This window comes from Cotesia glomerata, linkage group LG9, assembly GCF_020080835.1.
Source record: "Cotesia glomerata isolate CgM1 linkage group LG9, MPM_Cglom_v2.3, whole genome shotgun sequence".
Taxonomy (NCBI): domain Eukaryota; kingdom Metazoa; phylum Arthropoda; class Insecta; order Hymenoptera; family Braconidae; genus Cotesia; species Cotesia glomerata.
The window spans coordinates 3,142,931-3,215,019 of NC_058166.1; the positions used below are offsets into that span (position 1 = coordinate 3,142,931).

Genomic DNA, 72,089 nt, shown 5'->3' on the forward strand with positions numbered 1-72,089 from the left:
TATATTTAATATATGAAGATCGGTATTTTAAATTTATTAAATCAAAGATAGCTAATATTATAAGCCAGACTACCTGATCCAAATTGTTGGACAATGACTAATTTTTGATTATTATTTCTTCACCATATTTTATCGGTATGAGGTCTCATACCATCAGAGAAAATTTAGGTGAAAATAATAATTAAAATTTGTTTTGACAATTATTATTAGAGAAAGATGTAATTTTTTACTCAGTGTTACTTTTTTCATGACTGAAAAAATAATTCGGATAGCTTAACTGGTAGAGCATTTGGCACGTAACCAAAAGATCCAGGTTCGAGTCCTGATCTAGGCTATCTGAATTATTTTTTCAGTCACTGAAAAAAGTTACACTGAGTAAACCATCTTTCTAATAATCAAAGCAGAGGCAAATTTAGAGCACCTAAATTTTCGTGATATTATGAACCCTTCCGATAAAATATTATGGTGAAAAAATAATAATGAAAAATTACATTATCCAACAATTCGGATCGGGTAGTCTGGCTTATAATATTAACTATCTTTGATTTAATACAAAATTTATAGATTTTTTATAGATTTTTAATATATTTAAAAAATATTTTTTATGTACTTCGACATAAAAGAAAATCGGGAAGTTATTGTTTTCACCCCGTTTTGCAAAAATCGAGTTTTCATCAGATCTCGACGTTTGAAGGTCATAGGAAGCTTCCCTCCGCGAGGTTGTCACTGTGTCTGTATGTGTGTGTGTGTGTGTGTGTGTGTGTGAAAGTATGTGAACCGCTTATAACTTTTAAACGGGCCATCTGCTTTTATCGCGGTTGGTGCTATTTGAAAGGGCTTGGCCAAACTTAGATTTTGAGTTTAATTTGGACCGATTCGGATCAGTAGATTTTGAGCGATTTTAAACGGCTCCACCGATCGATTCCAAAAACTAATCAGCTCTAGACAGTAAAAAACCACGTTGATCGCCACCAAGCTGGTCGAAATCGGTTAATTCGTTCGAGAGATATCGTGAACGAAAGGAAACCAAAAAAAGTGTTTTTTCGAAATTACTCCGGAATTTTTGGTTTGATCAATTAAAACCTGAAAATTCTTTATGAGGCTGATAAAACTGCGTCGAATGCTGCCAACTGCGTGAAAATCGGTTGATCCATTCAAAAGTTATTGCGGTTTGAAAATTCCAAAAGTAGTGTTCTATGAAACTTCTAGCAGACTTTTGAGCTCTAAGAGCTCAAATGCATAGAAATACTATCTCTTTGAGCTCAGCAAGCTAAAAATATCACATAAATTATATTTTGAGCTCAAAAATTTCAAAAACGTCATAGGTATAATTTTAAGTGCCCAGGAATGGAATTAGCGGGAAGTTGCAGGGATGGCCTTTAGGGTGAACCGTTTTACTAATTTTTTTTTATGGGGGTATACCACCTACAACTTCGTGACTAATTAATTTTGTTATCATTTCAGACAGTAGGAGTTGATATTTTTGTATAGTAAATCCGAACAAAAACAGTTTCACTGTAAAAAAAATCGCGCCAAGTCCACGTTCATAAGACTATTAAGAAAAAAAAATTTGTTTTTTTCTTTACAAAAATATATAAAATAATAAAATTAAAAAATCCAAGTAACCGATATGATTGTTTATGATTTTCGGAAATTAAAAAAAATTTTGTTATAAATTTAAAAATTAAGAAAAAAAGTTTGGAACGTATTTAGTGTGCGCGGTTGCAAAATTTAAAAAAATTGAAATACACAATGACGCACACCAAGTACGTTTAAAATTTCTTAATTTTTAAATTTATAACAAAATTTTATTTCGAAAAACAACCGACACTGAATTTTAAATTTCTTAGCTTATGAACAGCGGACTTGGCATTTTTGTATTTTTGTAATTATAATAAAAATTTTACAATTGGTACTAACAAAACTACAGTTTATGTAAAAATAATTCCAGCGCACCCTGGCGGGCGTAGATGCAAGCTGTGAAATATCTATTTTTAACTGTAGTTTCCCATCTAATGAAGGATTACTATGCATTCTCGAATTATTTAGTCTGTGGCAGATCACTTTGCCCATCGAAAAAAAAGTCAGGATCGAAATTTTTGCGTTGCTATAGTTTGTGCTGATTAAATTTAATAATTTCAAGTAGATTAATTGTTATAAGTGAATATAATTAATTAATAACAGTCAAATAAAGTATGAATTACTGTTATAATATACAATTTAGGAAGAAAAAGTACCGTAGAATTAAATAAAATTTTGCAACCTCAAATTACCGTTCTGCTTACAGTAAACACAGTCGGTAGTCTGGCGCTCCGTTTACAGCAGATTTGAACGGAACTTGGCGCCAGATTCTACCGAATCTGTGGATAGTATAATTAATTTTTTTCCATGTAGAGTAAGTTTTAAAAATTTGACTACTTTGCGTGGATCTCTTTAAGCTCAGCAATTAGCAGACAATAAAGTAACTCGGATAAAAAGACTGTAGTAATAAACAAAGGAAGCCTAATCAAAGTTTAATTCAAGCAAAATGACAACGAGGAACCAGAAGCCGGGATAGTTAGTACTTTGATGGCATATCCAAATTACGTAGACAGTAAGTAGACCAAGACCAGTAGTTTGAAATTGTCGAAACGAACCAGCGAATGAGGGGTGTAATGTTCCTAAGAGAGAAAATAGATGGTTAGTGAATGAGGAACGCAAGGGGGTTAAAGTTGATACACTGGTTGTATGTTACGGAAAAGCCTTTGGAGTCCATTTCTCCAGTTGGAGTAAGTACAAGATGAAACGTTTCTCAAGGATGTACTACTCCGGCGGGCATTTATGCCTTAGGATGCCTGCTAGATACACTGCGAATATTTGTGTAATATTCCGTTTGTCTTGTCTTCAGAGCATCCGTTAATGTACACAACAGAATAGAAGAGAAGAGATGATAAGAGAAGATACAAGAGGCAAAGACGAGCGTGAAATAAGACGAGCAACCCGGCCGCTACTGTCTTACTAGGAGCAAGCGAGATCCCCGATTGTTGGAGGCAAGACAAAGAGACTGATGACGCGAGTAACACTATTTCTAGTACAGTACCAGTATATACGATTGTTATTGTACAATTTGCTAAGTCCAAGCCACTTTCCAGTGTGAGAACCACCTTTGGACATCAACTATCGTGTCTCCCTTTTATACAACTCCTTACCTCCAGTCCAACCGCTGATAAACTACTGTCTGGGCTCCGAAAATCTCCACCGGCCTGAACTCATCTCGCAGCAATTTTTTTTGTCATTTAAGAGTTGATTGTCATGATCGTCGTCATCTAGAAGTGATTCTTCAAGTCCGAAGACGTCCTGGATGATTTAAAGAGTCTAGGATAAGTTGGAAGCCCCGAAGCTGGTCAATTGTTTCACTGTTTACCAAGATCAAAGCACGCTCAAGATCTAGTACAATGTTGAGGAATATGTTAGTGTCTTGTAGGTTGTTTTAGAGGGAAGGGTGATTTAAGACAATCAGGTCATTAATGATGAGAGGATAAAGGGAATTTTTAATTGTTAGCTTTCACGATTTACGAAAATTTATTAGCCTTGAATACATTGTCAATTTTTAGATTTCTTTTTGGAAATTTGATGGAAAATTAATGATTTTTTTAAAAGCAAATTTGATTTTATATCAGTGCAAATTTTTCTAAAATTTTAATTGGTTCATTTTTAATTATTTTGCATTTCAAATTTGAAATCCGGAAACTCGCTAACGGATCAATATTTTTCAAAGAAATTTTGCAGATTTTTTAAAGAAATTAAATGGTCTCTAAAAAAAACTCTGATAGTAAATCTGTAATAATTCGAGTTATTTTGAAAATATCGGCACTTAAAAGTTGATTTAAATAATATGTGACCCTACTTTTAAATTATGGATTTCTAAAATTAGTTTATAGATCAACACTATCTTAAAAAACATTATATGATTAAAAAATAGTAGATATTTATATCATAAGGCCGTAAAGTGGCAGTTTTCTGACAGCGATAATATTTCAATATGATCTTAAGGTTTGTGGCGGAAGGTTCGAAACGGGCGTAATTTTAACGTCCGAGGCGAAGCCGATGTTGATGGAATTCCGACATGAGGACCAATGCAATAGATAGATTTCTACAAGATCTACTTAAAAACTGTTCTAAAATGATTCTCAGATTCTTGAGCTCAATTAGTGAGAAGTTCTTGGATGGTTTATCAAGTCAACCATTTTATATATTTTATGAGTTAAGTGCCATAAGAATTTGTATCCTGAAGATTGTAACTGTTGATCACATCAGCATATTTTTGTAATAAAATTTTTGTCAAAATTCTTGAGCAGTTATCTCTAAATCTCGAAAATTATTAAAATCAGTAAAAGTTATTAAATCACTAAAATTATTAAAATTAAAATCTTTAAAATCATAATCATAAATATTGTAATCTATTAGTTCTAATTCTCACTTAAACAGTTTTTTCATAATTAGCATATAAGCAATATTACCTTTACTAATATTTTATTATGTATAATTATATATAAGTTCTAATTATTATGTTTAGATTAAAAATTTAAAAATGTATTGTATTCACGAAATGTATATTTTTCTTTTGCCATCTGGCCAGTGAAGGCTTTGGCATAAATCAATAAATTCAATTCAATTCAATTCAGTTATCAAAAGTTGAATACTAATATTTTTCTTTTTAACTTCCCGCTAACAAAATCGAAGATTTTCGAAAAATCGGGTTATTGTTTTCACCTCGTTTTGCAAAAATCGAGATTTCAACAGATCTCGACGTTTTGAAGCCCTAAGAAGCTTTCCTGACTATTTTTACGATGATATCCGTACGTCTGTGTGCGTGTGCGTGTGTGTGTGTGTGTGTGTGTGTGTGTGTGTGTGTGTGTGTGTGTGTGTGTGTGTGTGTGTGTGTGTGTGTGTGTGTGTGTGTGTGTGTGTGTGTGAAAGTATGTGAACCGCTTATAACTTTTGAACGGCTTGACCGATTTCATTGCGGTTGGTGCCATTCGAAAGGGCTTGACGAAACTTAGATTTTGAAAACTATTTCGACCGATTCAGATCAATAGATTTTCAGAAATCTTCAAAAAACTGAAAAAAAAATTTTTTTTAAATGTGGTTTTTTTTGGAATAACTTTTAAACGGCTTAAAAGTTCAATTCCAAAAACTAATCAGCTCTTAACCTCAAAAAACCACGTCGATCGCCACCAGTCCGGTCAAAATCGGTTGATTCGTTCGAGAGATATCGTGAACGAAAGAAAACCGAAAAAAGTGTTTTTTCGGAATAACTCCGAAATTCCTAGCGCGATCAATTCAAAATTTAAGATTCTTTGTGAGGCTTGAAAAACTGCGTCGAATGCTTCTAACCGCGTGAAAATCGGTTTATTCATTCAAAAGTTATTGCGGTTTAAAAATTCAAAAAATAGTGTCTTATCAAATCTCTATCAGACTTTTGAGCTCGAAGAGCTTTAAAGCAAAGGAAAGCAATCTCTTTGAGCTCGGAGAGCTCAAAATAACCCATAAATTGTATTTTTGAGCTCGAAGAGCTCAAAAACGTCATTGGTGCAATTTTAAGCGCTTAAGTATGGAATTAGCGGGAAGTTGCAGGGATGGCCTTTAGGGTCAACCGTTTTCCTAATTTTTTTATATATAGTAAGTGAATCCCGGAAAAAATAGACCCGGAAAAAATAGACCTGGAAAAAATTTCAAAGTCATGAAAAATTCATATTATTTCAGATTTATTAAATTTCTATTATTATTATAATTTTTATATTATAATAATTTTAATGAAACTAGAAATTTGAATAGCGTGCTACGCAAGCGCCTAAATTTTAACCAATAATGAATCGTGGCCTGTTTTTTGCGAGTTTTGACCTTTGACTAACTTCAAGACTTTCATGTATTTTAATTTAAAGGATAATATGAATTTTTCATAATTTAAAAATTTTTTTCGGGTCTATTTTTTCCGATTACCATAGTAAGTATACGCTAGGTATATTTTTTTAAACTTCGATTGCGTTTTTTATTAGTTATACAATATATATTTCACGTATAAAAACATTACTAAGAACGTATATTTTAAATATATGAAAATCAGCCAAAAGTTATATGTAAATGAAATATATTTCAATTGTTTTTTTTTTATAAATAATATATATTTTCATGTATTCCACTTATATTTTCTTCTTATTACATGTATACACCATTTATATCTGAAAATATATTTTCAATATAATTGACATATAAATTTTTTCCATAGGGGATTCTTTACACAATTTTAAGTTTATCAAACTTCAATAATTTTTGTACAAATATACTGATTTGTCAACAAAAATTATAACTAACACTACTTACAAGAGAGTAATTGTTGTCAGCTGGTGACTGACTGATAAAAAAATAATCACTCATTGTAGTAAAACAAACAGGGGAATTCGAGTGTAAGTTTAATTAATGTCGTTGGATTCATATGTCTTAAGGAAATTCAACAGGCGGCTTAAACAAATAAAACATCACTTATGTTAGTTAACAGACACTGAGTACTTAGCTTATTCAGAAACTATGGCGCTTAAGTTGCGACAGACAATGGGAATATGACATCTGTCTTTAGCAGTGCGCTTGTGTCTTTACTGCGTCTATAAACGCTCTATGCTAATTCATTTCGTGTGAACCACTTAAAGATCACGCAGTAGAAGGATCCAAAAATTTTTCCGCATGTGTTTGTACAATTACATACGTTACGACAGATTTTGTTTAAATAGTTCTTCATTGTTATCGAAATCACTCATTAGCGATAAACGCAAGCAAAAACTCAACTTTGAGGCGGAATATTTTTTACCTCTGTTTCCCAGAGTTCCGCCAGTGCGTGAGCAGTTTAGTAATAAAATGCAAAGCATAAGAAAATTCGAACGAGAGCTCATTGTCGCTGAATTTTTTAACACGCGAACGACTTTTTAAGTGAAATTTTTCTCCATGCTAGACTTCACGGATAAATTTCATTTTTTAAAGAATTTACGCTTTGCGTTCGTACGAGTATTGTCGCGACAAGAGGTCATTACAATTTTTTTTTTGCAAAACCTTCGACGTTTGAAAAAATAATGAAAATTTATTAAAATCTAAAGGAATTAATTCTATTTTATATAATTGTGTAAGAAATAATTTTTTTTCTTTGTGAAATGTATTGTGAACGTAGATTTGGCGCGACTATTTAGAGTAAAACTGTTATTCGCGATTTATATGGGTAGACTAGCTGACCCGGTGAACTTCGTATCACCTACAATATATTTTGTTACACCTTTCGATCAGCGATTATCAATCTTTAAACTCTAATCTACTTCGATAAAGAATAAATACTGGCTGTATGAAGTGCTAGAATTTTGTTAGAATTTTGTCGTTATTAAATGAAACTCGCTTCTTATTATCGCCTGAAAATCAAGATCCCAAAAAATCAACACTGAATTTATGGAATTTTTTTTTTTTGTCCATATACACAGAAGATAGACGATTAACAATTTTAGATCTGTTGATTTCCTTAGCTAAACTTACGGGTTTTCCAAAAATTTTATTCTTTTGAAAACATCCCTGAACTATAGCGAACAAAACAAAAAGAACATTTTTGAAATCGGTCTAGTTGTTTTTGAGTTTTAGCGAAACTAACGCACAGCTATTTATTTTTTTATTATTTGATGATAATGATTTTTTTAGCTGAACTGTCGGGTTTTCCAAAAAATTGTTTTTTCTGAATCATCTCTGAACTGTAGCGAACAAAACAAAAAAACAATTTTGAAAATCGGTCCTGCCGTTTTTGAGTTTTAGAGAGATGAACGCACAGCAATTCTTTTTTTAATTTTTTTAGCTGAACTTTTGGGTTTTTCAAAAGTTTTTATTCTTCTAAACCATCCCTGAACTATAGCAAACAAATAAAAGAAAAATTTTGAAAATCGGTCCAGCCGTCTTTGAGTTTTAGCGAGACTAACGCACAGCAATTTATATATTTATATTGTGACATGAGGAAATTCACTCATGTCAAATCAACCGACGATTGATATTTTCTGATTTTTTTTTATTTTTATTATTCCGCCTAATTATTATGATGATTATTTTTGAGTCCAGCAGTGGTAATTTTGGCGATTCGACGCGCCTGTGTCGCCCCAAGCGGCCTCTAGATCAGACTCCAAGGCTCGAGGTAAGGTAAGAAAAGGGGAAATTAGCGCGCCGAATTTCAAAATAGAAAATAGTATGTACGAATGACTGTAAACATTGTATAGTATGCTGGTATGAGTGTGGATATTCGAAGATGTAAGCGATCAGACGGACCCGCGAAGAAACTTGGAACACCGACGACCAACACGACCTCTGGGGACACTGACGGCAAGCTTGGATTCAAAATTTGAATGGACCAATGAGGTAGGCGGAAGATGAACCACGACATCCGAGGCGCCACCTGAACGCATAATGCGAGAACCAGCCGGAGTATCGACCAATCATCGATCGCTCCGGGAAATTGAACCTGCCCACGAATAACGACGGCCGGCTGGAAGAAGCCGTGAGCTGATTGGACGAAATTTTGGCTATGCAAGACAACAAAGAATTACGTGTTGCCGGTGAGCAGCACGTGAGGTGATTCTGATCTGGACGCCGTACTGTACACTTCGTACAAATTGCGTACTTGAAAATTTCGCTTAGTTATTGTTAACGCTGATTGATTTTTTTTTATTGTTGCTAAGTTTTGATCCTTTGATTGTCGTTACATTTTGAGTAGCGCTAATTGTTGCCGAATTCAGCTTTACTACGTGGTGGAATTACTGTGTGAAGCCGAGTAACTCAACGTGGGGTTACGCCATCGCCGAGATCCCGCCGGAATTGCTGCCGCTGACCGCCAAAGTTTTCCAACCGTCACCGAGAGAGACCAGGATCGACCGAGACGATACTACAGCCACAGGGTGAGTCTGATCGCTTATTTTTGCGTATGAGTGTCATCACCACGGTATCAAAGAAAATTCGCTGATTAATTTATCTATTTTGTTGAGACATAGTGCCGTGACATTTGACTTTTTTTTTATTCGGATTAAGTTGTTCCGTGATTTTCTTCTGTTAGTAATTATTTTTTTTTGCCTATTAATTTTTGTTTACTTGACCGCCGTAATTGTTGGTTAATAAAAATTATACCCGTACATTACGTAGAGGAACTCGAGCTGAGAATTTGATTTTTGAACGTGGATTACGACGTGTTGACTCAAGGGATTAAGTGCATTCCTTGAGTACACGTGCGATACGTGTGTGTGACACTCATAAGCCGGTACCAACGTGTATAGTGTGGTTTATGTGTGTGTTAGTAACTATCGGTCCTCCTCTTACCTCGAGCTTCCGTATATTGATTTTTTTTTGTCGACAAGTAATTTATTTTTGTCAAATCTTGACGACTCAGACCGTTGAAAATTTCGATGGTTTTTTTTGTAATTTACTTTGCTGAATTTAAATAGTATTGTCGGATAAATTGACGGCATTTGCTGATTTATCGGAAATTCGAAATTTTTGAATTATTAACAAAAAAAAAACAGAGGCGAAAAATTCGACATCAGAATTAATTTCGATTATTATTAATTTTGTTAATTTCGAAGTTGCTTTAATATTAAATTTGTCCAGCGGATAAATTCCGATTCTTTTACCTTATTTAATTTAATTGGTTACATTTAAATAATCCTTGTCGGATGACTTGGCGATTTTGTTTTTTTTATTATTGAAAATTCGAAGCTTTGAAACTATCAAAGCGTACGACATCTTAAAGAATTGAGTGATTAATTTTTTTTTGGTTGTTATTATTTTTATTTTTTTTATTTTTGTAATTTTTGTTTCTATTATCATTGAATTACTGCGGCAACCCGAACTGCCAGTCCGAATTTATGGACTAATTGTTTTGATAATTCATTTCTTGTGCGAAATTCAATTGCTACTTGTTAATAAAAATTATAAAACATTTACAATTTCGGTTTGTGGTTACTTGCGAGCTTTGACGAGCCAACCCGAGCGCTTTTGAATTACGTATCTTGTATTCGGTTGATTTTTTTTTTATATTTGTTAAGAGCCTTACGGATTATTTACGATTGTTATTGAATAAATTGCCGACTGAATAATTAGTACGACTTCATTTTTGTTGTTGTTTTTTGTCGTTACCGACCCGAATTATTTCGAAATCGCCGACTCTTGTTGTTTCTTTATTTGAATTGTCGTTATCCGAAATTCTACAACTCTCTTCGTCCTCGACCTGCCGCCTGACGACGATCACTTCTGATTCCGAACCGTGGAACGCGAGTTCCTGGCGCCCAACTGATACTACGAACCAGGTAAGCCAATTTTGGTGGACTTTTCCGGCTCTGTCGACGCCAGTGGCGGTGAAAAATCCATTATAAATTTTGAATCCAAGCTTGCCGTCAGTGTCCCCAGAGGTCGTGTTGGTCGTCGGTGTTCCAAAGTTTCTTCGCGGGTCCGTCTGATCGCTTACATCTTCGAATATCCACACTCATACCAGCATACTATACAATGTTTACAGTCATTCGTACATACTATTTTCTATTTTGAAATTCGGCGCGCTAATTTCCCCTTTTCTTACCTTACCTCGAGCCTTGGAGTCTGATCTAGAGGCCGCTTGGGGCGACACAGGCGCGTCGAATCGCCAAAATTACCACTGCTGGACTCAAAAATAATCATCATAATAATTAGGCGGAATAATAAAAATAAAAAAAATCAGAAAATATCAATCGTCGGTTGATTTGACATGAGTGATTTTCCTCATGTCACAATATATATATATATATATATATATATATATATATATATATATAGCATATATATATATATATATATATATATATATGTACTATATAGATATGTATACCTGCAAATCTATAGATCTATAGAAGGATGGTATTTTACGGAGATTTAAACCCAAAGACATTTTCGCCCTACCTTGGGTCTACCGTACACTATAAGCAGGCAATTCTACCTGAGCCACTGGGCTATCAATCTCAAGGATTTGTGATCGAATGAATTTAATTTAGTAAATTAATTAGAACAAGTCAATAATATTTTTTTTGTGTCTGAATCTAACGAGATATAATTACGATAAAAAAAATTAGAAAAACGGTTGACAAAGGCCATCCCTGCAATTTCCGCTAATTTTATACCTAAACGCTTGAAATTGCACTTATGACGTTTCTGAGCTCTTCGAGCTCATAACTACAATTTGTGTATTATTTTGAGCTCTTCGAGCTCAAAAAAATAGATTTTGTATACCTTTGAGTTGTTCAAGCTTAAAAGTCTGATGGAAGTTTGATAAAACACTATTTTTAAAATTTTTAAACTGTAATAACTTTTGAATGAATGAACCGATTTTTACGCGGTTGGCGGCATTCAAAAGGGCTTGACTAAACTTAGATTTTGATTACCATTTGGACCGATTCAAACCAGTAGACTTTGAGAAATCTCAAAAAAACTACAAAAAAAAATTTTTGAAATGTGGTTTTTTTGAAATTACTTTTAAATGACTCTACCGATCAATTCCAAAATCTAATCAGCTCTTAAGATTAAAAAACCAAGTCGATCACCACAAGCCCGGTCAAAATCGGTTGATTTAAACTTGAAGATTCTTTATGGCGCTTCAAAAACTGCATCGAATGTACGAAATGAGCGGGAAGTTGCAGGGATGGCTTTAGAATCAACCGTCATCAACGTGGTTTCTTGATGTTACGAATTGATTAATTTTTCGAATCGATCGATCGAGCCGTTTAAAAGTTATTCCAAAAAAACTACTATTGAAAAAATTTTTTTTTGTAGTTTTTTCTGAGATTTCTCAAAATCTCCTGGTCCGAATCGGTCCGAATTGTATTCAAAATCTCAGTCAAGCCCTTTCAAATGGCACCCCAACCGCGATTAAATCGGTCAAGCCGTTCAAAAGTTATGAGAGGTTTACATACATCCACACATACATACACTCAGACGCGCGTACATACAGACTATATGGTAACATACAGTTACCATCGTTGGAATAGTCAGGGAAGCTTCCTGTGACCTTAAAACGTCGAGATCTGATGAAAACACGATTTTTGCAAAACGGGGAAAAAACAATAATTTCCGAATTTTTGAAAATCTTCGATTTTCTTAGCAGAAAGTTAAAAAACAAAAAAGAAAAATATTAGTAAAACTTTTGATAACTACTCAAGAATTTTATTACAAAAATATGCTGATGTGATCAACAGTTACAATCTTCAGGATACAAATTCTTATGGCAGTTAACGCAAAAAATATATAAAATGGTTGACTTGATAAACCGTCCAAGAACTTCTCACTAATTGAACTCAAAAATCTGAGAATTATTTTAGAACAGTTTTCAAGTAGATTTCATGGAAATCTATCTATTGCATTGGTCTCCATATCGGAATTTCCTCAAAGTTTTGTCATATTATCTTTTAAATAGTTTTAAATCAGGGTGTGCGAATATCGTTCGAACAGACTTTTTGAATGACTAGTTAAGAAGTATAATCTAATGATTAATTAAGAGAGTTCGCCGTTACTATTTCATCTTATATAAATTACGATAGTATAGTAGTAAAAATTACTTTAACATATTCAATGTTTGAAAAATAAATATCAAAAATTTTGCATTTCAATATTTGAATGAATTTAACTGAAAATACTTTTAAAACTATGAAAAAGAAAAATTTATTTTCCTGCGTCCTATGAAATGATAATGTATGTGATGAAACTGTTTTCGTGCCGAACGAAATAAACAAATAAAAAAATTAAGTTATTTAAAACAGTCGCAATTGCAGTTCTAGTATGTATTCTTTATTTATCGCAAGTTTATTATTATTATTTTCTAAAATATCGGCAGCAATGATTTGATAATTTAAAATTGAAAATTCGTATCAATGCTGAGACATTGTGCATAAGTGCAATTATTTGTTACAAAACAAGTGATGAGTCCTCGTCAGCTATACTCAACAATAATAATATTGACCTGATAAGCACAATATATAAATTGGCAACGGAGTTATTAGGAGATGTCTTCGACTGTTTGTCTAAAATACAACCTACTGCTTTCTACGCTTTGAAACGGTGAGTAAATTTTAATTAATTATTTTCATAAATGAAATATAAATATATATAAGATTTTTATCGACTACACAGTAAAATTTTGCGTCATTGCGTCAAAAAAATTTTGTGTTAAAAAATTTTTATGTTAAATATTTTACACTTTTTGTGTTAATTTAACATTTTTTCTGTGTTAATTTAACACAATTAATGTTAAATTTACACATAAAGTGTTAAATATTTAACACAAAATTTTTAACACATAATTTTTAATGACGCAAAATGACTTTTTACTGTGTAAGAGTATTTATATTTATGTATTACATTATTTTTATAGACCAATCAATTTAATAAAAATCTAAAAATGTCAAAGCTCTTTGCGTTTATTGTTTTGATTGCTTTTCTGGCAGATATATTGATTTCTTCATCTGTAATGGGTTGTAAAGAAGCAGGCGACGAAGTACGTATTACATATTCAATGTTACTTCCCGAGTCAAAATTTAGATCGTAGATTCAACGTATTGAACGTTCAAATCGTAGGTTGAGCGTATTAGACGTTGAAAACGTAGGGTCAACGTATTGAACGTTAAAATCGTCATTTGAACGTAATGAACGTTAAAAAAGTATGCTGAACGTACCCAAACGTATTATAAATGTGAAAAGAACCAAAAATGGGTGAAAATAGTAGTATTAAAACTACTCAAATAACTACACATTTTTAATTTTCTTAGCGGGAAGTCAAAAATTTTAATTTTCTTTTATAGAAATCCAGTGGTAAAAAATTTTATAAAGTTATTATTTTTTATATAGATTTATAAGGACATTTTTGGTATGAAATCGTATGAATGATATTTCATAAAATTTTGCATAATTTCGGAAACCATTCAGAGGGTAAAAAATCTGGAAAACGGTTGACTCTAAAGGCCATCCCTGCAACTTCCCACTAAATTCAATTTTCAAACACATGCGATTTTGTCGCTAGGTGTGATGTTTTTGAGCTCTTCGAGCTCAAAAATTTAATTTTTGTGTTATTTTGAGCTCTCCGAGCTCAAAGATAAAGCTATTCACTGCTTTTGAGCTCTTCGAGCTCAAAAGTCTTATCAAAGTTTGATGAAACACGAATTTTTTAATTTTCAAACTGCTATAACTTTTGAATGAATCAACCGATTTTCACGCGGTTGGCAGCGATCAATGTAGTTTTTTAAGCTCTATAAAAAATTTGGGACAAAAAATTGATCTGATGAAACATTTCGGAGTTATTACAAAAAAAAAACACTTTTTTCGATTTTTTTCGACAACGATATCTCTCGACCGCATCAACCGATTCTGACGCATTTGGTGACGATCGATGCGGTTTTTCAAGGTTAAAAGCTGATTAGTTTTTGAGGTCAATCGGTTCAGCCAATTCGGAGATATTTTGAAAAAACAAATAAAAAAAAGTTTTTTCAATTTTTTTTCACTGTTTTTTTGCAATTTCTCGAAATCTACACGGAGAGAAATTTATAGGAACCTTTCCAAAAATTATGGGAATGATTCCTATAGTAAAATAATCATTATAAGTAACAATCCTACGCTCATTATGGGAACCATAGCCATAGTTTCATGGAAACATTCTTATACAATAATGTAATAGCTTCAATATATTATGGGAATGGTTCCTATAATATTATAGGAATGGTTCTTATAATATTATGGGAATGACGCACATAATAATAGAAAAATGTTTATGTTCGTAATAATGGAGCAATCACATAAAAAATATAAAGTAATTATTATATATTTTTTTTGCTAATAAATTTTTTTTTTGTAAATAAAAATTGATCTTTCACTAGAGTGAAAAAATTTCTTTTTCATAATTTTTATTCACGTGTTTACTTAATTTTAAATTGTTTATTCCAATACAGTTATTATTGTGTTAGATTATATTGAAAAATATTTTAGCAATTCTAAAGTTATTCTAATAAAAGGGATATTATCTTACTATACAATTAGAGGAGCAAAGTAGATATGGAAATTCATTGTTTATATTTAAAATTTCATTTTATTTTTAAAACAAATTATTTATTTACAATACATACGTTGAATATTTATCAAATCCACCTTTTGGGTATGTAACTTTTATTGTTAATATGAACAATATTACTTATTTTACATATTTCAAATGATGTTATTGGGAAGCAAGTTAAATTATCGAAATTACGAATAATTTCAAATGCTTCAAAGTGGTCATCGAAGTCACAAATAATTTGAGTTGTAATGATAAATATCTCAATATTATTAGGCATCATCACTATGATATTATGGAAATAGTTTCCATATTATTATAGGAATGGTTCCTATAATATTATAGGAATGGTTCCTATAATGTTATAGAAACTATTCCTATATATTATGGGAACCATTCCTATATATTATGGGAATCATGCTGATATTACAGTTATAATTATAGGTATCGTTCCTATAATTATAGGAACCATTCCTATAATTATAGTAACATTTCCCAAAAATTATGAGTACAATTCCCATAATTTAAGTAATCGCTCCTAAAATGGTATAGGAAAACATTTCATTAAAATTATAGGAATGATTTCCATATTTTTCTCTCCGTGTATCGTTCCGAATTGGTTCCAACTAACAGGAAATCTAAGTTTGGCGAAACACTTTCGAATGACACCAACTGCGATCAAATCGGTCAAGCCGTTCAGAAGTTATAAGAGATTTACACACACACACACACACACACACACACACACACACACACACACACACACACACACACACACACACACACACACACACACACACACACACACACACACACACACACACACACACACACACACACACACGTACAGACATCATCGTGAAAATAGTCAGGAAAGCTTCCTAGGGCTTCAAATCGTCGAGATCTGTTGAAACCTCGATTTTTGCAAAACGGGATAAGACCAATAACTTCCCGATTTTTCGAAAATCATTCATTTTTAGCGGAAAGTTGAAAATTTCGATAAAGCGTTTCCGTCAAAAAATGGTAAATTTAAGCTAAAAATGTAAAATCTCCCTAACAGAACTTGAAAAAAAATTTTTTTGTCTATTTACGTTTCAAGCATGTGTAGTTATTTGAGTAGTTTTAATATTACTACTTTTACTCATTATTGGTTCTCTTCACATTTATAATACGTTGGATACATTCAACATACGTTTTTAACGTCCTTTATTACATTCAAATGATGATTTTAACGTTCAATACCACGTTGATCCTACGTTTTCAACGTCTAATACGCTCAACCTACGATTTGAACGATCATTGCGCACTGATAGAAGAATTTATTTGTATTAAATAATATTTTTTTTAATAGTTAACAAATCATTTATTAGAGACCACTTTTAGTATTAAACAAGTATTTCTAACTATTTAAAATGATTTATTTGTATTTAAAATGATTTATTTGTATTTAATAAATCTGATATTCATTTATTAAATATTAATAAATCTTTTTAAATTCTAAGAAATATTTGTTAGGAACTAACAAATGGCTTCTAATAAATGATTTGTTAAATATTAACAAATCTTTTTAACTATAAACAAATCTTTCTATCAGTGCGTTAAATCTACGATTTAAATATCGAATTGGGTTATGTTGTTGCTAATATTTTTCTGTATTGTTTGTATCGATAATGCAATTTCATAGAATATTAAATTGATAATTATTTGAGAATCTATAGTTTTTAATTCGTATGTTTTATTTAGTGCACTTAAGCAAATGACTGCTGCGGAAAACTGGTGTGCAAGTTTTAGGAATATGACTTTACTGCCTCAATCCGTAATTTCTTACCACATATTGACGTTACTAATATAATTAGTCACTGCATATTTTACTAATTATCTACATGTAACAACAAAAATAATTAATAAAACAATATGTGAACAAACTATATCAGAAACAATATCTCTTAGTATCGTTCTAAATCCGTACAAAAACGGTTTCACTGTAAAAAAATCGCACCAAGTCCACGTTCATAAGACTATTAAGAAAAAAATTTCTTATTTCTTTACAAAAGATATAAAATAAAAATCTAAGTAACCGATATGATTGTATTTGATTTTCGGAAATTAAAAAATTTTATTGTAAATTTGAAAATTAAAAAAATTTTGGAACGTATTTAGTGTGCGTGGTTGCAAAATATTTTACTTTTAATGAAATTCGTAAAATCTATTTACTAGGACTTTAAAAAAATTGAAATACACAAATACGCACACCAAGTACGTTCCAAAATTTTTTTTTTAATTTGCAAATTTACAATAAAATTTTTTTTAATTTCCGAAAATCAAATACAATCATATCGGTTACTTGGATTTTTTATTTTATATCTTTTTGTAAAGAAATAAGAAATTTTTTTTTCTTAATAGTCTTATGAACGTGGACTTGGTGCGATTTTTTTTACAGTGAAACTGTTTTTGTTCGGATTTTAGTATTTTTGTAATTATAATAAAAATTTACAATTGGTACCAACTTAAATCTCGCGTTGGCTGCATTTTTTATAGCAAACTATCCTCTTGAAGCTACAGTTTATGTAAAAACAATTCCAGCGCACCCTGGTGGATGTAGATGCAAGCTGTGAAATGTATTTTTTTAACTGGAGTTTCCCATCTATTGGAAGATTACCATGCATTCTCGAATTATTTAGTCTATGGCATGTCACTTTTTACATAGAAAAAAAGTCAGGATCGAAATTTTTGAGCTTGCTATAGTTTGTGCTGATAAAATTTGATAATTTCAAGTAGATTAATTGTTATAATTGAATATAATTAATTAATATCATTAAAATAAAGCATGAATTACTGTTATAATATAAAATTTAGGAACAAAAAGTACCGTAGAATTAAATAAAATTTTGCAACCTCAAAATACCGTTCTGATTACAGTAAACATAGTCGGTAGTCTGGCGCTCCGTTTACAACGGATTTGAACGGAACTTGGCGCCAGATTCTACCGAATCTGTGGATAATATCCATAAATCCATATATTATAATTGTTAAGATCCATAAATGATTAATTTTTCTCAGATTAAACCTTTTTTTTCTGTGTAAAACTTAACAAACAGAACTAAATTCTTCTATCAAGTAATATAAAAAGTTAGTAAGGATTGAGGATTTATTTAATTGATGATTGGCAAGAGCCTAAGGGAAACCGTGGATATATCTTGACAGAGATTTAGGAATCACAAGAATATATAATATACCACATAAGAATTCAGTGTTGGTAAGGGTATGAAATGGTTGTGCACGAGTTCGGACGTTTTGGCATCCCGACAAGCAGACAATCAACTCATCGAGGCGTGTGGATGCATTTTTATTATATATTATAGACTGCCCGATTCATCTTACCCTTTTTTTCTTCCCTTTACCCTCTTTTACATACACAGACATTAAGATATGTGTATGTATGTATAAATCGTACGTCACTCACGTATGTCAGTCGCTAACGTACCGTCTCGAACATATTTTACCCCGGTATAAATTTACAAATAGTAATATCGAGGCCCATCGGGCCTCATCATATCAACCATTATATATACATAATTACCATTTGATAGAGTTTTATTAGTGTGTCTGTGTCTGTGTATGTGTTCAGTATAATACATTTTATATATAATACATTTAATATTTTACAACACTTGTATTTATAAATGTATAAATTTATCGTCATGTTTTTTGTTATTTATTTTTTAGACACGTCAAAGCACTCAAGTATCAAGTATATCAAGTTTGTGGCAGTAGGACGGGCTTCAAGTAGGGGCCTGCAGGCCCCATGCAGTTGTTGGATAACTCCCCCACCTTCAGTACCAATCGTCTGATGGGCAGAGGCTATAACGTCACGGTGATTGCTAAAAAATAATACTGGATGAGTTTAAAATAAAAACATAGGTACTGGATTCCGATCGGCCAGCGAATGATGAGGAATTGCTTCGCGATGGCCGGGATACTTTTTCCGCTCGCCATTTTATTTCACTTGATTTGTTGACATTGACAATGATCTTTAATCTAATCCGATAGGTCCTACTTGTTCGGAAAATTAAACGGAGGGAAAAAAAAAGGAAATTTTACATGTTTTTCGTAAACTGAAAAAACAATTTATTTGAATCAAATGAGAGTCGTTTATTATAAAGAAATCTCTTATTTAAATACCACCAACTAATACTAATTTGACACAATTAAATTAATTTATTTGAGATAAAGATATGGTTTATTCAGTGTATTTATTTCAATCAAATACACGGAAAGAAAAATATGGGAACTATTCCATAATTTTATGGGAACAGTTCCCATAAAATTATAGGAACTGTTCCCATGAATTATGGGAACTGTTCCCATAATTATAGGAAATTTTCCCAGAATTATGGGAAAATTTCCCATAATTATGGGAATGGTTTCTATAATTATAGGAATGATTCCTATACAATTATAGAAAACATTCCCATAATATTATGGGAAATATTCCCATAATGATATAGTAATGGTTCCTATATCATTAAGGGAACTATTCCCATAATGGTATAGGAAGGATTCCTAAAATATTATAGGAATCATTCCTATACCATTATGGGAATCATTTTCAAAATAAAATAAAAGATAAAATCTTCGTGCGGAGTGAGTTTGAAATGATTCCTATAATATATACACAGAAAATAAAAAATTGGAGCAACCACATGATTTTCATGTTGTGGGCAATAATAGTTAAAACAACAATATTAATTAAATAATAATAATAATAAATTATTATTATTATTTTATTATTATTAATAATCATAATAATAATAATAATCTATATTATTAAGAGAATAAGCAAAATTTTGTGGCCAGTGTATTTATGTGATAAAATGGATTTTTGCTTGGAATTGTGCTTTTCAAGGTTTCATATCATTCTCACCAATATTCAATTTATTATAATAAGAATTTAGGCTGCATTCGAAAATGCTCTGTGTCTAGATACATAATGAAGAAATGACCTTAAATGTGGTAAACTATTGACATTTTTCAAGATATAACCTCATCCTGATGTTATACTCATCGAGACCTTTCATTTGAGTACCCACATGCATTTTTATATATTTTTCATATATACATATATATAATATATATAAATTTATAAAATATATGAAAAATTGGTGTGGGTACTCCAATGAAAGGTCTCGATGAGTGTAACATCAATATGAGCTAATATCTTTAAAAATGTCAATAGTTCACAAGATACAAGGTCATTTCTCAATTATATGTTTAGAGATAGAGCATTTTCGAATGCAACATAAATATCTATTATAAGTTGACTATCATCATAAATTGACTACCGACGAGAATGATATGAAACCTTGAAAAGGCACAAATTCATGTCAAGTCCTTTGCAATGACATTAAAATTCACTAAAAAATCGATTTCATCATGTGACTATCCAGGAGACAATAGTATATTACATACCTAGGCCAGTAAAATCAGAAAAGTCTCAGATCACATGTAATTGTTGGCCGAGGCGAAGCCGAGGTTGACAAACATGTGGTCTGAGGTTTTACTTTTACTGGCCAAGGTGTGTATACTATTTTTTCTGCTCAACGTAGCCGGAATGTGGCAACTTTGTTTAGCGCAGCGGCCAGAAAGTTGCCACTTTCCGGCCGGAGGGCAGAAAAATTGTTCTTATTCTCTTAACAATATAAATTATTATTATGATCATGATTTAATCATTATTGTTGTTTTAACTATTATTGCCTGCCACATGAAAATCATGTTGCTGTCATATGAAAGTCATGTATCTTCCACAGGAATGTATCATGTGGCAGCCCCAATTTTTTTTTTCCATGTAGGATTTAAACCTATATGTTGTAGAAACCATTCCTACACTATTATGGAAATGGTTCCCATAAATTATGGAAACAATTCCTATAATAATATAGTAATGATTCCTATAGCATCATGGGAACCATTCACATAATATTATAGGAATAGTTCCAATAATTTTTCTTTCCGTGTAGTTATTTGTTTATAGTTAACAAATATTTCTTTAATACTTTATAATCATTTATTTCAGTCAAATAAGATTTGTTGACTATAAACAAATGTGATATTTAAATGTTGATAAAGAAATCATGCTTTGTAATATAGTGAATAATATCTGACATATTTTTAGGGTTATGAAAGCAATGAGGATCAGTTTATTTATATAATTTATATTGGGGTATCTTTTAATAAACTAAAATTATTAGATCCGAGTTGGATTTTGATAGTTTTTTTCCATTATTAAATTGATTGAAAATTTATGCATATGGGTGATTCTCTGTAAGGATATTTTTGCTGTCCCAGGCATTTTTATTAGAAAAATAGTTATTTTATGACTAAAAATTTATTACGAAAGTAAAAAACATTTCTATTTGGAGTATTGAAAACTAAAATGAAATAAATTTTGGTTTTTGCTATAAATTCGTAAACCACCCCGCATGAAAATACTATATATCGTTAAAAATATATTATACAATATATTGCATATAAGTGATGAATATATGGCGGCGAAATTGTCTATATTGAAAAGTATAACTTTATTCTATATATGGAACCATGTATTTTAAATAATATATTCATTAATATATGGTGATCCATATATTGTTTAGTATATATCATCTGCTATATTACCAAATACATAAAAACCATATATAATATATCATGTACAATATATGAAGAATATATGTGACACCATATATTTATCGATACATTATTTTAAGTATAAGGTATCATTATATAAAAAGTTATACCGATACACGTATGGATCGTGCATACATGAAGCAAATATATTGATGAATATATGGTTTATACATGAAAATGATATATTTATTTACAATATGTTTTTATATCATTGTGGCAAAATTATAGATATGATTTTATATATCGTTCCATATATCACATTATAATATCAATATATTTAATCATATATTTTGAAACATATAAACCTTTTCCAAGCGGGACCGAAATAACAGTCCCCTGGGCTGTCCCATTTACAAAATTCAAACTTTAAAATTAAATTTTGTTATTCGTCAATAATATATAATTTGGTCCATAATGTTTATAAACTTAATTAGTTAACTAACAATCTTCTTCAATAAAAAGTACCGAAAATTAATTTGTTTCATTAAATTCATTAAACCAAAGTTTGTCCCAGGCGTTTTAAGAACAGTCCCCTGCCAGAAGTTCAAAGCCAAAAAAAAAAATCCAGCTTGTTATTTTACCTTTGTAAGGTTTATAAGGATCTAACTAGCCTTGAGTTGATAACCATAGGGCTGTTTGCGCTTTATCGCCATTTTATTTAGTGTCAAAAGCACCGTTTGTGCTGGAAATATGTGTCTGGGCCACTTCAAAACTCAGTCCCCTGGCAGCTATTTTAATTTATAATTTATTTATTAAATTGGATCCATAAATCTTAATATTATTCTAATTAATATAAACATTCATTAAGAACTTGAAAAGTTGAATGCATTGAAATAGTTTGCTTGATTTTTCTCAATTTGATAAAAAGAACAGTCTCCTGGCAATCAACCCCTGTCATGTTATATGGCAAAAGATAAACAAATATCGAAAAAGCAAAAATTAATTCAACTGTTTATTTATTATCATTAAGCTGATAGTTTTGTAGCCCTTGTTAATTTTTTTTCTAATAAAATCAAAAATAATTTGGTCAGACAATTTTGTACAGATTTAAGACGTCCTTACAGAGAATCACCCATATATACAAAATTACTTAATTATAACAGGCGAGGATAAAGGTATTAAAATTACAATAACTCAAATAGCGACAGCAGCGGCACAAACGTCTTATGATTTATTTCAAACGAGATTTGTTAACTATTATCAAATCTTATTTGAATGAAATAAATGGGCAAATTCAATCGAATAAATCAAAACAAAATACACAGAAAGAAAAATTTATTGATTGAGGAACTAAATTCTTGGCTCAAGAAAATTTTTGGGTGCCTGAAGGAAGACCGAAGTTGTGTTGGCCGAAATAAAAATTTTTCTTGAAATTCTATTCTTGATGGAAGTAATTTTTTCTTAATTCAAATTATCTTAAATACTTGATACAATAAATATTTATATTTGATCAAAATTTTTAGATACTTTAGGGAAGCAGCGCCACCTACTTCAGCTGAGAAAAAAATTTTCTTACCTTCCCGGGTAAAAAAGATTATATATAATTATATATGAAAAATGGCCCTATATAATTATATAGAATTAGATATAATTATATAAAATTATATATAATTATATAGAATTATATATAATTATTTCTATAAAAGTAAAAAAAAATTCGAACCGGGGACCTGACGCTTGAAAGGCTGACGCGCTACCTGTTTACCTACGAGACTTACTTGCAGAGCAGAGTTTGAAATAACTACAAGTAATGCAAATCGTATACATAATCAATTTTTATAAGTTAACTTAATTAATACAGTTCCTACTATTTCATCCACAAAAAATACTATAGATTAATAAATTATTAATCATTAGAGTAACAGATTCTGAGATAAAAAAAATTATATATAATTGTATATGATTCATATATAATTATATATGATTTCCGTACAGTTGCAGAGATAGAAGGATTTGTTTATATTTAATAAGCTTTATTAAATGTTAATAAATAATTTATGAGCTGTAATAGAATTCGGTATATTACAATAAACGTTATTATAATGTAATATAATTAATGCAAATAATTTATAAAGATGATTTTTGTTTATAAGCAATCTTCATATCAGTTGACATTGCAAGTGAAACAAATTCACTCAACAAAATATTTATTAACTTTTAATGAATATTTGTTAACTATTAATGAATACTTATTAACTATTAATAAATGTACTTTCCTTCCAAATAAATATTTGTTAAATGTTAAAAAAAATTTATTAAAATTTAATAAATTAAATAATTGTCTTCAGACAAATTAAATTTCTAATAGTTAATAAATCCTTTTATCAGTTTATATACGAAATATATATATATATATATATATATATATATATATATATATATATATATATATATATATATATATATATATATATATAATTTTATATAATCATATATAATTTCATGTAATTGTATGTAATAATGTTTGTAACTTTTGTATAATTCTATAGAATTATATAAAATTATATATGATTTTATCTAATTATATGAAATTATATATGATTTCATCTTATTATATATAATTATATGTAATTGTATATGATTATATATAATTATTAAATAATGCTGGATCTAATCATATATTATTATATGTAAGTATATGCAATTATATAATTATATGTAATTGTATATGATTATATATAATTATTAAATAATGCTGGATCTAATCATATATTATTATATATAATCATATATAATTATATGCAATTATATATAATTATATGTAATTGTATATGATTATATATAATTATTAAAAAATGCTGCATTTAATTGCATATAATTATATATAATCATATATAATTATATGCAATTATATGTAATTGATATGATTATGTACAATTATTAAAAAATACTGCATCCAATTATATATTATTATATAGAATTATATATAATTACATATAATCATATATAATTATATGTAAGTAATATATAATTATATATAAATCATATATAATAACATATAAGTATATATAACTTTTTTACCCGGGCTTGAGAAAATTTTTATCTTTAATATTTGATACCTATTTTATATTATTTTAGCGTGCAATTATACATATTGAATGAAAAAAAATGATTCAATATTATTTGATCCTCCAATTTGACATGTTAATCAATAAAAATATTAATGAAAATTTACTTTTATTGAGATATTTACTTTTCTAAAGCAAGAAAGAATTTTTCTCGACAAGAAAATTTACTTCAATCAAAAACTAAATTTTTTGGAGCAAAAGAGGCAGAATTTTCTCAAAACAAGAAGATTTTCTTGACTTAAATAAATTTTCTTGGATCAAAATACGTATTTTTTAAAGCAAGAGAATTAATTTGTTGGAATAAGTGACATTTCTTGTGTCAAAAAAAATTTTTTTTTCGCTCAAGAAAATAATTAGGAAGAAAAATATTTTCTTGGCTTAAGTGAACTTTCTTTTCTGTGTAACATTTGGTTAGAAGTAATCTGAATTTAAATTAAACAAACTTTTTTATATTAAATATGTATTTATAAGTTATTATAAATAAATCTACGAATTTAAATGAAAAAAATTTCTTTCTCAGAGTATACAGAAAATTTCTATATTGGCACTAGAAGTCTCGAAGAATTAATTTAGAAATTTTTTTCGTTGAAATTGTAAAAAAAAAATACAATTTAATAAATTTTTATATATTAAATTCTCAATTCATGATATTTCATGAGATTTGTCATGAAGTTTGTTTTTTTTTTTTTTTTTTTTATTAAAGAAAAATGTGTATAAGACGTTGGTGTAAACCAATTTAGCCAAATCATGAAGTTTGTATCAAAATGGCATTAGTAGCACCATCTGTAAGGAAAAGGAACTATTACTTTCATAAAAAGGGAAGGTCGATATAAACTAACATTGAGCGTCTTAAAACAGTAGATTGCAGTTAATAAAATTCTATTGCCTCAGTTTATGTGATTTATCGTTTCATAAACCTGCTTTTCCCGAAAAAAGCTCAGTCTCATCGCAAGCAGAAATTAATTTATTGCTGATATTGAAGATAGATTTATAAAAAGATAAAAAAATATAATTAATAGTTTTAAATTTTTTCATAAAATTTTAAATAAATTTTTTACAAAGCTTTAATTAAGGTTCGATATCATTATTTTTTAAAATTTATAAATAATTATTTTGAACAGGCGTAACATATTATATACGAACAATTAGACATCGGTTGAGAAGATAATGAAAAAAACACTGCTTTTCTAGAGTATTTTTTAACTATTTATATGATAAATTATGGGCCCGGAATTTTGCCACAGTTCAAATGACTGTTTATATGTTTAACCTCAAATTTGAACAATTGAAAATAGGCCAACTTCCGTGCCCTAATGATAATATAACAAAATTTTAAGTAAATTTCGACATGAGAACCAGTGTAATAGATGAATTTCTATGAAATCTACTTGAAAGGTGTTCTAAAATAATTCGCAGATTCTTGAGCTCAATCAGCGTAAAGTTCTTACACGGAGAGAAATTTATAGGAAACTTTCCAAAAATTATGGGAATGGTTCCTATAATAAAATGATCATTATAGGCATCAATCCTATACTCATTATGGGAACAATACTCATAGTTTATTGGAAACGTTCCTAATGTATGTGTGTGTGTGTGTGTGTGTGTGTGTGTGTGTGTGTGTGTGTGTGTAAACCTCTTATAACTTTTGAACGGTTTGACCGATTTGATCGCAGTTGAAGTCATTCAAAAGGGCTTCGCCAAACTTAGATTCCCTATAAGTTGGAACCAATTCGGACCAGTAGATTTCGAGAAATTGCAAAAAGAAAGTAAAAAGAAAGTTTGTTTTTTTTTTTTATTTTTTTTAAATATCTCTGAATTGGCTGAACCGATCGACGTCAAAAACTAATTAGCTCTTAACCTCAAAAACTCGCATCGATCGCCACCAAGTGCGTCAAAATCAGTTGATGCGTTCGTGAGATATCGTTGTCGAAAAAAATCGAAAAAAGTGTTTTTTTTTGTAATAACTCCGAAACATTTCATCAGATCAATTTTTTTTGTTTCAAATTTTTTATAGAACTCAAAAAACTACATCGATCACCGCCAACTGCGTGCAAATCGGTTAATTCATTCAAAAGTTATAGCAGTTTGAAAATTTTAAAAATCGTGTTTCATCGAACTATGATAAGACTTTTGAGCTCGGAGAGCTCAAAGTGATACGAAAATGATATTTTTAAGTTCAAAGAGCTCAAAAACGTAATAATTGCAATTTTTAGCGCTTAAATATGGAATTAGCGGGAAGTTTCAGGGATGGCCTTTAGGGTCAACCATTTTCCTAATTTTTTTAAAAATACCAATCCATCATTTTTAACTTCCCGCTACGAAAATCGAAGATTTTCAAAAATCGGGAAATCATTGTTTTCATCCCGTTTTGCAAAAATCGAGTTTTCATCAGATTTCGACGTTTGAAGGTCACAGGAAGCTTCCTTGACTATCCCCGCGAGGTTGTCACGGTGTCTGTATGAATGTTGTGTATGTGTGTGTGTGTGTGTGAAAGTATGTGAACCGCTTATAACTTTTGAACGGCTTGACCGATTTCATCGCGGTTGGTGCCATTCGAAAGGGCTTTGAAAACTATTTTGACCAATTCAGATCAATAAATTTTGAGAAATCTTCAAAAAACTGAAAAAAAAATTTTTTCAAATGTGTTTTTTTTGGAATAACTTTTAAACGGCTTGATGGTTCAATTCTAAAAACTAATCAGCTCTTAACCACGTCGATCGCCACCAGCCCGGTCAAAATCGGTTGATTCGTTCGAGAGATATCGTGAACGAAAGAAAACCGAAAATAGTGTTTTTTCGGAATAACTCCGAAATTTCTAGCGTGATCAATTCAAAATTTAAAATTCTTTGTGAGGCTTGAAAAACTGCGTCGAATGCTGCCAACCGCGTGAAAATCGGTTTATTAATTCAAAAGTTATTGCGGTTTAAAAATTCAAAAAATAGTGTCATCAAATCCTTATCAGACTTTTGAGCTCGAAGAGCTCAAAAGCATAGGAAAGCAATTTCTTTGAGCTTGAAGAGCTCAAAATAACCCATAAATTGTATTTTTGAGCTCGAAGAGCTCAAAAACGTCATTGGTGCAATTTTAAGCGCCTAAGTATAGAATAAGCGGGAAGTTGCAGGGATGGCCTTCAGGGTCAACCGTTTTCCTAATTTTTTCTAATCGAATTTATTACAATAATTATTTGGCGAAATTACAATAGTAAGTTGTAAAATTTCGTAAATAAATAGCAAATTATCTTCTTAAATACCGACTCTTCAGACAATTATCTTGACCGAGTTCAAAGATGAATAAAATCGGACAAAATGTCAAAAATCGTCGTTTCCGTGACTGTATTTTTAATTTGGGACAAAAATCTTGACACTACTAATGACATTAAATTTAATTTTACAAAATGCATTTTAATATATGAATGCAGCAGAGACGAAATTTTTTTATTATACAGATTATTAATTGAACAGATATTTTTCACATGTATATTATTGTTATTGAGTACTTAAAGGTTCTCCATTATTTCTCTCCAGTAAACAACAATAAATACAATATACACAATACCTCGGTAGATGTTGATATAAGAATTGACTTATAGGAAATGCGAGACATCGAAAAACTTGAAAAGATATAAGTGAGATTATTCTTATACTGAGATTTTAGATTTCTGATCTGTCCTTTCATGGATGGCTTAGTGAAAGGATCACTTCTTATTTTTATTTTTATTTTTTTTTATTAGGGTGGAATGCCGGGTTTTAACGACTGGAGCGACAGAGAGGGCTTGCACAAGATTCTATGAGCGAGCCGCGAGAGTGATAGAGGCGAAAGACCGAATGAGGTGAAGAAATGGAAGGGGAAATCTTCTATATTATTGGACAGTCAGCCGCGCGTGCTTTCATACGTAATCTCAATCCTTAAAACGAAAGAAAATAATAAAAGAGTTCTTGATTTTTCTTTCACGCAATCTAACCTTTTCTATTGATTCTTTATTTATTTTTTGCTTTGATGGTTCAAACATTGATTGTTGGGTTTTTTAAGGAAGGGTAGATGGAAAAAAACGTACATAGTATTTTAATAAAAATATTATTTGGTAGATGAAATATGTTGAATTATTTAATTTTTAACATAATTTTTTGTTATATTTTATGTAAATTTTAATTTTATGAAAGGGAATTTTGAGTTATAGATCATTGACCATAAATCTTATTTACATGAAAATTTTTCTAAATCTTACCCAAGTTTCAGAAAATTTCATAAAAATTAAAAAATTTCCAACTTTAAAACAATTAAAATTAAAAAATTTCTAATTTCAAATAATAGTTTCAAAATTTCATAAAACTTAAAAAATTTTGGATTTCAAAAAGTAAATCAAAATTTTATAAAAATTGAAAAATTTATCATTTAAAATAATAATTTCAAAATTTCATAAAAATTAAAAAATTTCTAATTTTAAACAAGAATTTCAAAATTTTATAAAAATTGAAAAATTCTAATTTCAAACAATAATTTCAAAATTTCATCAAATTTTATCGATTTACAAGGGATTCTATAAAATTTTATAATTTTAAACAATTAAATTTTATTCTTCATAATTACTTTCGTAAAATTTATAAATTTTGAAGTTCAAACTATTAAATAAAATTCTCCAAAATTATATGAAATGTTTTATATTTAAAAGCTTGAATTTTATGAAATTTTCAATCGTTCTAAAACGAGAATTTAATAAAATTCTGGAAATTTTTAATTTCGGAAATTTTGCAAAATTTTAATTCAATTTTAAAAATGATGACTTTATTCAGTTTCATAAAAATTTATTTGAATTTTGTGAAATTTGATGAAATTAGAAAATAAGTTTATTTATCATTTGTTATAATTTGGATAGAAAATTTTATGAAACATTTTTTTAATTTGTTCATACGAGATCTCTATCAAAAAATAATTTTATTAAATTTGATAAAAGTACCACGATTTTATAATTTTCTTCAAAATTTGTTTAGAAATTGATAAAAAATAAACAAAAATTTTTCCTCCAGATTTTTTAAATAAAATTACTTCATCATTTTAGCAGTTAAGTAATTTAAATATTAAAATTGAATTAAAAATTTTTTTTTAAGTTGTAAATTTTCAATAAGTCCATAAAAATTTTTTATCTATTTTTAAAAAATATATCAAAATATTTATTATAAAAAATATCTAATTATAAATGCATAAAAATACATAAAATATTAATATTAAATCTTCTTCACAATACAGTCGGAATATATTATCGATATAAATATAGTTTTAAATAAGATATTCTTTAAATTTAAAGAAATACATCACGGACCTTCGCTAAAAAATTCCACCCCCATCAATAAAATTTAACAACAAGAGCGATTATTTATCTGTAATTCGATAAATACAATGTACTAAAGTATCAAATAACAATTACGTAGGCAAACACCTGCCGACACATAAGTAGAGATAATTTATGCCAAAGACCACCTGCTTCTTAACAATAAAATTGGGATACCCTCTTCAGTATCTTCTACCCTTTCTCCCGAGCTGAGTCCTCCCTCGAATAACTTTTCCCACATCCAAAAAAATATTATTTCATACCGATTGAATTTTTTAACCCCGGATTAAATACCGAGAGCGCAGGGGAGTCGGAATCCGAGGAATCGATATCAAAAGTCTGGTAAGAATCTTTTGTTGGTTAAAAAATTGACACAAAAACCGAGATTTTCACGGTCCAGTTGCTTTTTAGGCCGGTTTAAATCGATTTCGCACCTCGCCAGACATTTTTTAAGACTTGAACAAAACGACTAAGGATTTTACTTTTTAATATAAAAGCGAATGAATTTTTCTGATCGATTTGAAGGGTGAGTTGAGTTTGAGTTTGATTTTAACGCGGCTTAAGTCGGTACGCTGAGTAATCAAACAATTAACAAGAATCAGCCCCTAGTTATGGGTGAGGGTGAATTGTAAAATGAGGAATTCATCGCCCGGCGATTTCACCGCTAATAATGCTTACCTATCGATATTATCACGAGGAAAGTCAACTTGTACTTGAGAAACTTTAAGGATCTAATTGACTGTTTAATTTGGATGAGAGCATTACCGGATAATAGGGTGAAAGTTTTACTATGTATATATGTACATGAAGAAAGGTGGATTTTATATTTACGAAGACTTTGGTTTCTAATTATGATTTATTTATTCGATTTTTTGGTAAGAAAAAAAGCCAAAAAATTGGAAAATTCAAAAGTGCACGCCTCATAATCTCATTTTTCATAATAAAATTCATTAAAATAAAAAACCAATAAGGTAAAAGCCCCAATTATTGACAGGGGTCTAAATATTGACACCCTTCATTATTTTTAAATATATTGATTTTACCTGTAATAAGAATAACTATCATATACATTTTTATTAAATTCTAATTAATTAAAAAATTGAAAAAAAATTACTGTCAGTTCAAAATATTAAATATTAATTATTAAAAAAAAAAATAAAGTTAGCACAGTTCATCAAACCAGCTTATGAGCGTCTATTTTCTTAACAACTTTAGATTTAGCTGAAACTTCATCATTCTTTTCTACCCTTTGAAAAACATTTTTGAGAATTTTTTCAAATATTTTTGTCCAACCCAAAAAAAGTTAAGAATTTTTCAAAAAAATGGCTTTTTTATTTTCAAATAGCCACAACTTTTTTTGATAATGACCTTTGGGTACCTTTTTTTTTTTAAATTTTTGTTTTTGAATGAACTTTTCGAAAAAATATACAAGAAAAATTAAATATGATCAATTCTATAAAATAATCGGTTTTTTTGAGCAAAATCGTTATTTTTCAAAGTTGGTCACTTTTTTTTTTATTTTTTTTTTCTCAAAAAAAAACTTCAATCAATTTGACAACTATTCCCGCTCATCCCAGGCAGGGCTGATTTTTTTTATATTTTTTTTATTTAATTAAAAAAAAAAATTGTCAAATTTTCAAAAATAAAAAAAATTGAAGTTTTTTTTTGAAAAAAAAAAAAAAAATAAAAAAAAAAGTGACCAACTGAAAAAATAACAATTCTGCTCAATGAAACCGATTATTTTATAGAATTGATCATATTTAATTTTTTTTTGTGTATTTTTTCAAAAAGTTCATTCAAATACAAAAATTTTTTTAAAAAAAAGGTACCCAAAGGTCAATATAAAAAAAAATATAGCTATTTGAAAATAAAAAAGCCATTTTTTTGAAAAATTCTTAACTTTTTTTGGGCTGGACAAAAAAATTTGAAAAAATTCTCAAAAATGTTTTTCAAAGGGTAGAAAAGAATGATAAAGGTTCAGTTAACTCTAAAGGGGTCGACTTCAAAAGTGGTCGATTTGGCATGGAATACCCCATTTACTTTCGAAAAATGTAAAAAAAAATTTTTTTTCTTGAAAGTTACAAACCAGAACGATCCCTTAAATCAAAAGTAAATTTTATTTTTAACCGGGTTTGCTAGTTTGTATTAGCAAACCTCAGTTAAACACGCAAGTAATTAAAAAATAGTATTTTCTGCACTGCAAGATCGTAACACCATAGCTACGAGTACAGAGTCGGACAAGTTGAAGGACAATAATAAGAATAAAAATAATAAAGAGAAGATGATGAAGGACATGGAAATTTATACGGGGGTCGGTGATAAACAGTGTCGCTCATTCACAATGGCTGGTAAACACGCATTAAAGCAGACTAATATGAAGAGTATTAATGCACTGGGTATTGTCTAACCCATAGGAACATGGCTACTGTCATGGGGTCTGGGTTTATCCCTCAATGGGGGGTCCAGCTTGTCCACAATATTTCCGATGCTCTTGTGAATTTTATTATTGATTCCTCGCCGCTAAGCATATGTTTATCCAACTCTTTTTTGCACGGTGCATCATTTTGTTGTTGTTGTGCTGGTGAGTATTAATTGACGGTGTGATGAACAATTGTCGGGTAGAGAGACGAAGCTAATATGTAAGGCTGGACTAAATTATGGGTGCGCTGTCGAGTTGGCAACGCATAAATGATTGCACGTGTTATGTTAAACATGCTGTGAGTCTTTTAGTCATCTCTGTCTTTTTTCGCCCGGCCTCTCGCTTGCTCTCTCTCTTCCCGGCGATCTCATTTTAGTTTAGTTTATTCTCTGGCCATTTCACCCACACGAATATGGGCTAGTTTGTCGTGTAGGTGGTCAGATGTACTTTAATTTATTTTAGTCACTCGATTTTTTTATTCAAAACAACACTTATTTTTTTCGCTTATACAATGTGCACTTCGTATTTTATACTACAAATTTATATTAAGGAGTCTTCTTGCTATTTTATTTATCTCACTCCAAATTCAGAATTTAACTGACAGACGGTTGACCTTACAGACTTGCCCTAATACTTTTCGCTTAAAGCTTCAATAACATTTTTAGTTAAAAAATTTAGAAACAAAAAAAATGTAGTTAATTTTTTTAGTTAAGAAGTCATTTTGGTTTGTATACAGAAAGAAACATTTCTTGACTGTATGGAGAGAAATTTATAGGAACCTTTCCAATAATTATGGGAATGATTCCTATAATAAAATGATCATTATAGGGTCTTATATACGTGACTGAATAAAGTAGTCAGTACTTGTCTCGGATAGCTTAACTGGTAAAGCCCTTGGCGCGTAACCGAGAGATCTGGGTTCGATTCCCAGTCTGAGCTGTCTGATTATTCTTTCCTATCCGTTCTTTCCCAAATCCCTTAAAATTTGCTTTAATATGGCTTTAATAGGTATCAATCCTATGCTCATTATAGGAACCATATCCATAATTAATTGGAAACATTCCTATACAATAATGGAATAGCTTCAATATATTATGGGAATGGTTTGTATAACATTATAGGAATGGTTCCTATAATATTATAGGAATGGTTCCTATAATATTATAGGAATGGTTCCTATGATATTATGGGAATGACGCACATAATAATAGAAAAATGTTTATGTTCGTAATAATGGAGCAATCACATCAAAAATATAAAGTAATTATTATATATTTTTTTGCTAATAAATTTTTTTTTTGTAAATAAAAATTGATCTTTCATTAGAGTGAAAAAATTTTTTTTTCATAATTTTTATTCACGTGTTTACTTAATCTTAAATTGTTTATTCTAATTCAGTTATTATTGTGTTAGATAATATTGAAAAATATTGTAGCGATTCTAAAGTTTCTTTAATAAAAGGGATATTTTCTCACTATGCAATTAGAGGAGCAAAATAGATATGGAAATTCATTGTTTATATTTACAATTTCATTTTATTTTCAAAACAAATTATTTATTTACAATACATACGTTGAATATTTATTAAATCCACCTTTTGGGTATGTAACTTTTATTATTTATATGAACAATACTAGCCGTTACCCGCCCGCTTTGCGTGGCGTACAATATACGTGTATTTGTATATCTATATTCACAAATATAGGTATACAAATACATAGAGTGATCATATAATGGTACATGATCATCTATTAGGGCTTTTACCTTATATAAAAATTTTTAATTTTTTTTATATTTAATGCCTTCTTATTATCCTTAAGGAATTGAATTTTATAATTTTTTAATTAACGCCCACGCAAAGATTTGTGAGGGTGGCATTTCATAAAATTCATTCTTTACAGCTCAAAAACTCCAAAAAAATCAATCTGGCCAAGTTTCAATCCTTTAGCTGCTATAGATTAAAAGGTACAATTTCTTTTAATTTTACGCCCACGCACGGACATGTGGGGGTAGAATTTAATGAAATTTATTCTTAACAGCTCAAAAACGCCAAAAAAGCATTCTGGCCATGTTTCAAAGTATTAATAGCTATAGATTGAAATTTACGAATTTTTTCTTAATTTGACGCCCACGCACGGGCACGCCAGGGGGGTGGAATGTCACAGAATTCGTTTTTAAAAAATTTCTAAATGTAATTTGAAACATTCTGACCAAGTTTTGAACTATTAAAAGCCATAATTGAAAAATATGAATTTTTTTTCGTGAACACCCCCGCAACCCCCCTTGTGGGTGGAATTTCGTGAAATCCGTTCTTAGCTGACCTCTACTTGGCAAAAGGAATATTCCTGCCAAATTTCAAGTCTCTAGGTCTTATAGTTCCAGAGATATCGTGATGAGTGACTATCTATATCTATAGAAAGTCTCCTATATATATATATAGATTACTTATTTTACATATTTCAAATGATGTTATTGGGAAGCAAGTAAAATTATCGAAATTACTAATAATTTCAAATGCTTAAAAGTGGTCATCGAAGTCACAAGTAACCTAAGTTGTAATGATAAATGTCTCAATATTATTAGGCATCATCACTATAGTATTATAGGAATAGTTCCCATAATATTATAGGAATTGTTCCTATAATATTATAGAAACTATTCCTATATACTATGGGAACCATTCCTATATATTATGGGAATCATGCCGATATTACAGTTATAATTATGGGTATCGTTTCTATAATTATAGAAACCATTCTCATAATTATAGTAACATTTCCCAAAAATTATGAGTACAATTCCCATAATTTAAGTAATCGCTCCAAAAATGGTATAGGAAAACATTTCATTAAAATTATAGGAATGATTTCCATATTTTTCTCTCCGTGTGGAGAATAAAATTCTTGGCTCAAGAAAATTTTCGAGTGCCTAAAGGAAGACCGAAGTGGTGTTGGCCGAAGTAAAAATTTTTCTTGAAATTCTATTCTAGGTGGAAGTCATTTTTTCTTAATTCAAATTATCATAAATACTTGATACAATAAATTTTTATATGTGATCAAGATTTTTTGATACTTTAGGAAAGTATCGCCACCTACTTCAGCTGAGAAAAAAATTTTCTTACCTTGAGAAAATTTTTCTCGAGAATATTTGATACCTATTTTATATTATTTTAGTGTGCAATTATACATATGGAATTAAAAAAAAATGATTCAATATTATTTAATCTTCCCATTTGACATGTTAATCAATAAAAATATTAATGAAAATTTACTTCTATCTTTATATTTAATTTTTTTGAGCAAGAGAGAAATTTTCTCAAGACAATAAAATTTATTTCTATCAAGAACTAAATTTTTTGGAGCAAGAGCCTGAATTTTCTCAAAACAAGAATATTTTCTTGACTTAAATAATTTTTTTTTTATTAAGATACGTGCTTCTTAAAGCAAAAGAATTAATTTTGTTGGAATAAGTAAAATTTCTTGTGTCAAAAAAATTTTTTCGCTCGAGAAAATAATTAGGAAGAAAAATATTTTCTTGGCTCAAGTGAACTTTTTTTTTGTGCACTTTTTGCCCTTAGGGAAAAAAATGTAATTCTTGTTTTAAGTAATTCAATTCTCTCCACTTAAGAAATTGATTCTCTAATCAAGAAAATTTGTGGTTTTAAAATAAGATAAATACAACTTCGCCCAAGAATTTCTTTCTTTTGGATTAAGATAGACGGTATGATTGGTTTAAGATTTTACCTACTAGTTCCAAGTATGGCGCGACTCTTAAATTGAAAATTATTTTACTTGTTTTAAGCATATAAATTTTTGTATTTTTACTATTCTCTGTATTAATAAATATTTTTTGGCATATAGAGAAACACAAATTTTTTTACTTCAAAGATTTTTTCTGACTTGAAATTATAACATTATAAATAAAAAAATTTGTTCTTGAATCAACAATCAATAATTCTTGAAATGAAATCAAATTATTCTTTATTGAAGAGAATTGTTTTCGAATAAAGAATTCACTTGTATCGATCAAAAATAACATAATTATGAACCAAGTAAAAATGTTATCGATCGGAGTAATTAGATCTCTCACTCCAAGAAACAAGAAATCAAGACAAGAATTTCTTGAAATAAGACAACTAATTCTCTTCAAAATAATTTTCTTGGAGCAAGAATGTTTTTCTTAAATGAAGATATTTTTTTTATCAGTGTATGGATTAATTCAAACAAAATTTATCACCTTAGTCTTTTGATAAGAAACATTGGAAATTAGTCTAAGAAATAGCTTCGATATATATTTTCCATAAAAGCACCATATCATTAAAGCTGAACAGAATATTGATTAAATCCAATCAAACATAAAAAGAAGCAATTTGCGTGTATTCTCGGGTCAATTTGTCGTCAAATTATCATCAAGGAGCATTATCTAGAGCCTAGATCCCGAAATAAGAACGTCAAAAGAAAAAAAAAAGTTATCCAGCTCTTTCATTGAAAGATAAAGATCTTATTTGGGAATTTGAATTGAGAATAAAACGTAAGACATATTAGAGACATCATAATGCCAAGTGGATGCTGTGTTTTCATTTATAACAGGATGATATCGCTCGGCAGTCTCGGATTAAAGGCATTGTATTCGTGATGGGCAGTGACCCACGGTTTTCGGTTTGGTATAGGCGAGGTACGAGGTACGCAAATACTTATACTTCTCTCCAGTTCAGTTCACTTAAACTCCACTCGACTCCTCTTATAACCAACTGCATTACATTAGACATAAACCACGATTAACAAAGATAGTGGCACCCAACCTACAAACACCTAACCGTTAAAAAGAGACAGAACGTACTCAGAGATCTTGGATACTATAACTACGAGGTGGTCAAGAGGCAAACGGATATCCTTTTGATATCCTGTTAACTAATGCCTCCTATTCGTTACGATGTTCAACTTGAGATACATATAATTCCCAGTCGTAACAGATATATATGTATATATATATGCTATGCTTCAAGTTTAATGCCACGGATCCCACAGCAATGAGATTCACCGTATCACGGATGAGGTTCTGCCTCTTCACCTTGACTTTCGCTGTACAAGGAATTCACAATCTTACTCTGTAGACAACAGCCGCCTTTTTACACTGTTTACTCGAGTAAAATAATGTTTTTACAATAAATATAAATATATATGCTAAATATAGGATCAAAAAATTTGGAAAATCCAAATGAGCATGCCTTAAGCGCTCATATCATACACAAATTATTTAGATTTAATGTTTACATTACGATCTGTTAACTTTTTAATAAAGACTTCTATACTTTCTTTTATTCGCTTTTTTTTTTGTTTGAATTTTCCCGCGAGTGGCGTTATCTCTTCTATAAATCGAGCTAAAAAAAATCTTAACAGATAATAAAACAGTTAGTAATTATACCATCTTGTATGTATAGCTTCTGCTTGTTTATATTTATTTCAATCCTATTTTATGAAAAATAATGGTTACTGGTCAGAAAATTCAAGGCAAGAATGTTCATGGTAATAATCTCCAAAAATGACCAATCCAATAATATCCAATTGTAAATAAATCCAAAATAAAAATGTCTAAATGATGATAATGATGATGATGATGATGATGATGATGATGATGATGATGATGATGATGATGATGATGATGATGATGATGATGATAATGATGATAATGATGATGACGATGATGATAATGATAAGCACACAAAAAATTAGAGGGGGTCCAGGATCAGAGCCCCGGTAGGGCTTGGGGGGCGAAGCCCCCAGTTATAAAGTCAAAAGGATGAAAAAAGAAAAAAAAATTAGAGGTGGCCCAGGGGCTTTGATATTAAAATGTTTTTAATAAATATTTTTTGATTGTATATATTAGAATTGGATGCTTTTACTATTGAACATTGATAATAAATAATTTTTGATTGGATATAATTGAATTGTATATTTTTCTTATTGGACATTATTCTATTGGATATTTTTGCTGGATATCTTCATTGGATTTTATTACAATTGATATAATAAATGAGAACCCGTTTAATTGCAATTAATAAAGTAAAAAAAAAACAAAAAACTATATCTATATATATTCTGTACATTTATCCCACCAGGGGCGCGTGCGCATTATCATCCTATTTCAGCTGTTTGATATTTTTTCCCCTTTCGCTTTATTTTATTATTATTTCATAATTAAATAAGCATTATGAGTCGTGCACTTTTGGATTTGCCAATTTTTTTAAACTTTTTTCAAAGTATTAAACGATTGACCCTGCAGTCCTTTCCTGGAACTTCCCCTATTTTCGTGCTCAAAATACTTGAAAATAGTTAAATTTACAAATATTTGAGCTCACCTTGTATTTGAACAGTTGATGTATTAAATAGATTATTCTAACTAAGTAATCGATATTTGACGTGAAAATAAAGTAAATAACTGTAAATAGTACTAAATAATCGGAAAAAGTTATCAATATTTTAGTTTGCTATGTGATAACACATCGTTTCCGATGTATCAATTACCAAGATAAAACTGAAGAGCACCTGCGTGCTTTCACTCATGATCGTGACATTGTGTAGAAAATACATATCTCATTTTTTTCAAAAGAAAATTGTGTTATAAATATGTTGTATTACCAATACTATAAAATTATGCAGTTGATTTTTAACAAAATTCTCGGGTTATCACCATGGACTCGCAATAAAAAAAAAGTTCGTACCTTTTCGTGTGTCGGAACATGTTATAACATATCAATAAGCATAGCTCTGATTTTACTTGGTGTTTACGAATTATTAGACGACTTATTTGCTGATGAGTTTCCTGGAAAATTAATTCCGTTGATAATAGTCAAAGTTATGTTCATCACAGTATTATGCGCAAGTTTTATTCCGCTTGTTTACATTATCAAACAGAACCAGCTAATAAGAGTCATAAACCGCTTCAAAGATGTTGATAGGGTCTTAACCAAGTGCGCAAATTACGAACAAAAATACGATAACACAAACATTGTAATTTTCAGTACTAATTTCTTTGCAACAATTTTTTTAATATTAATATTGGACGCATGTTATTTTCCGGTGGTCAGAATTCTCTTCGAAAACCTGCCGACAGTAATCAGCGGGGGTGTCATGATACAGTATGCTATGGTAGTCAACAAGTTAAACAAGAGGTTTGATATCATTAATACTATTTTTTCAAAGTTGGGTAATCTGAAATTGAATATTGCTAGCCCACAAATATTCTCTGTGACTCAAGTTGCGCTGTCGCGAGGATTCGTGATTAACGAAGTTGATAACCTCAAATACGCGTTTGTAGAATTGTGCGAAATGTGCCAAGATACTGCTGGCTTTTATGGGATATCTGTTTTAATTTCCATTCTTTGCTTTGCTGAAAGAATTATATTTTGTGTGTATCTTAGTCTTTTACCGACATTAAAGCTAGGGATTTTTGAGACTATATGGCAAGTCACGGCGCCACGTTTAATATGGATTGTTTTTGTGTTTCTGGTGTTTACATCGAGTATCACAACAATCAAGAAGCAGGTATTCAAGAGAGAACAAATTTTTTTTAAGAAAAATGAGCATTTTAAAGACAAGAAATTAATTTGTTAAAAATTTTGAATAATTTTATTTTTTAGTTAAAAAAATAAAATTTTTTCTTGCAGTAATTTTTTTGTTGAAAAAAATTTTGGATAAAAATTCAAAAGTTGTCAATCTGAAATTTTTTTTTCTAAATAAAAAAAAAATTTAGTCATAAAAAGTTACGGTAAGAAAAATTTTTATTTCTTCATATAAGAAATAAAATTTTTAACAAATTGATATTTTATTACAACATTACTCATTTTTTTCAAAAGAAATTTTTTCTTTTAGTGTAAGAGATCTTACGCAAAAATTAACTAAAAATTTATTTTCAGACGAGTACTTTGGCAAAAACTATAACCACACTGCGAGACCGAAGCATAATAGATGATAAAATTGTGGAAAAAGTAACTTTTTTTGATTGATGTTATTCATTAACAAAATTGACTCTTCTTCATTTCAGTTATCTCAATTTTCCATCGATCTCTTGCATTTAAAGACTGAATTTACTGCTTGTGATATAATTCCATTAGATCATACTCTTCTAGCAATAGTGAGTACAATTTATTGTATCATAATTTTTCACCGAAAATATCTGACAGATTATTTTTTCAGACTACGGGTACCATCACAATGTATCTAATAATTGCAATACAGTTTGCTGAAAGGCCATCTCCAGATCAAACCAACTTGTGATCACGTTTAATATTTAAATAGGTTATAAAATCGAGATTTTCTTTTTAGCAGCACCATGATCAATTAAAATCGTCAATCCTATTGCATTGTATTGAATTTTCATCATAATACCACTTAACTAATTTCATATTTTGTTTAGAATTATGTTGTTTAATATCATAAATTATACTAGCTATTACTCGCCCGCTTCGCTGGGCGCCTCATAGAATTATATTTTTAGATCTAGACTTGAAATTTAATAAGAGTATTGTTTTGACTTGCACAGATTCCAAATCTATCGAATTGGCATGCACCTTTTATCCATATAATTATTCTAGCTAATATTCATTGTAACTTTCAGTGTGCAATCATTAATGACATTCCCGTGTCTTTCTTACAAAAATCAATAATAATTGATATGAAAAAAAAAAAGTTTTGAAAATCCAAAAGTGCACGACTCATAATGCTCATTTAATTATGAAATATATAAAAAAAAAAAAAACTTAAGTCGTTCAAAATTAATTGCCGAAAAAACAGCTGTAGTAGGAAGGTACTGCACAAGCGCCCCTGGTGGAATAAAATGTACATAATATCTATAGATATAGATATATCACCATCCATGTTAATTTTACATGGATATATATAGATATACAGTCTTGTAGTTTTCGTTTTTTATTAATTGCAATTAAACGACACTGAATTAATTAATCATTCGCATTCAGTGACCTACAATCGTCGATTAGAATTTAAAAAAAAAAAAATTTAACTCAAATAATGGATTTTTTCACAAGTTACAGTGTTTCCGGGTTTCACACATGACGGACAGGAAAATTTTTTGACCTATTTTGGTGTTTTTTTCCAATTCTATTGCAGTAAATCAATTTTTAAAAAGTATGAAATCAATTTCCATTAAATTATCTCGACAATAGTATGCAAAATATCTTGATTCCGTGAACTAACAAGGCTATAATAATAAAAATAGCCGCCAAAATGAGGCGAAAAAAATTTTTCGATCGTAAAGCACTCTCTGATGCTTCGCATCATGAGTCGTGCAAAATTGTAATGAGCATTGAAAGCTTCAGTTAAAGAAATTGACGGTCTCGTAAGTGAAGAAATCTGCCTACACGTAAAGAAAAATATGGGAACTATTCCCATAATTTTATGGGAACAGTTCCCAGGCAATTATAGGGACTGTTCCCATAATTGTAGGAAATTTTTCCAGAATTATGGAAACATTTCCTATAACGATGAGAATGGCTCCCATAATGGTATAGGAATGGTTTCTATAATTATAGGAATGATTCCTATACAATTATAGGAACCATTCCCATAATATTATGGGAAATATTCCTATAATGATATAGTAATGGTTCCTTTATCATTATGGGACCTATTCCCATGATGGTATAGGAAGGATTCTTAGAATATTATAGGAATCATTCCTATACCATGATGGGAATCATTCTCAAAATAAAATAAAAATAAAATCTTCATACGGAGTGAGTTCGAAATGATTCCTATAATATAAACACGGAAAAAAAAATTGGGTCTGCCACATGATATATTCTTGTGGCAGCCATATGATTTTCATGTGACAGCAACATAATTTTCATGTAGTAGGCAATAATAGTTAAAACAACAATAATAATTAAATAATAATAATCTATATTATTAAGAGAATAAGAAAAATTTTGTGGCCAGTGTATTTATATGATAAAATGGGTTTTTGCTTGGAGTTCTGTCTTTTCAAGGTTTCATATCATTCTTACCAATAGTCAATTTATTATAATAAGAATTTAGGCTGCATTCGAAAATGCTCAGTGTCTAGATACATAATGAAGAAATGATCTTGTATCTGGTAAACTATTGACATTTTTGAAGATATAAGCTCATCCCGATGTAACACTCATTAAGAGCTTTCATTTGAGTACCCACATGCATTTCTGATATATTTTTCATACATACATATATGTAATATATATAAATATATAAAATACATGAAAAATTGATGTGGGTACTCAAATGAAAAGTCTCGATGAGTGTAACATCGAAATGAGCTTATATCTTTAAAAATGTCAATAGTTCACAAGATACAAGGTCATTTCTCAATTATATGTTTAGAAATAGAGCATTTTCGAATGCAACCTAAATATCTATCATCATAAATTGACTATCGACGAGAATGATATGAAACCTTGAAAAGGCACAAATTCAAGTCAAGTCCTTTGCAACGACACTAAATTTCACTAAAAAAATCGATTTCATCATGTGACTATCCAGGGGACAAAATTGTTTTTATTCTCTTAATAATATAAATTATTATTGTTGTTTTAACTATTATTGCCTGCCATATGAAAATCATGTTGCTGTCACATGAAAGTCATGTATCTTCCACAGGAATGTATCATGTGGCAGCCCCAATTTTTTTTTTCCGTGTAGGATTTAAACCTATATATTGTGGGAACCATTTCTATACTATTATGGCAATGGTTCCCGTAAATTATGGAAACCATTCCTATAATAGTATAGGAATGATTCCTATAGCATTATGGGAACCATTCCCATAATATTATAGGAACAGTCCCCATAATATCATAGGATTACTTTTTATAATGATATAGGAATAGTTTCTATAATTTTCTTTCCGTGTAGCTAATATTCATTACAACTTTCAATGTGCAATCATTATAACATTACCGTGTCTTTCTTACAAAAATAAATAATAATTGATCCGAACAAAAACAGTTTCACTGTAAAAAAAATTGCGCCAAGTCCACGTTCATAAGACTATTAAGAAAAAAAAAAAATTTTTTTTTTCTTTACAAAAAGATATAAAATAGAAAAATTAAAAAATCCAAGTAACCGATATGATTGTATATGATTTTTGGAAATTAAAAAAAATTTTGTTGTAAATTTAAAAATTAAAAAAAAAATTTTGGAACGTATTTAGTGTGCGTGGTTGCAAAATATTTTACTTTTAATGAAATTCGTAAAATCTATTTACTAGGACTTTAAAAAAATTGAAATACACAATGACGCACACCAAGTACGTTCCAAAATTTTTTTCTTAATTTTTAAATTTACAACAAAATTTTTTTTAATTTCCGAAAATCATATACAATCATATCGGTTACTTGGATTTTTTAATTTTTCTATTTTATATCTTTTTGTAAAGAAAAAAAAAATTTTTTTTTTTCTTAATAGTCTTATGAACGTGGACTTGGCGCAATTTTTTTTACAGTGAAACTGTTTTTGTTCGGATTTCAGTATTTTTTGTAATTATAATAAAAATTTGCAATTGGTACTAACTTAAATCTCAAGTTGGCTGCATTTTTTATAGCAAACTATCCCCTTGAAGCTACAGTTTATGTAAAAATAATTGCAGCGCACCCTGACGGGTGTAGATGCAAGCTGTGAAATTTATTTTTTAACTGTAGTTTCCCATCTATTGGAGGATTACCATGCATTCTCGAATTACTTAGTCTGTGGCATGTCACTTTTTACATCGAAAAAAAGTCAGGATCGAAATTTTTAAGCTTGCTATAGTTTGTGCTGATAAAATTTAATAATTTCAAGTAAATTAATGGTTATAATTGAATATAATTAATTGATATCAGTAAAATAAAGTATGAATTACTGTTATAATATAAAATTTAGGAACAAGAAGTACCGTCGAATTAAATAAAATTTTGCAACCTCGAAATACCGTTCTGCTTACAGTAAACACACTCGGTAGTCTGGCGCTCCGTTTACAACGGATTTGAACGGAACTTGGCGCCAGATTCTACCGAATCTGTGGATATGAAAAAAAAAATTTGTAATGAGCATTGAAAGTTTCAGTTAAAGAAATTGCAGGTCTCATAAGTAAAGAAATCTGCCTAATATATAAACATAACCAATAGAATTGAAAAATTTATTTTAAACAAATGATAATCAAAGAGAATAAATTTAGTTACAATAAAAATTAATTATTTCTAAGTCAAAAAAATATAGGCACCGGATAAGTAATTACCACCATATCATAAACTAAAACCTTCTCCGAAACACGCTGCATCTTATGGTATAAGTATTATTCCGTTTTTGATTAGTATAGATAACAAACTCTGCATTCAAAATACTCAAAAATTTGCGAATAATATAATAATACGCGAATAAATCGAATATTTGAATTATTCGATTCGAGCTTTGAATCGAATATAAATATTCGATTCTCGAACGAATAATTCGTAAGTTCGAATTATTCGCACACCCGTAATAAATAATAACCATAAACCATAATATATACTCACATCACATATAATTCAGCAGAAATCATTATTCCCACGGTCCTGTATATTCACAAAGATGTGATACTTTAACTGGTCTCAGGTCATCAACGAATAATGACCTTGTTTAACAGGTACGCTAACGAACTTCGTCACCTTTTTATCCTCCTAACAATCTTTCGAAGAATTTCAACTTCTGATTAAAATCTTAATTGTTTGAGGAATTGATCTCGTTTTGTCATTACACATGACACATGACACATAACTCATAAGTCATGACTCATGAATCTGAATGGTAATGACTACTAAGCTAGACGTGGGAAGAGGGAGCAGAGTAAGAGCAATTGAAGGATTATTTATGGGATTTGATGAAGGTATATGCATACAATTGATACAGATATACTATCGGGCGGGATCGCCGAGGAAAAATAAAGGATAGTAGACAGTAGACAGTAGACAGTGGACAGCAAACATGCTGTAGAGGATATTTTCTTCGTATACAACAGCGGAAATGCTGGTATTTGTATGCTTAATGTATAGTAAATATGTTACTGGTGGCAATGTGAGGAGACGTACTTGTACTATATGAGAACATATATGGCATATACGAGCTAACTAAAGACCAACAAAGGCTTGTAGACATCTGTTCTTGTCATAAGTTAAGATTTAGAACCGCGAGCTATTGTTTCGACAATTATTTATATATTTTTTAAATTAATTTTTTAAATCCTACTAATGTTTTTAATTGTTAGCTTTTTTTTTTGAATTTATCTCTACTGAACATTCTTTTAATTTTTGATACACAAACTCATCGATTATATAGGTGATTTTCTGTAAAGATGTTTTTCGCTGTTTCAGGCATTTTTTTATTGGAAAAATTGTTACTTTGTTACTAAAAAAAATTTGTTACGAAAGTAAAAAAACATTTCTATTTGGAGTATTGAAAACTAAAATGAAATAAATTTTGGTTTTTTTGCTATAAATTCGTAAACCACCGAAATAACAGTCCCCTGGGCTGTCCCATTTACAAAATTAAAACTGTAAGATTAAATTTTAAGTTATTCGTCCATGATATATAATTTGGTCCATAACGTTTATGAAATTAATTAGTTAACTAACAATCTTCTTTAATAAAAAGTACTGAAAATTAATTTGTTTCATTAAATTCATTAAGCCAAAGTTTGTCCCAGGTATTTTAAGAACAGTCCCCTGCCAGAAGTTCAAAGCAAAAAAAAATCCAGCGTGTTATTTTACCTTTTATAAGGTTTATAAGGATCTAACTAGCCTTGAGTTAATAACGATAGGGCTGTTTGCGCTTTATCGCCATTTTATTTAGTGTCAAAGCACCGTTTGTGCTGGAAATATGTGTCTGGGCCACTTCAAAACTCAGTCCCCTGGCAGCTATTTTAATTTATAATTTATTTATAAAATTGGATCCATAAATCTTAATATTATTCTAATTAATGTAAACATTCATTAAGAACTTGAAAAGTTGAATGCATTGAAATAGTTTGCTTGATTTTTCTCAATTTGATAAAAAAAAAAACAGTCCCCTGGGAATCAACCCCTGTCATGTTATATGGCAAAAGCCACACAAATATCGAAAAAACAAAAATTAATTTGGCTGTTTATTTATTATCATTAAGCTGATAGTTTTGTAGCCCATGTTAATTTTTTTTTCTAATAAAATCAAAAATAATTTTGTCGGACAATTTTGTACAGATTTAAGACGTCCTTACAAAAATCACCCATATATTTTTATGTATTGCACGATTCATGATAAGAAGCATCAAAGAGTGATGCTTTAAGATTGAAAAACTTTTTTTTCCTCATTTCGGCAACTATTTTTAATATAATACTTTTGTTAGTTAACGGAATCAAGATATTTTGCATACTATTTTGAAGATAATGAAATGGAGATTAATCCCATACTTTTCAAAAATTGATCTAGAGGAAAAGAAACAGAATAAAACATCAAAATAGTTTAGAAGTTTTCCCGTCCGTCAAGTATAAAACTTGTAAACACTGTAACTTGCCAAAAAATCCATTAATTGAGTCTAAATTTTTTTATTTTAATTCTTTGAAGGAATTGCAAGTCCCCTGTTGCGAATGGCTATATAACTTAGTATCATTTAATTGCAATTAATAAAATAAAAAAACTAAAAGACTGTATATCTATATAAATTAGTACATTTATCCCACTAGAGGCGCGTGCGAATTGTCATTCTATTTCAGCTGTTTGATATTTTTTTTCACATTTGTTTTATTTTATTATTTCATAATTAAATGAGCATTATGAGTCGTGCACTTTTGAATTTTACAAATTTTTGTTATTACTTTAAGAATAATTGGAAAAATATAAATGTAAACAATGTAGATATAACCTGTACTTGGACTGAAAAGTACACTTAGTTTGTGCTTGCGCTAAAAAGTATCGAAAGTCGCTTTGTTCGAAAGGTATTAGGATCAAAAATTTACAAAATCGTCAAAATCATCATTGCCAGAGAAATTTCTTAAGTACCGCTATTGAATCGATTGATTTAATTAAAAACACTCATATAAAAATAAAATTGATTAGAGGAAAAATTTAATTAGCAAAAAAGACAGTAAATCCGTTAATCAAAAATAACGAAGCGTTTGTAAATTAATTAACGTTGATTCCCGTATTCTCCGTCAATATTAGTTCAAGGTTCGATAAGATTTGCCCTGGTACGATCTCATAAAGTCTCTTTAGTTAGTACACAGAAGCTGGAAGTTTGTAAAGCCCTTTTCAAGGCCTCATCGTCTTTATGTTCACTCGACTCTTCTATGTCTCCAAGGATATTTCCTATACCTTTTACTTATACACATACTTCTCTTATATACGTTACGGCATCATCCCTGATGCAAGCCAAACTGGTTTACCTTCTAAGCACGTCAGAAAACCCCTCATCCTAATAGCTTCTAAATAAAATTACCATATATTAACGATGTTTTAAATTAATGTTATTAATTAATGACGTTAATAATGTCAAAATATTGTTATTTGTTGATAAATAGAATCATTATGATTATCTTTATTATTGAGAGAGTAAGAAAAAGTTCGTGTCTAGGATAGTCATATGATAAAGTCGGTTATTTCAATGAAATTTAGTGTCATTGTAAAGGTCTTGACTTGAATTTGTGCCTTTTCAAGGTTTAATATCATTCTCACTGAAAGTCAATTTATTATGATACACACAAAAAAAGGTTCACTTGAGCTAAGAAAATATTTCTCTTCCTAATTATTTTCTTGAGCGACAAAAAAAATTTTTTTTGACTCAAGAAATTTCACTTATTCCAACAAAATTAATTCTCTTGCTTTAATAAATACGTATCTTGATCCAAGAAAATTTATTTAAGTCAACAAAATCTTTTTGTTTTGAGAAAATTCATCCTCTTGCTCCAAAAAATTTAGTTCTTGATAGAAGTAAATTTTCTTGTCTTGAGAAAATTTCTCTCTTGCTCCAAAAAATTAAATATCTCGATAGAAGTAAATTTTCATTAATATTTTTATTGATTAACATGTCAAATGGGAAGATCAAATAATATTGAATCATTTTTTTTATTCAATATGTACAATTGCACGCTAAAATAATATAAAATGGGTATCAAATATTCAAAAGAAAAATTTTCTTAAGGTAAGAAAATTTTTTTTTCAGCTGAAGTTGGTGATGCTGCTTCCCTAAAGTATCTAAAAATCTTAATAAAGTATAAAAATTTATTGTATCAAGTATTTATGATAATTTGAATTAAGGAAAAATGACTTATACCAAGAATAGAATTTCAAGAAAAATTTTAACTTCGGCCAACACAACTTCGGTCTTCTTTCAGGCAACCGAAAATTTTCTTGAGCCCAGAATTTTGTTCTCCAGTCAAGAAATTTTTCTTTCTGTGCAAGTATTTAGGCTGCATTCGAAAATTATCTATCTCTAGATACATAATTAAGAAATGACCTTGTATCTTATGAACTATTGACATTTTCAAAGATATAAGCTCACCCTAACGTTACACTCATCGAGACTTTTCATTTGAGTACCCACATCAATTTTTCATTTATTTATATATACTATACATACACTGTAAAAAAAGCACTGTTAAAAATGGACTCATTTTAACACCGCTATGTAACACCTGTGTATCAACACCGGTGTAGCGGTGCTCTTTTGCGGTGTTAAAAATCCGGTGTTGAACCGGTGTGATACCGGTGTAACCGTAGAATAAATTTACACCGTATCGGAGTATGAATATTCCATGATCCATAAAACACGATTAATATTCAATATTTATCAAAATGAGACAAGTAACATTTATTTAAGAATTTTCAATTTATAAAATTACGCAGAAATCGATTTAATTAATGTTATACAACAAGTTAAATAGTATTTACAATATTAAATGTTTAGGAACAATATAATAATTATTTTTATCGTAACCATGATGTTTCTCATAATATAATGGATGTTTTAAACGTGACAAATCTACAGCTGTGCAAAAATAAATTATCTATATGAAAATTATTTGAAAAACGTTCAAAATTGTCGTAAAGTTGTTCTAAAAATGTCTCAAATTTGTTGTAAAAACACTAAAACTGTCCAAAAAATGTTCCAAAATTGTCTCAAAAATATCCGAATGTCTCGAATGTATTCAAAATTTGTTCTCAAATAGTTAAAAAAATGTTTTAAGATTATTCAAAAAAGGTTCCACATAAGATTTAAGGACAAAATTTCAACTAAATTGCTTCAAATAAATTGCATTGATTCTAAAATTATCTTAGAAGTATTCCGAAAATCTTAAAAAAATACTTGAAAGTTATGAAACAATTACTCAAATCCACTATTTTAGAGTTTCCGATTATCTATATGACGTCCTAAAATTGTCCTTTAATAATGGTGTTAAGTAACACGGATCGAAAATTTACACCGAGAGAATTTCACACCATTATTTCACACTACACGGCCATGTAAAGTGCTCTGGGTCCATTTTTACATCGAAATTTTTTACAGTGTATTTATTTTAATCAAAAACTTTTATCTACTTTATATTTTATTATTTTATACTTTCTAAATTAAATATTAACTTTTTTTTGATTATTTATCTTTAATTATTAAACATAAAAAGTTTAATTATAAAAATTGTGTTACTTAAAATATTATCAACACCGGAAATTTATAACACCGATTTAACACCGAAAAAAAATATTTACACCGCGATCGGTGTTACTGCTACACCGATTTTGGTGTTGAATTTAACACCGGAATTTTCACCACCGTACACTGCAGGACTCACACCGGTTTTTTTTTACAGTGTATATTATATATATATATACTAGCTGTTACTCGCTCGCTCCGCTGGGCGCTTTATAGAATTGCATTTTTAGATCTAGACTTGAAATTTAATTAGAGTATTGTTTTGACTTGCACAGATTCCCAATTCTATTGAATTGGTATGCACCTTTTATCTATGTAATTATTCTAGCTAATGTTCATTGTAACTTTCAATGTGCAATCATCATAACATTTCCGTGTCTTTTTTACAAAAATTAATAATAATTGATATGAAAAAAAAAAAAATCTGTAATGAGCATTGAAAGTTTCAGTTAACGAAATTGCAGGTCTCATAAGTGAAGAAATCTGTCTAGTATATAAACATAACCAATATAATTAAAAATTTTATTTTAAACCAATGACAATCGAATAGAATAAATTTAGTTACAATAAAAATTCATTATTTCTAAGTCAAAAAAATATAGGTTCCGGATAAGTAATCATCCACATATCATATACTAAAATCTTCTCCGAAACACGCTGCATCTTATGGTATAAGTATTATTCCGATCGGTTCAGTAGTTTTCGCAGTATAACTGGACAGAAAACCGACTCTCCATTTATTAGTATAGATATGTATATATCAAAAACATATAAAAATGCATGAGGGTACTCAAATGAAAGCTCTTGATGAGTGTAACATCGGGATGAGCTTGTATCTTCAAAAACGTCAATAGTTAAGAAAGTACAGTGCAATTTAACAAAAGTGCAACGTGGCCAGTTGGCTCACGTAAAATCTGATTAGAAATTAGGCGATAATTGCTAACTATATCTTAATAGTACGAAAATTGTTTGAGAGTGGCACTAGAACTTATCCTCACTTTTCAATGCTAATTAATGTACGCAGAAGCCACGTGCAATCAGTCTTTGTTCAACCTTTATAATGTATACTTCTGTAATTGATATTTTTGTTAAAATATAATTAATTATTTTTCACCGTGTTACAACGTAATGTTCGGTATTTTATTAATCTACACCGTTTATTAAATAATAACGGCATTTTAAACTATATTAGTACGATACGACTCCGATTATCAGTTAACAAGGAGTATGTCGTACATTAATTGAATAATACGACGCATATACAAGATAAATTTGCTTGGCATGTCGTGTACTCCAGAGGTCTCAAGTAGTCAGGCATTTTGTTGAGGAAAGCGTCGTTTCATTGTTTCATTGTTCGAGGAAGATCTTGGCTTGTCGGTCACCTCAATTAAATCGTCTGTTTCTGATCCAGTAACCGGCCCAGCTGCAGCCACGAGGAATCTACCACCGCTGGACAACGTTAAAGCACACCGAAGGGGTAGTAGTACCTGTTGTAAGTCAGGTGGTATATTGGTAAGAATTGGACGCGGTATTGAACTTACTTTGAGCTATATTTTTCAATATTTGTATTTTGACGACCATTTAGCTCTATTTTTCCATACTATGCGATCAGCGGAGCAGTACCCCATGCAGGAAACCCCCAGAGTTGACAAAGGGGCCAGGCTTGGGCCAGTACTGGGAAACCTAGCTTCGGCGTACCTGTATTGGCCCATGCGTGGGCCAGGCTGTTTAACCCAGCCTCGGCCATGCCAATGATTACCCAACCTTGGGCCAAGACTGGCTAACTCAGCCTTGGCTATTCATTGGCGACCCAAGCGTGGGCCAAGACTGGTTAACCCAGCCTCGGCCATGCCAATAATTATCCAAGCTTGTGCCAAGACTGGCTAACCTAGCCTTGGCGATTCATCGGTGACCCAAGCTTGGGCCAAGACTGGGCAACCACGCCTTGGTCGGCCCAATTATGACCCGAGTCTGGGCCAGAACTGGGTCACCCAGTCACGGCCACAATGATTACCCAAGGGTTAGCCAAGATTGGGAAACCTACACTGAAAAAAAAAATTAACTTAATTCAAGAGAAAAATTCTTGAACCAAGAAAATAACTTTGAAGAGTTTAATTGTCTTCAATCAAAACGAAAAATTCTTTAATTAAATAAAATTTACTTAAATCGAGAAAAATTTCTTAGTTTAAGAATTTTTCTACTCAAATCAAGAAGATGAAATTCTTAAAAATTATTTACTTGATTTAAGTAAATTTTTTTTTCTTTGTAGCCATGGGCGTTGAATAGCAACCAAGACTTGAGCCAGAATTGGGTAACCTAGCCTTAGCCATTCAATGGGAAATTCAAATTTAATAAATCATTAAGTAATAGAATTTTAAACAGTAAACATTTATTGTTTGATGAATATTTGCTAACAAATTCTAAAATTTAAAATTTATTATTTAACCAAGACAATTGCATATCGTCAAAATTGATATAGTCTTAAAAAAATTAAAATATAATAATTTACAGTTGAATTTTTAATATTGATAATCTTAAACATGAAAATTTATCATAAGATATTAAAAATATACAGAACGATGTACAAAGTTTAAAGTAATATGACAACTTGACTCTTTCATTTTTTTTAACTATAATAAACATTTTTAAAAAATAGTTAATTTTCATCGAAACACAATATTAAATAACATAAATTATATAAATAATAAACCGTCACACTTCGTCACTATATAGATTTAGCTTATCAGAATAATGAGATGTGCATCAACTTATCGGTCGTACGGTGTAAGGGTTAGTTATCAGTCTAGCAAGCGCGCGGCTCGGGTTCGAATCTCGGTTAGAACGGATACGATTTTCACTTTATTTCTATAATTAGCAACAGTTAGGTTCGAATTTACTTTACTTACAAAATAAAATAAAAAAATAACATTCCAATAATTCTTTTTTATCATTTTTTATCAAATGGCATGGGCCAGACTTGAAAATTAACTATGGCTCAGCCCTGGTAACCAGGCGTGGGCCAGTCCTTGTAACCAGGCTTGGCCCATCGTTATCATCCCAGACTTCAACCAGGACTGGGCCAAGCTTGGCTTACAAGCTTGGCCCAGAGTTTTACATAGTTGAGCCAAGGCTGGGCCAAGCTAGGCCCCGTGGTACTTTCCTCTATGGGACGCGGCAAAGATTGGTTTTGTGTCGGAGCTGAATCTACCTTTCAACGAGTATCGCCACCCACGATTTGCCCTAGACCATATTCCTAACGCGAATAAAATCAATTTAGCTATTTGTAGCTTTGAAAGCTATTGGCTTGGTCCACCGTAAACTCTAAAGCTACAGGCATCTGGAGCAGCATCGACTCTTATAAGCTACGGCTTCGAGTTGGTTACACTCCGGGTGTAACGAGCGTGTCTTTTCGACCCAGTTCGTAATTAATTATTAAATTAAAATTCAGATAATTTATTTTCTAATGTAAAAATTATTTCACTCTACGAACAGTCGAAACCAGCCACGTTACAAAAGTCATTATTTAATAAAGCAAAATTTTATTTATTTATAGTTTACAAGTCACAGCAGTCATATAGTGACTGCAAGGTTGCTAGTTATTATTATTAATGTTATTGCTTTACACTTCATATGATAAAATTAAGAAGCTCTCTCCATATATCTACTGTCTATTACAGATTTTGCATACTTCGTTGGCCACCGAAGCGACTTTGTGTTCGAAAGAACCCACTAAAGTGTCAAGCGTAACATAAAAAAAAAAAAAAAACGAGGATGATATGATTTTTATGGGACATGCTGATCGGTAGGAAGCTAAACCATGAAGAAGTGCATGTACTACACCCACACATGAGTGGCAATAATGCTGGACTATAAAATACAATGAATAAGAAAGGAAGGAGGGATTGAATAGAAAAAAAGAAAAAAAAAAGTATGACGCCGGAGTAGAGTGAGAAAAAGGGAATAATAAAAGGAGCATGGAGTAGTAAGAGACTGCTACGGGGAGGGGGAGGGGTGAGAACGTTGTAAAGCGGGTTTTACCTCACCAAGGGCGCCACCGATTATTCGTCGTTCGAAAAATTGTTGTGAGAGAACAAAAGATACCATTTGAATGTTAAATCAATAGTCGCAAACCCAGATCCATAAAAGTATTTAAATTAATATCACATAAAAGGTATCGAAAAGACTTTATGAACGCACGGGTCGAATTCATATCCTTTTTTGTCATTTCTCTTTTGTTTTTGTTGCTAAGAATTTTTTTTTAATTTGTTGAGGATCTTAATTTTGATAAAATACTGGTAAATTCAAATTTACAAGGCTTAAGTAAGGTAAAGTACCCCAGTACTTGAACACATAAAAATGGGGCCAGTACTTGAACAGACTTTTTGAATTGTTGTAATATAAGATTTGTACACAGAAAAAAAATTCATCTTGAGTTAAGTAATATTTACTTGATCCAAGTATATTCAACTGAAGATAAAATATATTCTTGAGTTAAGTAAATTGCACGACTCATGATGCGAAGCATCAGAGAGTGCTTTACGATCGAAAAATTTTTTTCGCCTCATTTTGGCGGCTATTTTTATTATTATAGCCTTATTAGTTCACGGAATCAAGATATTTTGCATACTATTGTCGAGATAATTTAATGGAGATTAATTTCATACTTTTTAAAAATTGATTTACTGCAATAGAATTGGAAAAAAACACCAAAATAGGTCAAAAAATTTTCCTGTCCGTCATGTGTGAAACCCGAAAACACTGTAACTTGTGAAAAAATCCATTATTTGAGTTAAATTTTTTTTTTTTTAAATTCTAATCGACGATTGTAGGTCACTGAATGCGAATGATTGATTAATTCAGTGTCGTTTAATTGCAATTAATAAAAAACGAAAACTACAAGACTGTATATCTATATATATCCATGTAAAATTAACATGGATGGTGATATATCTATATCTATAGATATTATGTACATTTTATTCCACCAGGGGCGCTTGTGCAGTACCTTCCTACTACAGCTGTTTTTTCGGCAATTAATTTTGAACGACTTAAGTTTTTTTTTTTTTTTATATTTCATAATTAAATGAGCATTATGAGTCGTGCACTTTTGGATTTTCCAAACTTTTTTTTTTCTTGTATTGGTCAATCTTGGTTTAAGCAAATATTCCCTAGTTCCAACAGGGTTACCGACTTAAGTGAAGAAAAAAACCTCTTAATCCAAGTAAATCATTCTCTTGGTTTTTGAACTTGCTTGATGCACACACGGGCGCATCGAGGCCCGAGTAGGACAGCAGCCGCGCGGAAACCCATTTTCAACATTAAATAAAAATTATTGTTTATGGAGCTAGAGTTCCGGGAGTCGAGACTTTTTTTCAGAATTTCCTCCTCTTTAAGGATCTTTTTTTCTGATTGTCGATATCACTTATAGTTATTGAGTTATTAACGCAACAAATTTCTAACCGTGTACTTTGTATAACTCGAGCAAATACTTGTATCCGAACAAAAACAGTTTCACTGTAAAAAAAATCGCGCCGTCGACATTCATAAGACTATTAAGAAAAAAAAATTTCTTTTTTTCTTTACAAAAAGATATAAAATAAAAAAATTAAAAAATCCAAGTAACCGATATGATTGGTTATGATTTTCGGAAATTAAAAAAAATTTTGTTGTTAATTTAAAAATTAAAAAAAAAAATTTGGAACGTATTTAGTGTGCGTGGTTGCAAAATATTTTACTTTTTATGAAATTCGTAAAATCTATTTATTAGGACTTTAAAAAAATTGAAATACACAATGACGCACACCAAGTACGTTCCAAAAATTTTTTTTTTAATTTTTAAATTTACAACAAAATTTTTTTTAATTTCCGAAAATCATAAACAATCATATCGGTTACTTGGATTTTTTAATTTTTATTTTATATCTTTGTAAAGAAAAAAAGAAATTTTTTTTTCTTAATAGTCTTATGAACGTGGACTTGGCGCGATTTTTTTTACAGTGAAACTGATTTTGTTCGGATTTTAGTATTTTTTGTAATTATAATAAAAATTTACAATTGGTACCAACTTAACAATCGCGTTGGCTGCATTTTTTATAGCAAACTATCCCCTTGAAGCTACAATTTATGTAAAAATAATTCCAGTGCACCCTAGCGAGTGTAGATGCAAGCTGTGAAATATCTTTTTTTAACTGTAGTTTCCCATCTAGTGAAGGATTACTATGCATTCTCGGATTATTTAGTCTGTGGCAGATCACTTTGCCCATCGAAAAAAAGTCAGGATCGAAATTTTTGCGTTGCTATAGTTTGTACTGATTAAATTTAGTAATTTCAAGCAGATTAATTGTTATAAGTGAATATAATTAATTAATAGCAGTAAAATAAAGTATGAATTACTGTTATAATATACAATTTAGGAAAAAAAATACCGTAGAATTAAATAAAATTTTGCAACCTCAAAATACCGTTCTGCTTACAGTAAACATAGTCGGTAGTCTGGCGCTCCGTTGACAACGGATTTGAACGGAACTTGGCGCCAGATTCTACCGAATCTGTGGATATACATATATTTTTGTCACTACACACTTAACTGTAAAGCAGTAATATAATGAGAAATCAGCACGTTAAAAATTAATTAAAAATGTCTAATTAAATGAACACAATAAATAAAAATCATGCATAAGGTTATTTTTTTAAATTTAATTCTTTATTAAAAAAATCTTGGTTTAGTTCCAAAAAATCACGTCGCCAACGTTGGCGCTACTTTCTTAAACCAAGAGAAAGATTTACTTGGGATAAGTATATGACATTATTAGTTCAAGAATAAATTTTTTCAACTAAGATAGCAGAATAACTTGAAACAAGAAGAAAATTTTGAAGAAAATGATTTTCTTGAGTCAAGATGACTTTTTTTTCTGTGTATATTTATATAAGAGTAATATGCGTATGTTATAATTATTCAATGATACAGTAATTGATTTCTGTAAGTTTTTTTAATTATGAGTCAAAATAATTATATTTTTGTTCTTAAAAGTTGACATATTTAGAATAGCTGATAAATGCTATTTTTTTCATGAAAAAAGTACGAAACCGTTAACCGAAAAATCAATAAAAGAAAACGGTACATCATAATTTTAAGTAAAAAAAAAATTATACCACTTAATGAAATAGACTTTTCTTAATAGTACATATTTTTTGCAAAGACATAAACTATAATTTTTATATTAAATTTCAGCGTCTAACTGTACCTCTAAATTTTCAAAGCGGTACCCAGAACTTGAACAAGCTGGGGCCGTATAATTTTAACAGCACTCCAATCTCTAATAGGTTTATACACAGAAAGAAAAATTTCTTGACGAGAACAAAATTCTTGGCTCAAAAAAATTTTCGAGTGCCTGAAGGAAGACCAAAAATAAAAATTTTTTTTTAAATTCGACACTTGGTGGAAGTCATTTTTTCTTAATTTAAAATATCATAAATACTTGATACAATAAATTTTTATATTTGATCAAGATTTTTAGATATTTTAGGGAAGCAGCGCTACCTACTTCAGCTGAGAAAAAAATTATCTTACCCTTAGAAAATTTTTCTCTTGAATATTTGATACCCATTTTATATTATTTTAGCGTGCAATCATACATGTGAATTATACATGTGAATTATACATATTGATTGAAAAAAAATGATTCAATATTATTTGATCTTCCTATTTGACATATTAATCAATAAAAATATTAATGAAAATTTACTTCTCTCGAGATATTTAATTTTTTGGAGCAAGAGAGAAATTTTCTCAAGACAAGAAAATTAACTTCTATCAAGAACTAAATTTTTCGGAGCAAAAGGCTGAATTTTCTCAAAACAAGATTTTCTTGACTTAAATAACTTTTCTTGGATCAAGATACGTATTTCTTAAAGCAAGAAAATTAATTTTGTTAGAATAAATGAAATTTCTTCTATCAAAAAAAATTTTTTTTTTCGCTTAAGAAAATAAGATGAACCTTTTTTTCTGTGTAGATTAGTGATCAGGATTGTAATTTGTATTAATTACTACAAATTAATTAATCGAATGTTTAGAATTAAGTTTTTTTGATTTATAATTGAAAATTTGCTTTGTCATTCATAAAAAATGTAATTAAAAAATTGAATACAAATATTTCTGATTTTTAAATGAACATATTAATTATTCATAGTCTTATTTTTAATATTATTTAATAATATATGTTATAAATCTTTTGATATTTCAATAAAACGTTGAAAATTTTTGCTAGATTTAAAAATTTTTTCAACATCATCAAGAATTAAACCGTTTTTTTGCTTTGAATTACTATTCCTGTTATTGTAATAATTAGTTTGCTATAATTACGTACATTTTGCTTCAAAAGCAATTTTACGATTTAGTTATTAAAAAAACAATCGGTTCAATTTTTACATAATTTTTTATAAAATTATACTTGATTTAATTTAATTTTATTAGAGCAGATCTAGACTTTTTCTCAGAATCTGAGCACATTTTCGATCAAAAAAATTTTTTAAACTAAATCAAAATATTTTATATTATAAAAAAAGAAAAACACTCTTAGCTCATAAACTCTTCCAATAAATTTACAAATAATGTATTTATGTTAATTCCATCTAAACTGGTGAATATTTGGAGCCTTTACCCTATTAGATGTTGGATAATAGAGAATAGATTTAACCAAAAGTTCAGAAGCACAGGAACAAATAAGATAAGATCGAAGACATTTGCAATACCAAATAAATTCTACAAAGCACGCCGCCATTGCGATGTCATATTAAATATTATTTATGCTGTTATGCATATATAACATACACTCACGTGTCGTCTTATGCAGGCTGTATTGTCCGGTAGCCGCATGTGCTCATCGCAAATACTCCACATATCCTCGTAGTAGGCTACTACTACGCCAATATAAATAAATATATTTGTGGATCTGTATGCAATGTTAAGCAATGTAATGCAATGTAATACCTATCGACCAATCAGAAAACAATATCGATCCATTGTTTTCAGCTGACTATAAATATCAAAAAATAATCTTACTTTTATTGTCAATTCTATTGGAGAGTTAATATTATAAGCAGATAAATCGCTGGGGGATTGAAATTTACATGCGATAAGATGACCACCAGGTGCTCTATATTCAATATACTGTTATTTACTTTTTTGTTTTTTTTTAATCTGAATTTACAGATGTGACAAATCTTTAGATTTTTTTTTGTGAAAAATGAATTTTATTCAAAAAAAAAAAAAAATAAAAAATTGCGCTATTTTTTTTTAAATAAAATTTATTCCGCACAAAAATAATTTATTTTAAAAAGAGATAAAAAATGTTTATAAAAATAAAAATATAATTTTGATTCATTTTATTTTTTATAGACTTTAATAAAAAAAGAAATTTTTTTTTTCAAATTACCTCTTTTTTTGTTTGCATGAATAATAATTGATTTATTTTTATAACGTTATTTAATTTTTATTCAATGTAAATTTTGAAGAATTCAAAAATGATTTAATTATTAGACGCAATAATTTCTAAAAATAATTTTTATTCTTAAAGAATTTCTTTTCTTTGAACTCAAAATAAAAATTTTTAATGAAACGTTTTATATCCGAAATTGTATTTTTTACAATTTTAAACCAACAAACAGAAAAAAGATTAGGTACATTTTTTTTTTCCTTGTAAGAAACATAATATAGAACAAAAAACAACTTTAGGACGCCGCATCCTAAGTTGAATAAGAATCTCTAGAGAAACATACCGTGCCATCTCTGAGTCAACAGACCAACTCAATCATCATTATAAGTTATCGCTTCTTAGATAATGATTTATAAGGAGTCACAATAAACAACGATACTATTTAAATACAGAGATGCAAATATTGAGTACTTTTTTTAATGCATTCCTTCTTCATTACTAAGTATTACTTGAATTAGTAATTAAAAAAAATAAAAATAAAAAATATATCTTATTTTTACTTAGAATTCTTGCCATTATTAAGTATAACATTATTTTTTATTTAGTAACAAATAAAATACTAGTAACTTTTTATTTTTATTTTACGAATTTACCAATATCAAATATCACCGGCTTGAATAATTAAGGAAAACAAATATTAAAAAAATGCTTTCATAATTCTTGACATCAGTAGCCGTTATCGAAATTTATTTTAATTCAATTTATTTTTTTTTTAGAACTCCATATTCGAATATACATAAAAAAATTTAGCGCCTCAGAAGCTTCACAAAAGTTTTTTAATATCATGAGAAAAACCTCTTCTATTATGTCAATTAATAGTTTTACTAGCAACCTGCAGTCACTATGTGACTACCGAAAATTGCGAATTAAAAATAAGTAAAATTATGCTTTATTAAATAATGACATATTAAATTGCACTGTACTTTCTTAACTATTGACATTTTTAGATATATAAACTCATCTCGATGATACACTCATTAAGAGCCTTCATTTGAGTATCCACATGCATTTTTGATATATTTTACATATATACATATATATAATATGTATATAAATATATAAATAAATGATGTGGGTACTCAAATGAAAGGTCTCGATAAGTGTAATGTCGGGGTGAGCTTATATCCTTGAAAATGTCAATATTTCACAGAATATTTGTTAAATTACACTGTAATTTTTTAACTATTGACATTTTTATAGATATAAGCTCGTTATGATGTTACACTCATCAAGAGCTTTCATTTGAGTACCCACATGCATTTTGATATATTTTTCATACATACATCTATATACATATACATCTATATACATATATACATTTATATACATATATATAATATATATAAATATATGAAAAATTGATGTGAGTACTCAAATGAAAGGTCTCGATGAGTGTAATGTCGGGATGAGCTTGTATCTTTAAAAAAGTCAATAGTTCACAAGATACAAGGTCATTTCTTAATTATTTTTGTTAATTAAATTGCACTGCACTTTCTTAACTATTGATGTTTTTAAATATATAAGCTCATCCCGTTGTTACACTCATCAAGAGCTTTCATTTGAGTACCCACATGCATTTTGATATATTTTTCATATATACATATATAATGTATAATATACATAAATATATAAAATATATGAAAAATTGATGTGGGTACTCAAATGAAAGGTCTCGATGATTGTAATGTCGTGATGAGCTTATATCTTTAAAAAAGTCATTAGTTCACAAGATACAAGGTCAATTCTTAATTATTTTTATTAACTAAATTGCACTGTATTTTCTTAACTATTGACATTTTTATAGATATAAGCTCATTATGATGTTACACTCATCAAGAGCTTTCATTTGAGTACCCATATGCATTTTGATATATATATATATATATATATATATATATATATATATATATATATATATATATATATATATATATATATATATATATAATATATATAATATATAAATATATGAAAAAATGATGTGAATACTTAAATGAAAGGTATTAGTGAGTGTAACATCGGGATGAGCTTATATCTTTAAAGGTGTCAATAATTCACAAGATACACCGTCATTTCTTAATTATGCAGCTTGAGCTAGAGCATTTTCGAGTCCAGCCTCAAAATTTATTAATAGAAATCAACTATCGTTGAAAATGACATGAAACCTTGAAAAGGCACAAATTCCGGATACAAAATTGTTTTTCTCTATTCATAATATAGATTATAGTATAAGAATCTTCCTATACTTTTTTAAGAATAGTTTCGATAATAATGTATAAACTACTCACACAAACTTATTGGAACTATTCCATTCTTTTATGGGAATAGTTCCTATATTATGATGGATAAAAATGAAAAATATTAATACGTTATCGAATTGTAAAATAGAATTATAAATTATAATTTCATTAAAGTAATTTGATCATCGAGTATTTTTTATTTGTATTTCCTATCACATCATTAAATTGAAACTTTTTATTTTTATTTTAAATTTGTCTCAGTATTAAATACCGATTATTTTTATTTATGGGTAATTTCAAATACAATTAAATTTTTTATTCTTACTGCGAATAAACTTCAAATAAAAAATACAATTTAATTGTATTTTAAATGTTCTCCATTAGTAAATATATTAAATATTGTAATGTCAGTATTTTTAATTAGAAATCTTACAACTCTGTTTAAATATCATTATAAAAATCTTATTTTCGCGATAGAACCTTTTTTTTTTTAAATTAAAAGTATTCATAAAATTAGTTAATTTTTTTACAATAAGGTAAAAGTCCTTATTATTGATAAGGCACCTTATTTAATTTTATTATTTGATTATTAAAATCTGTTAATAATCACAATTGTTGATATTCCATGACAATTTTACATATTTTTAAAATTGAAAAATAGTAAAATTTAACTCCAAGGTATAAACTATTTACTGCAAAAAAATTTAATTTTTTTCAGTAGGCCAAAAGTGCCTATACGTTTGTATTTTCTTAACAATATTGTTAAAAAAGACCTTATTTTCAAATCCAGATTTCTCAATGTTTTTTTTTATGTAATTGCATTACTTAAAATTATTTTAGATTATTTATAGTCTAAATAACCATATTATTATTTATTTATACTTTATCGAGTTAAAATTAATTTAAAAATAGCGGATGTTAATGATGGGGACAAAAAAAATTAACTTGCGTGAACTAACGACATAGGCCATAATGTAAGGTAACCCAACCCCCTCAACATACATATCAAAGTATTAATGTTTACATACTGTCATGTGATTTTATAAGAATCAAAGTATTTGAGACTAGAAAAAATCGCTAAAAAAAAACCTGGTAAAAAATATAGAAAAGCTAGGTCTTAAACGAATTTTAAAACAATAAAAATTATTGACAATTTTGCATTAGTTAGTAAAAATGATTATTGTTAATATAAATTAAACTGTAATAAAAGACCTATCAATAATAGGGTCAACGATATGTCAATAATCAGCTCTTTGAATTTTTTGCGCTGTCAATAATACATACATTCGACTTGTTGATTTTAAGTTAATATAATATTTATTAAATTTATTGCTATTAAAGTTAATTAATTAAATTATATAAGTTAAAACAATGATTAAGGTGTCCTATAAAAAAAGTTGACAATATTGATTTGAAACACGATAAAAAATTCAAATATTCATGATCACTCCTATAGTGTCAATAATGGGGGCTTTTAATTTATTATATTTCCCATTTTTAAATGTCAAATTATCAAAGTAAAAATATTGATAATCTCGTTCTGAATTATGATGTGACAATATTGTAATTTTTTTTATGTATCATATAAACTTAATAAAAATAATAATAATAATAACAATTAAAAATAATTGTGATATCCTTCCACTTTAATAAATAAACGTATACATCTACTTCTGTAATAAATATAAATTATGCTTAACAATTCAAATGAATTTCTGCAGGGTTATCGTACAATAATATCAACTAAGAACTTCAGATCTCCGGGTATATAGCCACAACAAGTGTTGACTTCTTATGAACTTGTTTTATTTCAAGACGGGTTAAAATATTTTCTCAAACGTGTATGTATACACATACATATATATGCATTTTGATATGGTGAAGCTTAGGTCCATAATCTGAAATATATTGGTGGCGTGTTTGTCCACATCTGAACCAGCGTTATAAATCGACAAAGCGTAGGTATATTTTGTGGACATTAGTCAAAGAAGGTGGCCACAACCTCGCGATAATGCCACTGATATCACCTCTACAAAAAGACGTATCATCTTGTTTCGAGCGTTAAGAATTTACTTTTAGATTTATTGACTTATTTTTTAGTATTTCCGAGGAACAAAATAGTACAAATTATTGCTTTATTTTTTTATTGTTCGCTCTAGTATAAATTATAAAAAGTACTTGTTAGTAATTAGTTGTTTTTGTACGTAATAGAATGACGCGATATAAAATTACTACTTCTATTCAAAGTTCTGATGAAAATCGGCAAAATAAAATTTATTAGGTGTCACGCAAAATTTTTTATAATCTCAAAAATTAATGAATAGTAAATTTTTTCACTGTAAAATTAACTTTAATTACTCTTTACTTCTCAGTCGTATATTCTAAATGATTTTATTCTAACAAAATGTTACACAATTTATTAAATATTATTTATTAAAATTTATCTTAATGCACTGATAGAAGGATTAAATACTATTTAATAAGATTTAGTAATAGTTACTAAGGTAAAAGCCCCAATTATTGACGCTATAAGAGACAAAGTTATGATTTCATTTTTTTTAAGCAATCAAATATAAATATCGATTAATTTTGTTTGTGGTAATGTCTTCAGTAATGTTTTAACTAATCAATTTTTTTTTTTAAAATGATAATCAGTGATATTTACTAATTAATTTTAAATAATTAAATATATGATCTGGATACACCAATTATTGACGGGTTAAAAAACTGATTGATCTAATTATTGACGTACCGTAACCCCAATTATTGACGCCCCTACTGCACATGCGTCGAATCATTTGGTTATATTGTTATTTAAATATCAAAAACTTGATATAAAGTAATCAATATTATTAAAGTTAATTAATAATAATTTCTATGAATGAATAATTATTATGAAAAATATAACAATTTATTTAAAAACTTATTTAACACTAAAACACGCCGAGTTATTTGACAGTTAAAAGCCTTGAATATAATCGCGTATATAACGTATTTTATACTTGAAAAAAAGGCGTCATAGCGCTGTCGACTGGCTGTCAATATGGGATTCACCATAAAAATTATGAACTAGTTATTGACTCCCATTATTTAAATATCATAAAGCATACAATTAATTTCGATTATTTAATTTTATAAATATTTCATATATTGTTAATTAAAAAAAAAAAAATAGATCATATAATTACATGAAAAAATTAATTTAAACTCGGCAGTTAAAAAAAATGCTTTTCTAACCAAAGTTGTTAAGAAAATAGACGCTCGTAAGCTGATTTGATGAACTGGTGCTAACTTTATTTTTTTTTAATAATTAATATTTAATATTTTGAACTGAATGTGATTTTTTTCAATTTTGTAATTAATTAGAATTTAATAAAAATTTATTTGATCGTTATTCTTATTACAGATAATTTAATATATTTAAAAATAATTTAGGGTGTCAATATTTAGACCCCCGTCAATAATTGGGGTTTTTACCTTAAATCATTTATTAAAGTCCATTTGTTTCCACCAAATAAATATTTAGTAGTATTAAACAAATTATTTATTGCTACTCACTAAATCGTTTATTGGTATTAAAGAAATTAATTTTTTAACTAATTTGAGCGTTAACCTAACTTTTTTACTCAAAATAAATCAAAATAATTAAAATAAATAATTTTAACTAAAAATGTGAGGTATTATATAGAAAATAATCTGATTAAATTATAAGTTTTTATTTGAAACATTTATAAAATTTAAAATTAAACAAGTTTTTAACATATCAATAATAGACAAATTGAAAAATTTAAACTAAACTCCACTAAGAAATGACATATAAGCCATTTGGGAGTATCTGTGTTTTCAAAGGTTTCATAAATTTCCCAAAATCGAGCCGAATAATATCATCTAAGTCACACGGAAAAAAGTAAACTGTAATATTCACTCGGATTCCGGTTAATTTCTATAGTTTCAAACAGTAAAGCGGACATCGGGGTGGCAAAAATATAAATATGACAGAACTTAATGTAGAAAGTATAAAATCCACAATTTATAATTTAATATCCAAAATAAGTGATTAGTAGCTATCACTATAGTAAATAACGACTCGTTCATCTTAAAAAATTACAGTTTCAAACAGTAAAAATTGCTATTTCAATATCTAGTCCATATTATGAGGAGAAGGGGAACTCAGATGAAAGAGAAGGGGGTCTCACTCTGGGAGAATTTAACATTTGAAACAGTAAAAATTATACTTTTAAAATATACATTTTACCAGTCCAAGCAAGTCAATAATTACAGTTTGATTTTTAGCGTAGCGTTTGAAATTTACCTTTTTACTTTGTAAACATTGACGTTGCTTGTATTAGAAAGTTATTAACTTCATTTTATACTTTTTACATATCATAAGATCATTTTTTAGCTACGAAATGATAAATATCAGTCTAAATTCTTAATTATTATACTTTAACATTTTAGATATTCATATAGCGAATATTACTGTTTGAAATAGTATTTTCTTCCATGTAAAGAGTAAATTGTAACGTTTAAATGGTAAATATTATAAAGTGAATAGTGAAATCACGATTTTACTGTTTGAAATGGTAATTTTTAGAAGTTATTATAAATCAACTGTTATTTATTACAGTTTACTTTTTTTCCGTGCAGTGAATAGGCTATGTAACACATTGAAGTTAAAGCATAGCCATCTACCGACAATACTTACCAAATAAATATTTAGTACCTACTACTAAATATTATTTGGTGAAAACAAATATTTATTTCGATATAACAAGGCTTTGTTTATATTAATATAAATTACTTAGAATAAAAAAAGCAGCATGATGGCCGAGCGGACTAAGTCATTATCCCGTTAGTTCGTTCGTGCATCATGTCGTGAGGCGAGGGTTCGAGCCCCGACGGTTGTTTGAATAGTTCCATCACCAACCGTCGGGGGTCGCTCCGGTAGCCAAACTGTACTGGCATGGGTTTTCTCTGTGGTTTCCCCATCGCCACTATTCCACCACCGATAGAAAGGGGTGAGGAATAGGGTGAATACAGTACAGAAAGCACAAGTCGGTCCACAGCCGCATTGAGAATAAAGTTATGTGCGAAATTATATGTTGATTATAAAAAGTGGAGAACATGTTGTTGATTATAAAAAGAGTGGAGAATAAAAGAGTTGAAAGATTGTGTTGATAATATAGAGCGGAGCATATATTGATAATAAAGAGTTGAAAAAGAGACTACATGCGGAGATGCTGAGACAATTAGCCTTGTAAAAACCATAAATCGGTATACAAGTAAAACTCATAATAATAATACTTAGAATAAAAAAATCATTTATTAAACTGTAACAAATAATATTGATGGGTAAAAATTTTTTTTTTCTTCCAAATAAATGACTAAAAATTTTATTACTAAATCAGTTAAGTACTCCGTACTAAATCCTTCCATCAATGTATCATGGTAGTGGTTACTATTTTACTTAGGAATAAGTTTTGTTCTTTTTTCCTCCATGAAGGCCACCTTACAGAGACAAAATGAACAAATATAGAATCGGTTGACCTTTGGTACACAGAAAGAAAAATTTCTTGACTGGAGAACAAAATTCTTGGCTCAAAAAAATTTTTGGGTGCCGGAAGGAAGATTGAAGTTGTGTTTACCGAAGTAAAAATTTTTCTTGAAATTCTATTTTTGGTAAAGTCATTTTTTTTTAATTCAAATTATCATAAGTACTTAATACAATAAATTTTTATATTTGATCAAGATTTTTAGATACTTTAGGGAAGCAGCGCTACCTACTTCAGCTGAGAAAAAAATTTTCTTACCTTGAGAAAATTTTTCTCTTGAATATTTGATACCCATTTTATATTATTTTAGCGTGCAATTATACATATTGAATGAAAAAAAATGATTCAATATTATTTGATCTTCCCATTTGACATGTTAATTAATAAAAATATTAATTAAAATTTACTTCTATCAAGATATTTAATTTTTTGGAGCAAGAGAGGAATTTTTTCAAGACAAGAAAATTAACTTCTATCAAGAACTAAATTTTTCGGAGCAAAAGGCTGAATTTTCTCAAAACAAGATTTTCTTGACTTAAATAAATTTTCTTGGATCAAGATACGTATTTCTTAAAGCAAGAAAATTAATTTTGTTAGAATAAATGAAATTTCTTGTGTCAAAAAATTTATTTTTGCTCAAGAAAATAATTAGGAAGAAAACTATTTTCTTGGCTCAAGTGAATCTTTTTTTCTGTGTAGAACTAAATCCGATCAGTGAAGTCTTATTGAAACATTATTAATGTCCAATAAATTTTCCCACAAGTACTAAAACAAAAACTCTGAATCTCCCTTCGAAAAAAAAAAAAGTAATTAATAGAGTTTGTTTATAACAAGCGTAGAATTAATCGACAGGGAATATTTAAATACAGATAAAAATATATCCCTTTAGCGTATATGTATATGTATATATTAATACAAATAGTCGGGGTTAAGGATTGCTCGTTACCAGTGTCCAATGGTCGTTGTGAATAAAAAATGGCACGTCCAGTACCGGACGTTTGTCATCGACAGTGGATTAACTTCAACCATTGGTTACGGTCGTTTCTGCTTGTGTTATCAACCATATATATAAATATATAGATATTTGCATATAAAACATGTATACGGCACTTTTGTAACAAACAAACACGATAAAGATTTAAAAATAATTGTGGGAATGACGTAGAGGGAATGGCGGTTGGCATTTAATTCGAGAGCATCGCGGGTGGCGGCGTTGCAATCGTTCGAGCGTTAAAAACCGTCGACAAATAAACTATTATCGTTCAACGACAAGTTCTCTCACGCCTCGGTACTTAATATATATATATATATATATATATATATATATATATATATATATATATATATATATATATATATATGCTATATATATATATATATATATATATATATATATATATATATATATATATATGTTATAGCCGTTGAATTGCGACTGATAGAGAAAGACAGCAAAATACAAGCGGACGCGCGTGAATCAAACCCGTGAACCCGCCCCAGGAATGCCAACGGACATCGAAACATTGCAATGCTTTATGGTGGTCCCTCGCTGAACCTGATTTATAAGTGCATTACCAACGACCAGAAATCCGACACTTTGACTATCTATATCCTATTGATATCTCTCAAGCTTTTTTATTAAATTATCTTTTTTTCGTGTTTTAAGATAGCTATTTATTCGATTCTTGTTACTTTTGTCATTCGTCGAGTAATTATTCATGCTTGAGCTTCACAGGTAGACAAGAAGTCTTTCTTGGGAATTACCAGATTGCTGTGTGGCGATTTACAAAAAATTTTGCGGTTTTTTTTTTAATTTTTACGTAAAAAAGTCGTTTTTTTCAAGATGTTAATTTTTCACGTCTTACTGAAGAAATATTAATTTGATTCCATAAAAAAATTTTTGAACAAAAAAAGTCATGTAAGAGATTGCATTAAATAAAGATAAAAAATTCCTGAATTAAGAAAAATTTTTTTATCAGTGTAAAAAATTGTAGAATGAAAATTGTAGTTTAATAAATTTCTTGAAGTAATAGAATAGTATATTACACTACAAGGGCAGAAAGTTGAGATTCCTGCACTGCGCGCCATGATGCCCGAGGCGAAGCCGAGGCGTATTCTAACGATACATACATCCTTTTACAAAAATACAATTAAAAATATTTTTAAAAAATTGCTAAATATGCGTGATAGTATTAATTTATTTTTATTTGAAAATATTGTTATTTTTCAATACTGTTTAAATACTTAACAGCTGATTCCCTTTTTTTTCGTGTTGCACTCACTGCAAAAAACGGTACTATCCTTGTTGCACTCATGATTATAAGGCTATTGTAGTTTTATGTTTTTCTTTTAAACAAATGAGAATTTCGAAAAAAACGCTCTGCTATGAAATAGATAATTAAAAAATCTTTTAATTTTTAGCAGAGCGTTTTTTTCAAAATTCTTCTTTGCCTAGGAGAGGAATATAAAGCTGCAATCGCAGGGACCGGTTGTTAAAAAATTTTTTTTTTTATTCTAGAATTTATGCTCGGGAATTCCATTAATTATAAACTATAATTATGTGACTGAAACTTATACTATAGTAAAATTTATCTTATAATATAAAAGAATAACTAACTAACAACATCCCTTTGTTAAAAACCTCGATTACTTTTTAAGTTTTTCGTAATTATCATTTGACTGAGTGTGACTGGTGAGACAACGAAAAATCCTTCTCTCTTACCAAAGGTATACTTAAAGTCGAATTTCAGTTCGACCACTAAACTTTCAAAAAATACTTCCCTCTCAATACAAAATTTATCCTACAAACATTCAATGTTATAAAGAATTAGACTGATTACCTACGTAGAAACAATTAAAAAAAATTTTTTTTATTGTGACTGGTGGGACAGGCATTTGCGACTAGTTGGACAAGTACAAAATGTCTACATGAAGTTGTTTATTAAAAAGACTTTTAAATTATTTCAAGCTTAGAAACATTATTGTTTATATATTTAACTATAAATTATCTAGAATAATTAGAAAAAAACTAATTAAAAACACAAATAAAGGATTTAGCATGCTGATAATACGATCTTGATAAACTTAGGTGTAAATTAATAACGAACATAAAAAAATTTGTTCTTAAAATTATAATAATAAATATGTTAGTTAATCCGAACAAAAACAGTTTCACTGTAAAAAAATCGCGCCCGATATGATTGTTTATGATTTTCGGAAATTAAAAAAAATTTTGTTACAAATTTAAAAATTAAAAAAAAAGTTTGGAACGTATTTAGTGTGCGCGGTTGCAAAATTTAAAAAAATTGAAATACACAATGACGCACACCAAGTACGTTCCAAAATTTTTTTCTTAATTTTTAAATTTATAACAAAATTTTTTTTAATTTCTGTAAATCATAAACAATCATATCGGTTACTTGGATTTTTTAATTTTTTTATTTTATATATTTTTGTAAAGAAAAAAACAAATTTTTTTTTTTAATAGTCTTATGAACGTGGACTTGGCGCGATTTTTTTACAGTAAAACTGTTTTTGTTCGGATTTTAGTATTTTTTGTAATTATAATAAAAATTTACAATTGGTACCAACTTAATTAAATCTCGCGTTGGTTGCATTTTTTATAGCAAAATATCCCCTTGAAACTACAGTTTATGTAAAAATAATTCCAGCGCACCCTGGCGGGTGTAGATGCAAGCTGTGAAATATCTATTTTTAACTGAAGTTTCCCATCTAATGAAGGATTACTATGCATTCTCGAATTATTTAGTCTGTGGCAGATCACTTTGCCCATCGAAAAAAAGTCAGGATCGAAATTTTTGCGTTGCTATAGTTTGTGCTGATTAAATTTAATAATTTCAAGTAGATTAATTGTTATAAGTGAATATAATTAATTAATAACAGTAAAATAAAGTATGAATTACTGTTATAATATACAATTTAGGAAAAAAAAGTACCGTAGAATTAAATAAAATTTTGCAACCTCAAAATACCGTTCTGCTTACAGTAAACACAGTCGGTAGTCTGGCGCTCCGTTTACAGCAGATTTGAACGGAACTTGGCACCAGATTCTACCGAATCTGTGGATAACAAACATAAAATTAATTTATTTTTAAAACTATTAAAACAACATTTGAACCGGATACAAGTTAGTACGGCTGCAAAGTTACTAGAAGAGAAAAATCGATTTTCTTATTGATTAAAAATAATTTTCTTTACAAATTACTAAAATATAAACTTTTAATAACAAATTAACAATAAATTAGAATGAATTAGAGAAATTTTAATTTTAGTCATTTTCCCATTTCACATGGAATGCCCCATAGTCTTTTTTCCATTATTAAATTTATCAAAAATTTATGTATACATATAAAATTACTCAATTATAACAGGCGAGGATAAAGGTATTAAAACTACGATAACTCATATAGCGACAGTAGCGACACAAACGTCTTATGATTTATTTCAAACAAGATTTATTAATTATTAACAAATCTTATTTGAATGAAATAAATTGGCGAA

The 72,089-nt window shown here is 29.1% G+C and overlaps 2 long non-coding RNA genes across 2 annotated transcripts; both read left to right on the plus strand.

The window, feature by feature from the left end:
• Positions 1-12,993: 12,993 nt before the first annotated feature.
• LOC123272087 lies at positions 12,994-17,025 on the plus strand. The gene is made up of 3 exons (XR_006511017.1): positions 12,994-13,119; positions 13,433-13,555; positions 16,844-17,025. It is a non-coding gene; the product is annotated as an uncharacterized LOC123272087 (long non-coding RNA).
• A 3,955-nt stretch (positions 17,026-20,980) lies between these two features.
• Positions 20,981-39,216, plus strand: LOC123272089. The gene is made up of 3 exons (XR_006511019.1): positions 20,981-21,123; positions 33,452-33,454; positions 39,204-39,216. It is a non-coding gene; the product is annotated as an uncharacterized LOC123272089 (long non-coding RNA).
• The last annotated feature ends 32,873 nt before the right edge of the window (positions 39,217-72,089 follow it).